Source organism: Nicotiana tabacum, chromosome 3 (assembly GCF_000715075.1).
Source record: "Nicotiana tabacum cultivar K326 chromosome 3, ASM71507v2, whole genome shotgun sequence".
NCBI classification, from domain to species: Eukaryota; Viridiplantae; Streptophyta; class Magnoliopsida; order Solanales; family Solanaceae; genus Nicotiana; species Nicotiana tabacum.
In genome coordinates, this window is record NC_134082.1 from 213,018,311 (window position 1) to 213,090,399 (window position 72,089).

The 72,089-nt window shown below is 37.5% G+C and overlaps 4 protein-coding genes across 7 annotated transcripts; 3 read left to right on the forward strand and 1 right to left on the reverse strand.

The window, feature by feature from the left end:
• Positions 1–7,276: 7,276 nt before the first annotated feature.
• On the forward strand, positions 7,277–12,940 carry LOC107790175 (lysine histidine transporter 1-like). Its single transcript, XM_016612076.2, has 8 exons — positions 7,277–7,545; positions 9,717–9,874; positions 10,546–10,950; positions 11,204–11,597; positions 11,678–11,783; positions 11,870–11,961; positions 12,396–12,464; positions 12,567–12,940. Exons 1-8 carry the CDS (start codon positions 7,501–7,503, stop codon positions 12,663–12,665), a joined length of 1,368 nt encoding a protein of 455 aa, XP_016467562.1. The 5' UTR covers positions 7,277–7,500; the 3' UTR covers positions 12,666–12,940.
• An 11,389-nt stretch (positions 12,941–24,329) lies between these two features.
• LOC107790174 (lysine histidine transporter 1-like) lies at positions 24,330–27,619 on the forward strand. The gene is made up of 8 exons (XM_016612075.2): positions 24,330–24,395; positions 24,561–24,718; positions 25,314–25,700; positions 25,787–26,180; positions 26,275–26,380; positions 26,462–26,553; positions 27,234–27,302; positions 27,399–27,619. Exons 1-8 carry the CDS (start codon positions 24,393–24,395, stop codon positions 27,495–27,497), a joined length of 1,308 nt encoding a protein of 435 aa, XP_016467561.1. The 5' UTR covers positions 24,330–24,392; the 3' UTR covers positions 27,498–27,619.
• Positions 27,620–30,088: 2,469 nt separating this feature from the next.
• Positions 30,089–34,302, forward strand: LOC107790173 (lysine histidine transporter 1-like). Of its 2 annotated transcripts, none has more exons than XR_001648975.2 (8): positions 30,089–30,261; positions 30,747–30,904; positions 31,013–31,399; positions 32,298–32,691; positions 33,000–33,105; positions 33,203–33,294; positions 33,614–33,705; positions 33,838–33,906. XR_001648975.2 is itself a non-coding variant. In XM_016612074.2 (8 exons), exons 1-8 carry the CDS (start codon positions 30,235–30,237, stop codon positions 34,100–34,102), a joined length of 1,332 nt encoding a protein of 443 aa, XP_016467560.1. In that variant the 5' UTR covers positions 30,092–30,234; the 3' UTR covers positions 34,103–34,302. The 2 variants fall into 2 exon arrangements, 1 of the variants encoding a protein (XP_016467560.1); XM_016612074.2 differs by lacking the exon at positions 33,614–33,705 and adding an exon at positions 34,004–34,302 and having other exon boundaries at positions 30,092–30,261.
• A 729-nt stretch (positions 34,303–35,031) lies between these two features.
• Positions 35,032–47,940, reverse strand: LOC107790172 (transcription factor GTE8). 3 transcript variants are annotated; one of them, XM_075250569.1, is made up of 11 exons: positions 47,752–47,940; positions 38,652–39,915; positions 38,498–38,546; positions 38,267–38,398; positions 37,079–37,146; positions 36,898–36,961; positions 36,202–36,282; positions 36,005–36,117; positions 35,847–35,913; positions 35,625–35,755; positions 35,032–35,534 (listed from the first exon to the last, which is right to left on the reverse strand). In XM_075250569.1, exons 2-11 carry the CDS (start codon positions 39,846–39,848, stop codon positions 35,259–35,261), a joined length of 2,178 nt encoding a protein of 725 aa, XP_075106670.1. In that variant the 5' UTR covers positions 39,849–39,915; positions 47,752–47,940; the 3' UTR covers positions 35,032–35,258. The 3 variants fall into 3 exon arrangements, with proteins under 3 accessions (XP_075106670.1, XP_075106671.1, XP_075106672.1); XM_075250570.1 differs by having other exon boundaries at positions 38,652–39,878; positions 47,752–47,938; XM_075250571.1 differs by lacking the exons at positions 36,898–36,961; positions 37,079–37,146.
• Between the last annotated feature and the right edge of the window lie 24,149 nt (positions 47,941–72,089).

The window sequence follows — 72,089 nt, forward strand, 5'->3', positions numbered from 1 at the left end:
TCCACTATTTTTGCAATTTTAGTGAATTTTTACATATAAATTTTTACACCGCATCGAAAATTATGGGTTCAGTTGAACCCGTCCATTGCTAACTACATCCGCCTCTGACTGAACTGTCAATGATATAATAGAGGAAGATGGGAATGACGAGAGCAAAGGTGAATATATACAAACAAATTGCTTTCTTTCGTATTATTCCTTGAAATTGCTATACAATGAGCAATCACTATACATAGATGTTATTAACCAAAGGTAGCAAATTAAAGTCAATACAGACGTATTTTTTGGGCAGGGTTGTTGTCCCTATCTTTTAAAATACAACAACTCTAGTCTAAAGTTAATTTTGCAATTAGCACGTTATCTTGACCCTGACTAATACTATAGTTTTTACTCAAAATTCATTTGTGTAGGTAGTGGATATTTTGACTTTTAAACCAAAAATATTAATATAACAAAACCAAAATGGAGCAAACAGCCTTTTCGGCAAAATGTTATGTCGGCTCCCTTTTTGTCTTAAACAATTTATTTATTTTACTTTCGATAAGTATGTTGAGTAGTATCAACTAACAATTATCACTTTTTTCCCCTTCAATTTTAACTGATTTATTTTGACCAGTATAAAAAGCATCAAGAATATTTTTAGATGGTTTTATTACTCCCAATTGGACCAACGAATTTGGGATAAAGAATTAGTAGTACATAAACTAAAAAGTAACTACTACTTCAAGATGATGACTGATGAACCTAATTCAAGATTTCCACACACTCAAACGTCACTACTTATACAACTTCTTGGAAAATTCTGCCTATGCTCTTTATGAAGTATGAACGCACGTAATTTTCCACATTTCTGTTTCATAAGTACTTCCTTTCTTCTTCTTTTTTTTATTTTTCTATTCGTTGTCGAGTATCCGTATTGAGCCTGATTGATTTAGCATCTCGCAGAAAAGTTTCATATTTGGGGTAAACCGCTCCCTAACAAAACTAACCTTACATCCAACGTTCGAATTCGGGACATCCGATCAAAAGATGGAGAAGTACTTATCGCTCCACTACAAACTTCTTCTTCACTTTCCACTTGAGAAGTTGAGTTGGAAAAATTTCTACCTAATTGTGAGGAAGCAAAATTGCAATAAAAAGAGCTATACACTGCAAGTAGGCAACGCAATATTTCGTGTGCGGCAGCCTTGAGATTATGCTCACACTATATTCAAGTTTTGGTTGGTCCTTAATTATAATTAGCAATATAAACAGACGTGATCAAACTAACTAAAGTGATGTTACGTTTTAAAATTGAAGCTTTGGAAAACAAATTCCAAGAAGACCATGTTAAGTTTCAAATGAATCTTGATTGAGCATGTATTCCATTTAACCTAATCTCATGCCAATATTATATAATATAACATCAATAAATGGAGAAAATAGAAATTTGTTTCCCTGCTTCAAGGGAATCTGGGTGGCCTAAGGGTAGATTCCGTCAATAAATGATTCAACAAAAATAAAAATAAAAATGAAGTCAACGAGAGCACAATTATCAGAAGGTGACAGCAAAAGAAAGCTAGATGCCAACTTTAATGGCGTCACGTGTGTACACTCGATATGGTTGTTTTTTAAATTTGGATGCCGTTTATTTTCATATTCATATGCTTTGAATTTAAATGTCATGACTACCACTAAAAAATCCTTAGTCAAACTCAACAAAAAGAGCGAAGCTGGTAGAGTATACTATTATATTGCAAGCATATATTATTAATTTAAACCTAACATTATTAACCGATATACAATATTGATACAAAGTTAGAGATACAATTTTTTTTAAAAAATAAAATAAAATTATACCGTCATGGAAGTTTTCTTATATTCATTATAAAGTTATTTCATAATTGAATTAATAAGGAGTATTTGACTAAATTATTATTTATCTCTTTTCTTTTTCAAAATGATTAATCAATAGCTACTGTATAATATTTGGGAGAAGTAAGCTTGGACCTTTTTTTTTTAATATCTTTCACAGGAAACGCTCTTCAATAATAAATAGGAAATTACGATGTAGAGAAAAGATGGCGTGAATACGATGAACAACTTAGTTAAGGTTGACTATCAGAAATAGATAATATTACTCCCTAAGCAATGCCAAAGGTATATCCAATAAGGCAACTCAGAGATATTTTCATTTGATCTCAAGTTAGATGACAAGAGAGGTTTGTGAGTTCGAGTCTCCCCAAGAGTAAGGTGGGAAGTTCTTGGAGGGAAGGATGCCAGAGGTCTATTTCAAAACAGTCTCTCTACCCTAGGGTAAGGGTAAGGTCTGCGTACACACTACCCTCTCTAGACCCCACTAAGTGGGATTATACTGGGTTGTTGTTGTTGTTGTTGTTGTTGTTAGATAACAAGAGAAAAGTCAAATTTCATACTTATGTTTGGGTAAAGATGGAGGGTAAAGTGCATACCAAGGGCGAAGCTATGTTGGCCCAAGGATAGTTAATTGAACACCCTTCGTCGAAAAATTATACTATGTATAAGGTAAAATATTACTTATTATTGATTAAAAAATAGATTTTGAACACCCTTATTGAATTTTCTAGCTTCACCATTGGTGCATGTTGTTGGGTTTTTAAGCTAAAATAAGCTTAAAAGATGGTGAATGGGAAATGAAATTTTTAAGTGAAATTTTAAGTTTCCCCCTTGACAATGGGACATTGTCCCATATTGGAAGAGGAAAAGGTTTTTATGGGTATATATACAATTGCTCTTCTTTTAGCTCTTAAAGAGTTAAGAAGAAGGCAAGCATCGCGCCGTCGTCGTCGCCTGGCTTCGGCTTCGACTTCGGATTAAATATATGAAATATTATTAAATATTCGTTTTTTGTAAACGGAAAATTAATATTAAATCTAGCGGAATATTAATCGTTATCCGTTTTCCGTTTTTGTAACGGAAACGTTAAGGTTCCTCTTCAATTCTCGGATTATTATTGCGTAAATGGCCATTTATTTTATGGTATTTATGTTATAGCCATTTTACATAAACAACTCTTCTGAAGAGTTGCACCTCCTCAGTTTGAGCTCAACATTAGCTATAAATACTAGTCCATTCTCTCAGATTTTTCATACGATTTTCTGAGTTCTCCTCCTTTCTTCTGCATTGTTTTAACTTCAAAGAAAGCAACAGTAAGTGTGATTTTCTACCGAACTTTATGTTCGCTGAAACATTGGAGTTTGAAGTACCACTACACCAGTGTGTAATTCGTTCTATCCTGGGAGGAAATAATCCACAACCTTGGGTACTAGGAGGGGGTTAACTTCCTTAAGGAAATACTGTAAATTCAGTGAGCTCGGATTAACTTCTGTTTCGTTTATATTAATGTTTATATGTTATTTTATTTTCTCTAAAATTGTTTTACAAATACAGTTTACCAACAAACTTAAGGAATTTAGTTTATTTTCTGTATTTGTGTTATATTCATTGTTCTGGAGACTAAAACCTTTGTGGTTTTCTACTCCGTTGGAGATTGAAATCTACATGATTTTAACATTTGTTGTGTCATTCTTTTACAGAAATGACGAATGACAACGGGAACTAGACTGTTCCTATGGTAACTGCTAATGCATCGACAAGCCGAACAACACCGGTATTGGCACCGGCAGAAAAATCCGAAAAATTTTTCGGGATTGATTTCAAGCTGTGGCAGCAGAAGATGTTCTTGTATTTGACTACATTAAGTCTATAGAAGTTCATTAAGGAAGATGTTCCTCTTCTGATTTTCTGTGCAAGAATTACATTCTTAGCGGACTGGAGGACGATCTGTATAACGTCTATAGTAATGTGGAGACGTCAAAAGAACTGTGGGTTGCGCTTGAAAGAAAATACAAAATTGAAGATGTCGGGTTGAAGAAATTCGTTGCCGCTAAATTTTTGGACTACAAAATGATGGATATCAAGTCTGTTATTATCCAAGTCCAGGAATTGCAAGTGATTATTCACGATCTCTTTGCTAAAGGTATAAGTCGAATTAATACTGATGTTGAAAGTATTAATTTTATTATTTTTACTAATAAAATTTTCATTGAAGGTCTTGTCAACAATGAAGCATTCCAAATTGCAGCGATGATTGAGAAGTTGTCTTTTTTGTGGAAGGACTTCAAAAACTACTTGAAACACAAATGCAAGGAGATGTCCCTTGAAGATTTCATTATTCGGTTGAGAATCGAAGATGACAACAAAGCTGCTGAAAAAAAAAGGTCGTGGAAATTCAACAAATAATTGGAGCAAATTTTGTTGATGATACTTCTCAAAATAAGAGAAAGAGGAAGTATGCCTCTGGACCGAAAAGCAACCCAAGCAAGAAGCGGTTCAACCGAAATTGCTATAATTGTAGAAAAGCTGGATACAAATCTACAAATTTTTGTGCTCCGAAGAAAGACAAGAAGAAGGTTAAATCCGTAAAATGAGAAAAAAATAAATGAGATAAACGCGTTAGAATACGACCACAAAGAATGAAAATCGTGTAGCCCAATTAGAAATAGCCGCTCCAAAAAGACTCAGAGCGCATTGCTTTAATTAAACAACAATATTCTTGTTTGGACCGTACGCAAATTGATTTCTGTCTCCACAAAATTACAACATATGTAAGTCATAGGCAAATTCAAAATTTGAAATTTTTGAGTTCTGAACTTAGTTATGTAACTCTTGCTCGTCGTAATTATTAAATTTAAAATTAATATACATATTTAATGAATTTTCTAAAAAAAACTATTGAATTGGAACGAACCCATAGCTACTTTAGCTCCGTCCTTGCATGCAACCAAATGCATAGGACTAGAAAAAACTTGAAAAGTAATACTCTCTTGTTCCGCAGTAGTACTTTGTGTAGAACAATATACTGGTGAACAACTGACAGAATGTTTCCTTGATTCATAAATACTTACATATATAACTAGAGCTTGAACCAAATTAAACTAACCAAAATAACAAAGTAAAATAATATTGATGCAACCGCAAATGTACGATTTCTACAGAAGTAAATGCCGTGGTCTTTTTTTTTTAAATGTGGTGTCCGGTGCCCGCATGCGGGCCCGACTATTCCACAGGGCCCTGGATGCGCGACCATTTTTCAATGCCTCCAGTGGCCCTGGGGAGGCTCGAACCTGGGACCTTGAGGACGTCTTGTTTTTCTACTTGTGAGGTGAGGGTCATTATTAAACTCTATACGTATATGGTGAGGATAGAGCTATAACACTATAACAATAATATTTGTGACAGAAAATTAGTTACAATTTCTCCACAAATTCGAGTGCCAGAAAATTGTGACGTAAGAATAAAATCGTTACAACTCCGTCTCAAATTGATGAATTTTGTCAACTAAGTTAAAATTGTCGCAAATCCATCACAAAATACTTTGTCATAAATTTATGATTTTCTTGTAGTTTATCACTCCACTGCAGCTCTATTTTGTCCTCATCGAATTAACTGGATTAAATTAGCAAAATAACTGTTAAGGAAATAGAAAAAAAAAGGGGGGAAATGAAAATTAACATTTAAGAGGCAAGTACGAAGAAACTTACGTTGATTAGAAATCATCAACTAAGGTTGACTAAGCGAGAAAATACAAGGAACACGAGATTTTGAATTGGGGTGTACGCCGGGGCGAAGCTACACCACCTTTGTCGAAAAATTAGATTGCGTATAAAGGTAAAATATCAAAATTTAGAGGTACATAACATAAATCGAACATCTTTTATCAGATTTTTTTTATTTAATTTAAATTTGAACTCCTTTAGAAAAATTCCTGACTTCGCCACGTGAGTACAATACATTACTATATTAAGTAGCACTGCAATTTCAGTCTCAAGCTTCGACATCTTCCTCATTTGAATAACTATCAATGAGAGGACCAATAGATAAGGTCACGAGTCTGCCTCAGTGACCAACAAATTACTACATTAATTGGAAAACATTCCAGTTTTCATTTTCTAATGAAGTCTTCATTACTGTAAAAGATTGAAAAGGAGAGGTACTATGAAAGTTTTGTAGAGAGAAAATACTTCAATACATTTTCAGAATGTGATATCTTTTATAGTAGATAATCGAAGGCAAAATATAAAAAGATCCAAAGGAGTTAATGCGCTTATATATTTCTTAATAACGTTCTATATATGTGCGCATTTTTCTTTTAATTAATTGATTATAACTATATAATATGTTGTTTTATAATTAAGAAATTGGAGACTTAGAAAAGTAGAAGTATTGGGGAGAGGTGATTAGACAAGGTATGTCGTTGCTCCAGCTCACTGAGGACACGACCATAGATAAGAATGTGTGGAGGTTGAGAATCAAGACAAAGGGTTAGGATAGGTCGCATAGCGTTGTCCTTCTCTGTAACAATGGCTTTAGTACATGAGTTAGTGTTATTTATATATTTTCATATTTCTTGACTTCTGTGTTTACTTGTCGTTGCTTTCGTTCCGGCCTTCTGATTACAATACTCAGTTTTAGTTTTGTATCTTTGTATTTTTGCTTTGGTTTTCTAATTGGTGTGCTTGTTGCTGCCCTTATTTTTAGTTTTCCTATGCCGAGGGTCTTCCGGAAACAGTCTCTCTGCCTTGTTGAAGGTAAGGGGTAATTAAGGTTTGCATACATACTACCTCTCCAGAACCCACTTGTGAGTTATACTGGGTCTATTGTTGTTGTTAGAGGTTTAGAAAATTACATATATATATTGTTTTTTAAAATATATTGTCTATTTTCTTTGCGTTTTGGTCTATTTTAAATGTTGATTTGACTTTAAAAATATCAAAACTGAATTTTTAGGCTTGTTTTGTATATCTCTGTTATTTATTAAATTGAGTATGAACGCAGGAATTTCTCCTTCATTATCACGGAATCACTTGTTTATTTAAAAGGCAATAATTAATTCAGTTAGTATGCCTATATTTTTTGTAACATAAAAACATTATATGATGCAACTTTGAACAAACTATTGCAGGCCGGAGAATAAAATGAGTAATGCAAAATTCGTGGAATTTTCCTAGAAGACTTATATACAGCTAATCAGAAAATAACTCTTGAGTCAAAATAATTATTAGTATGAGTATAAACAAATAGCAAAGAGACTGATGGCAACTTGTAATATATAGTAGTATCAAATTCATCGTCTTCGTTAACGACTATTAGTATTTTTTTTTTAAAATTCAAAGTCAAATAAAAACGTCACCTTCAATCTCTACTTGTTAATTTATATATAGTAGGTCCTCTCTGGGTTTTTTTTCCCATTTTAAATACTACGAAACCAGCTAACGACTGAGAATTCTAAATAATTTTCACAGCTAAGAGTATATGTAGTTTTGTTTATATAAGACACAAAGCTTCGATATTTTTCTTAGTGTTCCATTTTTCATTCTATATAGTCTTCAGTTTTCTATCTTCTTCGTCTCCTTGGCTTCTTCTCTTTTTAAATTATTGGGAAGTTTAATATCTATAAGCACAAGTCCATAACCTGTAGCCATGGGAACTCAAGCTCCTTCAGATCCCAACTACAACAATGACAAGGTAAGTCTCTCTCTTTGTCCTTTTCTTTTCTTGAGCCGAGGATCTTTCGGAAACAGTATCTCTATTCCTTTGGGGTAGGGTTAAGGTCTGCGTACACACTACCTTCTTCAGACCCCATTAGTGAGATTTTACTGGTTTGTTGTTGTTGTCTCTGCAAATATGTACGAATCTAACATATATACATTGATAGTACAGTCAAATTAACCTTTCTATAACAAGCTCGTTTGTTATATTTTTGGATATTATAACGAATTGCTGCTATAGAAAATATATATTATAACAGATCATGAAATGTGATTTCGAGAAAACTTAGTTTTTATAGTGAAAAAGTGTTATATAACGATATTATTATAAAGAGGTCTCAGTGTATAAGGAATTTTTACAATACCAAGTATATTTTGCCTGTTAGCTTTCCTTATTTTTGATTATTCTTCCTACATTTTGGACATGATCGAGTTACACGTAGTTATATACTATTATTTAGTCTATTTGATAGTGTAAAACATGTTACTCCCTCCGTTTCGATTTAGATAAGACATTTTGCTTATCGAGATTCAAACTGTATGAAGTTTGACTCATATTTTAAAATATATTTCGTTATCATATTAACATGAGAAAAGTTGCAACTTATAGCACTTTTCGTATAGTTTTGAATATCTAAATTTTAATTTTAAAATACTAAGTTGAATTAATTTAATTTAGCTTCAAAATTTAGTCAAATTAACTCTCGATAAGCGAAATGTGTCATCTGAAAACAGAGGAAGTATATAAAAACTTTATATGATGTGGATATCAAGAATTTACATAAATATTGTTTGAGATTTGCTAAATATATGAAAAGCTTGGTTGAATTTTTTAGATCTTGAAGTAAAACTGTCTCTCATTTCTGTGTTCATTTATTGTTTCCAGCTTTTTCTCTTTTCGGTTTACGAAACAATATTGAAGCTTTGGTTAATGAGAAAAATGTGAACTTTCCTACCTTTTTCTTGTTTGTTTTGTGGTCTAGAATCAATCTTGAACCAGTCAAACTTATATTATTTCTATTTTTCTTAAATATAGTGGTTTAATTTCCATCTTTAAATTAAGTTTAAGCTATGTGTTAAATGGTTGACGTTGCATGTGTGTACATCACGTTAGATGAGTAGGGTACTTCAAAAAAAAATATTAATGAATAACGACGTTAAATACACGGCAAATTGGGTAGAGACGTGCCATGAGCAAATCATTTCAACCTTTCAGTTGACTTTCTATACTATACAATCTGCTAATAAGAAGCAATATTAGTTTATTACTAGTGGGTCACATGGATTATGTATTTAAAATCGGAAAAATGATACTGTGTAGCCGCTGTAAAAATAATAGTCTAAAAAATTATATAAAATTTGTATATTTTTTTGTATATATATATATATATACACGCACATTCTGTATGCTATATATAAAAGTTATACAAATTTTATATACTTTTTCGACTGCCAGATATAAATAGTTTCTGGCGCGGGCCAAAAATGATAATACCCTTTAAAATCCTTTTGTCTTTTTCCAGTATTTTAAGCCAAATTTCACGTTACTTTGCATCTGAATCCATTTGCAACAATCAGAAGAAAATTTTAAATTTTTTTAATTAGCTGAAAAAAATGGTTATGAAAAATGAAATAGTAAAAACTGAAACAAAGTTATCTGTTACTTAGGTTTGAATATCACGAAAATATCCTTTGAGTGGCTCTGCAGACTACATACCTATGAAGTCTTGGGAAGTTTCTTTCTCATTACATTTTATTGTTTAAAGCAATTACTTTTCGGACTTAAATTATATACACCGACACTGTAAAAAAATTTGATACACAAGTGTAATTAACCGATTGTAGTAAATTACTTGCCATAATTTTTACTATATTTTTTGGTCTGCTACTGTACTGTGTTTACCGTCTTCAACTTTATATTCAAATCTTTGTAAAATTCAACCTAGAATTGGAACTACAATCAAACCTCTCTATAACAGTATCGTTTGTTCCAATATTTGTTGGCTGCTATAGTGAAATGTTGTTATAGAGAATATATATTATAACATAATGTAAAAATCGATTCCAAAAAAACTTTGCTTTTATAGTGAATAGCTATTATATAAAAATGCTGTTACAGTGAGGTCTGACTGTATAATCAAATGACAGGTTGATACAAGAACTGCAGAAGAGAAGGCAATCGATGCGTGGCTTCCCATTACTTCTTCTAGGAATGCAAAATGGTGGTATTCAGCATTTCACAATGTTACTGCTATGGTTGGTGCTGGTGTTCTCAGTCTTCCTTATGCCATGTCAGAGCTTGGATGGTACAATTCTCTCTTTTTGCCATTTTTATCATTTAAAGATCGGAAAAGGGTCAATTATACTCCTGTACTATTAGAAAAGATTTAAATGTACCATCTTGTTATACTTTGAGTTCATATACACTCCTTTCGTTATACTATTGGTTCAAATATACCCCTTTTCCTTAAATTTGTCCAAAGTGGACATCCAATGCTACGTGGCACTGATATTTGATGAGGTGGATGTCACATGGCTTGCCACCTCAACGCCCCTAACCCATTTTATTCCTCCCTTCTATCTTTTTCCGCCATTAAAATTTTCTTCCCCTTCGTCACTATTGCCACCATTACCGCTACCATGAAAATATTGTATTTCAAATTTTAGTCTTTTATATATGGATTAGGGACGTTGAGGTGGCATACCATGTGACATTTACCTTATCAAATATCAGTGCCATGTAGGATTAGATGTCCAGATTGGACAAACTTAACAAAAGAAGTGGTATATTTGAACCAATAGTATTACGACAGGGGTATATTTGGACTCAAAGTATAATAAAGGATATATTTAAACATTTTCTCATAGTATAGGAGTATATTTGGCACTTTGTCGTTTAAAGATTATCAAGACACTATTGTTGGACGATATCAGCAATGAATTTAAGTAATATACACTGACAATATTGTAATTTCAGGGGACCCGGTGTCACAGTGATGGTAGTATCTTGGATTGTTACTTTGTATACACTATGGCAAATGGTTGAAATGCATGAAATGGTTCCAGGGAAACGTTTCGATAGATATCATGAATTAGGGCAACATGCTTTTGGAGAAAAACTTGGCCTATGGATTGTTGTGCCACAGCAGTTAATTGTTGAAGTTGGTGTTGACATTGTTTATATGGTAACTGGAGGAAGATCACTAATGAAGGTCCACGAATTGGTTTGCAAAAAAAACGAAGACAATATCCATTGCACCAAAGATATTAAACTTTCCTACTTCATTATGATCTTTGCCTCTGTTCATTTTGTGCTTTCCCATCTTCCCAATTTCAATTCCATATCTGGTGTCTCTTTGGCTGCCGCAGTAATGTCCCTAAGGTATGCTTATTGTTTCCTTTTCCTCCCTCGATCATGTATAATATATGTATACTTTGCGTATATTCTATCTATACCAATTAGAAAGAGTAAACAGTGAACCCCTGACTTTCTCTAAGATGAGATGCGACTTAAACAATAGGCAAAATTCCCTTCATAAAAGCTACGAAAATAAGTTAGAAATTTGCTTATTTGTTCACTTCTTTAAATATCGATATTTTACTAACATGTTTTTTTTTAATGTCGGACAATGAAGTTATTCTACAATCGCTTGGGGGGCATCAGTAAAGAAGGGTGTACAATCGGATGTAGATTACGGGTACAAGGCTCACAGCACGTCAGGAACTGTTTTCAACTTTCTGAGTGGATTGGGAGAAGTGGCTTTTGCATATGCGGGTCATAACGTGGTTTTGGAGATTCAAGCAACAATCCCTTCAACACCTGAAAAACCTTCGAAAATACCTATGTGGAGAGGAGTTGTTGTTGCTTACATAGTTGTGGCTCTGTGTTACTTCCCTGTCGCATTTATTGGCTATTGGATGTTTGGGAATTCAGTATCAGACAATATTCTCGTGTCTTTGGAGAAACCTACTTGGCTCATTGTCATGGCTAACATGTTTGTCGTCGTCCATGTTATTGGGAGCTATCAGGTATACAATGTTCTGATCTAAATTGGAAAGTTTCAGTTATGTTTAAACAGCGCGTATAATTTTACCTTATGATTTTGTAGATCTACGCAATGCCAGTGTTTGACATGATCGAGACTGTGCTTGTTAAGAAACTTAGGTTCAGGCCTACTTGGTACTTGAGATTTGTTACCAGAAATATTTATGTTGGTATGTTACTTGCCTTCATTTACTATAAAAATTTGAAGTACTTAGAATTTAGAAACCTTATATTAGTGCCTTTGGACTTATTGCAGCTTTCACAATGTTTGTTGGAATCACCTTCCCTTTCTTTGGGGGACTTCTTGGATTCTTTGGAGGATTTGCTTTTGCTCCAACAACTTATTTTGTAAGTGATTTACAAAAGATCTTTTCCAATCTCCTTGTAGTGTTGAAAATAAATGTAAAGGGTTAGTATAGGTGAGCGTTGTCCTCTCTGTGTATTGTCGTATTCCTTGACTTCTGTTAGTACTTGTTGTTGTTGTCATCTCGGCTTTCTGATTATCGTATCTACTGTTAGTTTTGTATTTTTGCTCCGTTTCTTCAATTGATATGCTTGTCGTTGTCCTTCTTTTATCTTTTCTGATCCAAGAGTCTACCGAAAAAAGCCTCTCTGCCTTCTTGAAGATAGGGGTAAGATCTGCGTACAGTCTACCCTCCCCAGACCTCACTAGTGAGATTATACTGCGTTGTTGTTGTTATTGTTATTGTTGTTGTCGTCGTCTTCTTTGTAGTGTAGATTTCAGACGTCTTATTGGGAAACTTTGTTTTTTGTTTCTTCAGCTTCCTTGCATCATGTGGCTTGCAATCTACAAGCCAAGGAGATGGAGTCTCTCTTGGATTACTAATTGGGTAAAGTGCAACTTAGTTAATCTGCCGTTGGTAGTTTCAATTTTGTTTTTTTGCCTTTTTATACACTTGAAAATGACGATTAATATGTTCTTTTTATGACAGATTTGCATAATTTTTGGAGTTTTATTGATGGTTTTAGCACCAATTGGTGGTTTGAGATCTATCATAGTACAAGCCAAGACCTACAAATTTTACAATTAGAGATCTCTTTCTTGGTAAGGAGAAGTTTGTATCAATATTCAAGTCCAAAAAAATGGCGACGATTATGCCGAAAACGAGAGGAAACTGATTAAAATTCTTATATAGAAATGGAATATGTTTTATCGCACAGAAATTTCTGGCTAGATACTGCCTTGGTGTGTTTTGGCTTATAACTTTTTACAGTATAGGTTTTCTTCATGTGTAAAATTATGATTAATATCATATTGACATCGAAATCATTGTCAAAATGGCATCTTTGGATGTCTCAATTTCTCTCTTTGTTTCTGATAAACCATCTAAGATATCGTAGGCATTCTAGACTTTGGATTCAATCTTTAGTCTTTTAAGCCAAGATTTACCAATTTGGTTGTAAAGCATGGTAATTTTGTTGTGAGAGTTCATGTTACAAATTCACGTAAAAATAGCACGGGCTAGATAGTTTTCGGATTGGTCATTAAAAATAGTCAACATTTGCAAAGTCATTGAAAAATAGCCACTATTTTGCTGCAATACAAAAAGTTCCTGCATAATATACTGGAGATCGGTGCACCTGTGTATGAACTTCCAGCATATTATGCTGGAACTCCAACACACGAAAAGTTTCCAGCATAATACACTGGAGATTGGAGCACCTGTGTAAGAATTTCCAGCGTATTATGCTGGATCGGTATATTATACTAGAAGTCCAGTATATTATGCTGGAACTCCGGTATAATATACTGGAGTTCCAACAATAATATACTGGAGATCCGGTATACTTATGCTGGAACTCCAGTATATTATGTTGGAGTATTTTCCTAATTTTGAATAGTGTTTTCATTCAGATTTTTCTTTACATGAAAAGTGGCTAAATTTCGATTACTTTTGAAACTGTGACTATTTTTGAATGACCACTTGTAAATCTGACTATTTTTGAATTTCTCGCCAAAAACACTTGTTAACTTGCTCCGACATTAAACGGTTGCATATAGCGAATTATTGGCCCAAATAATACAATAATTATGTCTCAATCTCAAACTAGTTAGACTGAAAATATAAGGGTTCCCCTCCTCCCCATTTCTGCTATAAGCTACTCAACAAGTCAAAAAATTCAGGCTTGACTAATGGATGCTGCGTGTCTTTCTTGATTAATAAATGCCAAGAATAAAAGAACTTAGACTTCAAGCCCATTCCCCTACGTAAGAAACAGAAACCAGGGACGGTAGGGGACTCTTAGGATAGAACTTGTCAACGCCAAATCTATATCTAGTTAAAGATATCCAATTACATTGATTGAAGTGGTCAAAGGGAGGCAAAAACTTACACGCATCGGATGTTTATACCAATTTATGCTAATTTACTATAGTAAGTGCTAAATTAAAGTGAAAATGTATATGAATTAATCATGATTTATCAATGATTATGATTGTAAAAACATATATCATATATTTATTGGATTAATGTAAACACCAGGTATGAATAAGTTTTATGGTGCTTCAACCTTAGATCCTATGTCTAAGCAAGCACTATACATAAGCAAGCAGTCCAATTGTCCAAATGCAGAAAGAAATCAGGGGACAACAACATGCTCTGTATATTTTGTACATCAAGTTCCAAATGCCAATGCGATCCGTTTGGATGGATACATTTGGATTTTAAAGGGAATTCAAAATTTGAACGATTCAAATTATAGACACGGGTTTTAATGAGTCCATTACTCAAATGATCACTCAACTATCCTATAAAAGGAGAGGACAAAAGAAAAAAACTGCATTCACATAAGAGTTCATGCAGCAAAATATCTCAAATTTACTGTGGTTTAAAGCCTAAACTTTTACAACAATTCTGACCCCTACTTCCTTCTTCTTCTTCTTCTTCTTGTTTCACCCCATAATATGATGTCCTTCTGCGGAAGTCTATATAACCGGTGCTGAATGACTTGAAGAGTGAAGGAAGAGACGAAGAGTTATTGAAAAGATAGTAATAGTGTTGTCTAAATTCTCAAACAGATGGACCAGAATTTTATCTCATATGCATAGTCTGCAATTATTATTCATAACTAACCTTCCTATAATCAAAGTAAAATTGATGCCTTAACTCGAAAATGTCCCAACATGTATGCTTTTAATATTAAAATCCTTTATATCAGGATATTTTCCCCCCTCTCTTTCTGCCCCTTCTTAAACCTAGCAGGGACTAGGCCAGTGAGCAACGCTACATCGGCGCCGCTCCTTTTTCCGGCTTCAACCCCAACCCCCTTCTCTGTGCTTCCCATTCTCCTTTATACTTTATTTTCGTTGCCCTTCTCCTTTTCTCGGCGTCGCTTCACTGTTACAGGGTTCGTCATTGTTTTTCGGTGAGTCGGGCCAGCAGCAGATCTGTGTGTCACTGGTGGTGATGGTGACAGTCCAGCATTTGTCTCTTTTTCTCGGTTCCGTTGTGTGTTTGTGTGTTTTCCAGGTTGCACTTTGTTGGACGTCGGGGTTCGTGTGTTTTACAGGGTCCGTCATTGTTTTCCGGCGAGTCGTTCCAGCAGCAGATCTGGTGTACGAGTAAACCAGTAGATCGGTTCTGTTGGGAGGTGTACGAGCAAACACAACAGAGCAGGCAGGTTGGTTGGTAGTCCCAAGGGCTGGACGTCGGGTCCCACAGCATCGGGAGTATAGCAAGTTGAAAGTTCAGGTTCTATCCGCGGGAATTGGTACCTCCCGTCACCTATTTGCTTAAGTTGATCTGTTGCTGTAGTAGTTTAGGATATTTGTCACCTTCTAGTTTATACCTATGCTTGTTTGTAGTTGTATTTTTGTCTAGACCACCGTAGGAATAGCGGTTGTAGTTTATAATGGCAGAGTAGGGTCATGTCCTCGGGGTGGCCGGGATGGGCAGGTGGTAGGGCGGGGGGTAGGGCACGAGTCATGGGGTAGGACGGGGCCCATAGGGGGTAAAGGCAACAAGGGAGCCTGTAGGTTAATGATTGGATCGTGGAATATAGGGACGTTAACAGATAAGTCTATAGAGCTAGCGAAGCTTCTCTAGAAGAGGAAGGTCAATATAGCTTATGTTCAGGAGACCAGGTGGGTAGGATCAAAGGCGAGGAATATAGACGGGTTTAAATTGTGGTACTCCGGACGCGTGAAGGGCAAGAATGGAGTGGGTATTTTGGTGGACAGAGAGCTCAGGGAGTCAGTGGTTGAGGTTAGGCGGGTGAATGACAGATTGATGGCGATTAAGTTAGTAGTTAGAGGGAGCACTCTGAATGCCGTTAGCGCGTACACGCCGCAAGCGGGCTTGGGCGAGGAGGTTAAGAGGCGCTTCTGGGAGGGGTTAGATGAGGTGGTGCGGGGTATTCCATCAACGGAGAAGTTATTTATATGAGGGGATTTCAATGGTCATATTGGGTTGTCGGCTGGGGGTTATGGCGAGGTGCACGGTGGCTTCGGCTTTGGGGATAGGAACGTAGGTGGTACTTCTCTATTGGATTTCGCTAGGGCTTTTGAGTTGGTGATTGCGAACTCTAGTTTCCCGAAGAGGGAGGAGCATTTGGTTACCTTCCGGAGTATGGTGGCAAAGACCCATATTGATTATATCCTCCTCAGGAGGTGTGATAGTGGGGTATGCGAGGATTGTAAGGTGATCCCGAGTAAGACCCTCGCGACTCAACATAGGCTCCTGGTGATGGATGTTGGTATCATGATAAAGAAGAAAAAGAGGTTTGTACGGGGTCAACCGAGGATCAGGTGGGGTGCTTTGGCTAAGGATAATGCGCATGAGTTGGAGGGGCGGTTGTTGGCTATGGGTAACTGAAAGAGTAGTAGGGATGCTAGCGCTATGTGGACGGCGACGGCGAACTGTATTAGGGAGGCGGCAAGAGAGGTGTTAGGGGTATCGAAGGGCTACTATGGCGGGCATCGAGGCGACTGGTGGTGGAATGATGTGGTCCAACATAAAGTGGAAGCAAAAAAACTGGCGTACCTTGCGTTAGTGGAGAGTACCGATGAGGAGCGGAGGAGAACAAACAGAGTGAGGTATAAGGAAGCTAGGAAAGAGGCAAAATTAGCGGTCACAGATGCTAAGACTGTTGCATTTGATCGTTTGTATGAGGAACTGAGGGGCAAAGGTGGGGACAAGAAGCTATTTTCGCTGGCTAAAGCGAGAGAGAGGAAGGCTCGTGACCTGGATCAAGTGAGGTGCATCAAAGACGAGGAAGGCAGAGTATTGACGGAAGACTCCCAGATTAAGCATAGATGGCAGACGTACATTCATAAACTTTTGAATGAAGAGGGGAGCAGTAGCATCGTGCTAGGGGAGTTGGGACACTCCGAGAGTCACCATGACTTTGGATACTGTAGGCATATCAAGGTTGAGAAGGTAGTGAAAGCTATGGGTAAGATGAGTCGGGGCAAAGCAACAGGACCAGACGAGATTCCAGTAGAATTTTGGAGGTATGTGGGTAGAGCGGGCTTAGAATGGCTGACTGGGTTGTTTAATGTTATTTTTAAGACGAAAAGGATGCCAGATGAGTGGAGATGTAGTTTGATGATTCCGTTGTTTAAGAACAAAGGTGATATCCAGAATTGTAACAATCATAGGGGCATCAAGTTGTTAAGTCATACCATCAAAGTTTGGGAGAGGGTGGTGGAAGAGAGGGTGAGGAGGGCGGTATCTATTTCTGAAAATCAGTTCGGATTCATGCCGGGACGTTCTACTACTGAAGCTATCCACCTGATAAGGAGGTTGGTGGAACAATATAGGAAGAGGAAAAGGGATTTGCACATGGTGTTTATTGACCTAGAAAAGGCGTATGACAGGATCCCTGGGGACGTACTTTAGCGATGCCTGGAAGTGAAAGGGGTGTCGGTAGCATACATTGAATCGATAAAGGATATGTATGATAGAGCTAAGACTTAGGTCAAGACTGCGGGAGGTGACACCGAGCTTTTTCCGGTAATTATGGGGTTGCACCAAGGATCTGCGCTTAGCCCTTTCTTATTTGCTCTAACGATGGATGCCTTGACACACCATATTCAAGGGGAGGTGCCATGGTGTATGTTGTTCGCTGATGATACAGTTTTGATCGATGAGTCGCATAGCGGTGTTAGTGAGAGATTGAAGGTGTGGATGCAGGCTCTGGAGTCCAAAGGTTTCAAGTTGAGTAGGACCAAGACGGAATATCTGGAGTGTAAGTTTAGTGGTGTGTCGGGGGAAGCGGACGGGGTGGTGAGGCTCGACTCACAAGTCATCCCCAAGAGAGAAAGTTTCAAGTACCTAGGGTCTATTATCTAGAGAGATGGGGAGATCGACGGGGATGTCACGCACCGCATTAGGGTGGGGTGGATGAAATGGCGGTTAGCATCTGGAGTCCTGTGTGACAAGAGGGTACCATTAAAACTCAAAGGTAAGTTCTACAGAGCAGTGGTTAGGCTGGTTATGTTATATGGGGCTGAGTGTTGGCCAGTTAAGAATTCACATATCCAGAAGATGAAAGTAGCCGAGATGAGGATGTTGAGATGGTTGTGCGGGCATACTAAACTGGATAAGATAAGGAATGAAGTTATAAGGAAGAAGCTGGGCGTTGCTCCCATGGACGGCAAGATGCGGGAAGTGAGGCTTAGGTGGTTTGGACACGTGCAGAGGAGAACCATAGATTCCCCGGTTAGGATGTGCGAGTGGTTAGTTTTGGCAGGTACGAGAAGAGGTAGAGGGCGGCCTAAGAAGAATTGGGGCGAGGTGATCAGGCAAGACATGGCGCGACTCGAGATTTCCGAGGACATGGCTCTTGATAAGAAAGCGTGGAGGTCGAGCATTAGGGTTGTAGGCTAGGGGGTAGTTCATAGTTTTTCCCTCTTTGTACCGGGTAGTCTGATAGAGTTTTGCCTATGTCTGGTAGCAGTATATGTTATGTTCACACCATTTTGTTATTTTGCATATGATTATATTATTGCACTCTCTTTCACTTATTTGGTCTATTTTAAGATATTATTATCACTTCTCTTGCTTCTTTTGTTGTTACCTATCTCTTCTTTCGTTTCTTTTCTAAAATTATTATCTCTTATGTTGAGCCGAGGATCTCTCGGAAACAGCCTCTCTACCCTTCCGGGGTAGGGGTAAGGTCTGCGTACATCCTACCCTCCCCAGACCCTACTAGTGGGATTTTACAGGGTATGTTGTTGTTGTTGTTGTTGTTGTTGTTGTTGTAGTAATAGTAATAATGTTGTCTCTTGCCTTCATTCATCTTTCCATCTGGGATTTATGCTAATCCACATCGGGCAAGGTTTGTATTTGGATATGAAAAAGTGAGATTGTGAATGCATTAGTGGTGTTCTGTTTATATAGTAGTATTCTGTTCATATAGTGGTATTAAATGTAAGGGTGAAGACACCTTTCAAATTCTGGAATGAAGTGACGATTGAAGTTGTAACTGAAAGAATTTGGAGAAATTGTATTTGCGTAATTGTGTAACTGATAGAATTTAGGGGAAAAGATTTTACTCTAAAAGGTGTGAATGTAAATTAAATTCTGTAACTTAAACTTTCTGCCTAGCCTTTAAATACTTACAGGTAATTAAATAGAAAAAGGGAAAAAAAGGAAAAATATTGTGAAAATCTGAGAAAATAGATAAATAAGAATGTTGGCTTAGGAGAGGTGTCACCTCACTTTTTGTATTCCAACTTATATATATATATATATATATATATATATATATATATATATATATATATATATATATATATATATATATATATATATATGGATTATCTCCTAAAGTCACTTTTCTTTCGTTTGTCACAACAAAGTCACTGAACTATGCCTATTGCACTCAGAAGGTCACTCAACTAGATTTTTCAAATTTTGGATTATCAAATACCTATTTTACCCTCTAAATTATAGACATTTATCTTCTTTTTATTTTTTTAAACTTTTTAATATTACGACTTTCCCTTTTAAATTTACATTATGGACTTACCTATACAATAAATAAATATTATTTATAAATTAAAAAAAGTATTTAAGCATATATAATGCTGGATTAAAAAAATAATGAGCATAGTAAAAAAAATAATTAGAATAATTTGTTAGTAATAATAATTTTAGTATTAACAACAAAAATTTAAAAATTTATTTAGACAATTTAGAATGAAATAAAATAAAGGTTGTAAAATATATATTCCATGCACGTAATATAAAAATAATTATTTAAATAAAGGTATTTTTATAATATACATTATATATTTTGAAAATTATTCTCAATTATATTATATATATTCCATGCACGACTTAACATAGCATATCTTACCTATACAGATAGTTTCTCTATTTTTCGGTGACATAACTTTGTGTCGTTGGAAAGTTAGAAGAAACATAATAATATATTTGAACATAATTTTCAAGAATATATAATTTATACTATAAAAATATCTTTATTTAAATAATTATTTTTATATTACGTGTATGAAATATATATTTTACAATCTTTATTTTCTTTCATTTTGAATTGTGTAAATAAATTTTTGAATTTTTATCGTTAATATTAAAAAGTTTTAAAAAAATAAAAAAGAAGGTAAATGTTTATAATTTAGAGGGTAAAAATAAGTATTTGGCAATTGAAAATTTGCAAAATCTAGTTGAGTGACCTTCTGAATGCAATAGACATAGTTCAGTGACTATGTTGTTACAAACGAAAGAAAAGTGACTTTAGGAGATAATTTGAGATAGTTGAGTGACCATTTAAGTAGTTGACTCGGGTTTCAACTTATTTAGGGTCATTTGAAATGAATCCAACATAATAAGATATGAATACTATTAGGTGTTTGCCTTAATTTTCTTACCATAGTTGGTTTTCCTGTTTGTTGAAGGAAATGGCAACATGTTTACCTTAATTGGGTTTTCCTTCTTGTAGAAGGAAATTATAAATCTTCCATGTTTGGCTAGTCCTTTTTCTTGTAAGAAAAGGTTTGGAATTCTATAAATTGAAGATCCGTCTTTTTCATTCAGTAGCATCCACAATGTAGCCATATGGAGTTTGAGAGTCGTATTTAGGGGGAGAACTTTACGGGACAAGTGTTAGTATGTCACTTGTGTTTGCCTCTTCGTGAGGTTGTTTTCTCGATATTTTGTATTCTCTTTTTATATAGTGGATTGCTCATCTCCACCGTGGACGTAGGTCAGTTGACCGAAGCACGTTAAATGTTTGTGTCTCTCTTGGCAGATTTCTCTTTTGTTATAGGACTTATCGTCGTTCAAGGTTTGTTTTGCTATCTTTCGCATGACACCTGATTTTTTCGGTCCTAACAAGTGGTATCAGGGTGAGGTTCAAGACAAGTTCATCTTGGCGGGTTCAGTTCTAGCCGCATCATATTTGACGATAATCGTGATATTTGTCTGAGAAATTTGACCGGTGTGCTACGCACGCTCAGACAAACATCATGGTGGAGATTTAGAGATGCGACATGTTGAAGGCTATGTGAAGAAGGTGGATCAAGTTTATTTTGTTAGAAAATTCAGGCCAAGGGGGAGAATTGTTAGGTGTTTGCCATAATTTTTTTACCATAGTTGGTTTTCCTGTTTGTTGAAGGAAAGAGCAACATGTTTACCTTAATTAGATTTTCCTTCTTGTAGAAAGAAATTACAAATCTCCCATATTTGGCTAGTCCTTTTTCCTGTAGGAAAAGGTTTGGAGTTCAATAAATTGAAGATCCATCCTTCTCATTCAGTAGCATCCACAATGTAGCCATATGGGGTTTGAGAGTCGTATTTAGGGGAGAACTTTACGGGACAAGTGTTAGTGTGTCACTTGTGTTTGCCTCTTCGTGAGGTTGTTCTCTCGATATTTTGTATTCTCTTTTTATATAGTGGATTGCTCATCTCCACTGTGGACGTAGGTCAGTTGACCGAACCACGTTAAATATTTGTGTCTCTTTTGGTAGATTTCTCTTTTGTTATCAGACTTATCGTCGTTCAAGGTTTGCTTTGCTATCTTTCTCATGACACCTGATTTTTTCGGTCCTAACAAATACATGCCGGTGCAATGCAGAAATTCCTTGACCACATGTTCAAGATATTATATATATATATATATATATATATATATATATATATATATATATTGTGTGTGTGTGTGTGTGTGTAGAAAAATGCCGTTATATTTATATACGCATTATAAATTTTTATAAATAAGTTCAACTGACCACCCGTGACTACGCCACTGAATACAACATACATTCTCCATTTGCGTAAGTGCGTGGGTTTTCATTTATTTACTTGTCCGCCGTTAACGTGCATTTTTATGACTTGTTGATTCTTAAGTTCAATTATGTAATTATAGGTGTAAACACACGTACAGATAAAAATATCTGTTATGTCCATCAAATAACATATTTTTTGAGATTTTACACGAATAGTCATTTGAATTCACTATTTACTTTTCTTAGTTAGTATATATAAATTATACATTGAGTATACACAGTTACACATATTATATATACATTATACATATACTTCATTTTATTAGTTTAAGTGGTCGGTAGGTGGTTATTTGTCATCTTTATACAAGTAGTCGGCTGAATTTACTGTTTACTTTCATAGCCGATATTCATAGATTATACACTGGTTATACACAATTATACGCATATATAAGTAAGTGAAAAGAAGTGGGGAAAAAAAGCACAATTTAGGGGTGAGCATTCGGCTGTTCAGATTAAATATGAAAATTTCGGTTTGGATTTTCGGTTTTCGGATTGAAGAAATGATAATCCAAATCCAATCCAATTAAGCTCGGATTGGATCGGATTTTATAAGTTCGATTTTGGATTAATCGGTTTGTATATTTTGGATTTTTGATTTTGAGCTTATAAGTTAAGATGTTTCTTCTTTTTACAAAAAGGAATATCCAAATGAACTACTCATGTTAAATTGCCTCAAAAGTTCCCCATTCTTATCTCAATCATTCAAATAAAATATTCAAGTAATGAAATTATTATCAAGGATATGCAACATAGTCGTTACACATTGTGTCTTTATTTTTTTCTCTTTTGTTATTGTTATTATTGGTTGCTCCCTGTTTAGCCTTCCTTAAGCCGATGGTCTATCGGAAACAACCTCTCTACCTTCACAAGGTAGGGGTAAGGTCTGTATACACACTATCCTCCCCAGACCTCACTTACGGGATTACACTGGGTTTGTTGTTGTTGTTGTTGCAATAGAGACATTAATACAACTGATAAGAAGTAGCTATAATAAAACCATATCCAAATAGAAAGTATTATAACAGTAACTTAGTAATTAATATTGAATATATGAGATAATATCTAATGGGTAGGGCGTTGAACTTATTACTACTGGCATATGAATAATGAACTAAATATAAAGTATAAAAATTAAATTTTCGGATATCTAAAATTTCGAAGAATAAAATCCATTATCCAATTTGAAATCCAAAAATTTTAAAAATCAGATAAAAAGTCCACTCCGTAATTCGAAAATCCAAACTAAAAATCCAAAAAAATTAGATTTGGATTTGGATTTCAGCCCAAACTATGCCCACCCCCAGCACAATTGAACCTAATGAGTACACAACAAGTCAACAATAAAAAAGTATAACAAAACTTTTGTGTCAATTAGCACCCCCCCCCCCCATTTAGTCATTTCATTACAAACGACTAATACAATTGGAAAATTTTAACATATAAAAAAATTCTCTCTCTCGTGCTACATAATTCAGCCACCTGCTTCATTTTCCTTTTTTACCACTTTTTATTTTTAATTGACCCTAAACATATATGTAGATATGAATACTGAACATGCATTTAGTTTAATTTCTTTGTTGCAAGAATTTCTCCAAATACATAGAAGAAAATTCAAACGGTGTGAAATGCTTAAACTAACTTTCTTTATAGAGCCACAGATTAATTGATACTTTTCCTAATCTATATTAATGATCAATAAACAAAAATATAGCATTTGTACATCAAAAAATCTATTCATTTTTCTTTTCTTTCTTAGTGATCATATCTTATCAATCACTTATAATAACTGATTAAATAATTGCTTTTCATTACGTCTCTGAAAATGAAGCGAGAATGTATACTATTAACCATGATCAAGTCATTAAAGTCAATATACATAATACATATCATGCATCTATTGATTTAGTGTAAACGATAAGTTTTTATCTTTCATGTCGACCGATGTGGGTCTCTTTCGTTGAAATCGATGGAACACGCATTAATTATTAAAGTTAAAAAAAAAAAGGAACATTTTTTATGCAATTGCAAAGTCTAACTTACGTTGATAAGTTGAAAGAAGCCTAAGCAAGACAATTTTTAAATTTAAAAAACAAAACAAAAAAGGAGATTCCAATTTGGATAAAATAGAATGACATATTAAGTAACACTGCAATTTCAACGAAGATTCTAATATGTATTTATACTAAATAAAATAACATATTAAGTAGCTTTGCGTTCATATTCTTTCTAATTTGGAAAACAATTACTAATGAAATGATCAATAAACAGTTGGAAATGAGTGTGTCAGGCATTGAATGATATCTATATTTGTCTGTATTGGTAATAAATTTTTCATTGCTGTAAAAGATTACAAAGGCAATCAACAGAGAAACATATAAGGAAAAACTTTAAAGAAAATATTTTCTTAAATGCATTTTCTACAACAGTAAACCGAAGGCAATATAAAAAAGATAAGCATAATTAGAGAACTGAAGAATCACCTTTCAAGTTCTCATCACACAGCAATATGGTACTCCATTTTTACTTACTTTTTAGATGATTTTATATCACAGTTTAATTCCTTCATAATATGCAAAATAACTTATACTAGTAGTATCTGTTAGTATAAATATATTTTTTGTACTGTATAATTCAATTATGAAAAGAATTAAAGGGGCTAAAATTTAAATGACAGGCTGATGAAAGATCTGCAGAACAGAAGAAAATAGACGAATGGCTTCCCATTACTTCGTCTAGGAATGCAAAATGGTGGTACTCAACATTTCACAATGTTACCGCTATGGTTGGAGCTGGTGTTCTCAGTCTCCCTTATGCTATGTCGGAACTCGGGTGGTACGTACCTTTTTTTTTAATTATATTTTTTAAAACAGTCAGAGGCAGATTCAAGATTTAAAATTTTCGAAATTTCATATTTTTTGAAATTTTAGTGATTATTATACCTATACCGTCACAGTCTTGGCTTCAAATGAACCCATTGTTAACATGTTAGTATGCTACATTCGCCCCCGTTAACAGCCTTGATGTATTCAATTTTCACATTTTTTTAGGTTTTAATGATTATTATACCTATATCGTGACAGTCTTGGGTTCAATTGAACTCATTATTAACATTCCAGTACGCTACATTCGCCCCGTTTAACGACTTGATCATAATGTTATTACTGGATGAGATTAGCCATAGAAGCAACCACCAGATGGGGTAAATTAAATTGTTCGAACGTAGTAATAATTTTCATTTCTGTGTTAGTGATAGTGTGTCAATGTAACATAACCGATAATTGCAGGTTATTGCTCTATTTTTAGATGGCCTAAACGTTCTTTACACTGTCAGTGCACAGAACAGAACGTAAACTCAATTATATAGCTCGCTAGTCCGTGCGAGTTTTTTTCCACTAGTATTACTTAATGAGTTTGGGTGCAATTTCAGGGGACCTGGTGTAACAGTACTGGTGTTATCTTGGATTATCACTTTATACACACTATGGCAAATGGTTGAAATGCACGAAATGGTTCCAGGGAAACGTTTCGATAGATATCATGAATTGGGGCAGCATGCTTTTGGAGAAAAGCTCGGGTTATGGATCGTAGTTCCTCAGCAAGTAGTCGTTGAAGTTGGCGTCGACATTGTTTATATGGTGACTGGAGGAAAATCTCTCAAGAAAATCCATGATTTATTGTGCAAAGAAAATTGCACAAATTTGAAACTTAGTCACTTTATCATGATCTTTGCCTCTGTCCATTTTTGTCTCGTCCATCTTCCAAACTTCAACTCAATATCTAGCATTTCTTTGGCAGCAGCTGTTATGTCCTTAAGGTATATATACACAAAACTATTATCTGTCGCTTACTGTTTATTTCAAGGTTGTTGTCCTAACTTTTATTGTATACGTGACGATGAAGTTACTCCACTATTGGTTGGGTGGCTTCAATCAAGAAAGGCGTGCAACCGGATGTGGACTATGGCTACAATGCTAAAACCAATAAGGGAGCTGTTTTCAACTTTTTCAGCGCGTTGGGTGATGTGGCTTTTGCTTACGCCGGTCACAATGTGGTGTTAGAAATTCAAGCTACAATCCCTTCAACGCCGGAGAAGCCGTCCAAAGGACCTATGTGGCGGGGCGTTGTTGTTGCTTACATTGTAGTTGCTGTGTGTTATTTTCCTGTTGCACTTATTGGATATTGGGTGTTTGGGAATTCTGTAGAAGACAACATTCTCATCTCTTTGGAAAAACCTACTTGGCTCATTGTTACTGCTAACTTTTTCGTCGTTGTCCATGTTATTGGGAGTTATCAGGTACTGAAAAATAACCGATCTTATTAACTTTATTACTATAATTTAGATCCTAACAATGTACTAACGAAACGTTGTTGATGTTGTGATGTTGTAGATCTATGCTATGCCAGTGTTTGACATGATTGAGACTGTGCTTGTTAAGAAACTTAAGTTCAAGCCAACTTGGTACTTGAGATTTATTACCAGAAACCTTTACGTTGGTAAGAAATTCAAGCTTGTTTTCATCTTTAGTGTTGCTTTTTAGTTCAAGAATTGTGTGATTTTCTTCAGTTCAATTGCAGCTTTCACAATGTTCGTTGGAATCGCGATCCCTTTCTTTGGTGGGCTTCTTGGATTCTTTGGAGGATTTGCATTTGCCCCAACAACATACTTTGTAAGAGATTTTCCTGTCCTTATTTTTCGGTCGAAATTCAAAAATAGCCAGATTTATAAGTGGTAATTGAAAAATAGTCATAATTTCAAAAGTAATCGAATTTTAGACACTCTTCATGTAAAGATAAATTTGAACGAAAACACTGTTCAAAATCCGAAAAATATTCCAGCATAATATACTGGAGTTCGAATTTTTTACATGTGGACGTCCAACATAATATACCGGAGTTCCAGCATAATATACTGGAGTTCGAATTTTTTACATGTGGACGTCCAACATAATATACCGGAGTTCCAGCATAATATGCTGGAAGCTCATATACAGGTGCTCCAATCTCCAGTATATTATGCTAGAACTTTCCGTGTGCTGAAGTTCCAGCATAATATGTTGGAAGTTCATACATATGTGCACCAATTTCCTGTATATTATGCTGGAACTTTTCGTGTGCTAAAGTTCCAGCATAATATGTTGAAAGTTCATACATATGTGCACCAATTTCCAGTATATTATGCTGGAACTTTCCGTGTTGCAGCAAAATAGTGGCTATTTTTCAATGACATTACAAACGCTGACTATTTTTCAATTACCTGTCCGAACACTGGCTAGCCCGTGCTATTTTCACTTAATTTTATGGCTTTAAACTTTGTAGTGCAGATTTTTGACTCTGTTTCCTTGTTCAGCTTCCCTGCATAATGTGGCTTGCAATATATAAACCAAAGAGATTCAGTTTATCTTGGATTATTAACTGGGTATGTTACAAATTAATCTATTATTCACATTTTAAAGTTTTCTGATTCTGCCTTTTATATATACAATGACAACTAAAATGATCCTATTAATGACAGATTTGCATAATACTGGGAGTTCTGTTGATGGTTATAGCACCAATCGGCGCCTTAAGATCCATCATCTTATCAGCCAAGAACCTCAAATTTTTCTCTTAGACGATTAATTAAGGAAAAATCTTTGATTAAGTTTCTTAAACTGCTGGAGTGTGTTTTATTATAAAGGACTTCCTAGCAAGGTTGTTTTGGTTCAGAACTTTTTACAATATAAGACTTCTGCAGATTTTTATATGTTATATTATGATTTATGAGCAACATTGGCTCGCAGTTGAAAATCCTTTTTATTTTGTGAATTTTGCACTTGAAACGTACCAATTGTTTCCTGTTCAATAATAATACAAAAGCAATATAAAAAATTCTTTCATCTGCCATGTTTAACACCTCTTCTGGCAAGACAAAATAAAGTTGTTCAGCCTGCAGCCTCCCTATAACAGCTTTGTTTGTTACGAATATTTTTAGATGTTGTAGCGAAGTGTTATTATAGAGAACATATATTATAACATAACATAAAAATTGGTTCCGGAAAGCTTGATTTTTATAGCAAGGTATTGTTATATAGGGGTCTGACTGTATTTAACATTATACTAACAACCTAAAATCTCTTGTACAATATCCTTAGCTAGTTTTGGACATAGATTTGAGTGAAACTTGAAGAAAAAAAAAGAGTTTTTGAAGTTGTGTTGAAAAATAATTTTTGAAAGTTGAAGTTGTGTTTGGATATACATTTTATTTGAAGAAAAGTTGAAGTTTTGTAAGTGGAAGAAAAAATTTCAGCCAAAAACCTTTCCTCCAACCCCAAATATGATAATATTTCACAAACAAAAAACTTCCTGAAAAGATAAAGCCAAAATCTATGGTCAAACGGGAGCTTAGAAATTCTTATTATCTAGAGGCAAATGTAGCCTTGTCGTATCAGGTTTATCTGACCTAGTACTTTCTAAATGGAACATAAACTTATATGTAAAAATCTACTAAATTTGCAACAAATAAAAAATATAAATTCATAATTTTAAATATATGAGTTCAATATTAAAAACCTTAAAAATTAAAATCATCAAATTTCACGAGATTTAAATATGATACAACATATAGAATCAGATATAAGTAGCACTGCAATTTCAATTTTTCCTCATTTGGAATCTATCAATTTTAATATAACTTAATGAGACAGTGTGTCTCTGTGATTAATCCATTGCTATAAAAGACTACAAAAATTATTAAAAATGGAAAATGTCAAAGTTGTATCTAACTCCTCTCTATTTACATTCTTTTTGGATGTGACATGCTTCTATTTATTCATTTAAATTTAAAAGGTTCAGGATAAGTTAACCTAACAAACATTCTAATAATGGGGAATTAGTATCTCATTTCCTCAAAAGGTTGCCAGACATTAGCACCTACCTTCTTTTCATCATTTATTTTACTTTTGGACGGTAAGCAACCTCCACTTCCAACCGAGAGGTTGTGAGTTCGAGTCTCCCCAAGAGCAAGGTGGGAAGTTCTTGGAGGGAAGGATGCCGGGGGTCTATTTGGAAACAGTCTCTCTACCCTAGGGTAGGAGTAAGGTCTGCGTACACACTACCCTCCCCAGACCCCACTAAGTGGGATTATACTGAGTTGTTGTTGGACTTATCCAATGTAATTGAATTTCTGTTGCTCTTTTTTTAGTTATGTTTTTTTATCATAACTACGTGGACCAAAACTTGTTAATAGACAATATATTGAATATAGACTTTCTTTCTTTCCTTTTTAATACTAATATTTTGCTTATAACAGCGTAGTAAAGTCCACCGACCAATTTGCATTAATTTACCTATATGTTCAATATTCGAACTCCGTTGCTCTTAAATCTAATATGAGCATATGCAATTCTCTACGTGTCTATATATTTATAGTATTCTTAATTTCTTATTTGCCAGATTCAATGTTTCATTCATTAATAATAAATTCTTCTCAAACTTGTTTTATCAAATTGAATTTGTTACGGATCAAACCAGTGGTGGAGCCACCTTTATCCAAACCCTCAGTAATTCGCCGAAAAATTATACTATATAGTTAAATAAAAAAATTATGTATAGGTATATACTATATGTTAAATTCTTTAAGTTTTTTCATGTGTTTACTTCTTTATAATTTAACTCTCAATAATTGTAGCTCCGCCACGGGCCAAACTAACCCTTTAACATCATTTATTCATTTAGATGATAGTTAATTTGCTACTCTTAGTTCTTAAGAATCTTAAAAGCAATATAGGCTCTCTTTCGTATTTTATTTATTGCAATCTTTACACAAATAGTCGATCATATTTACTATTTATTTTTTCTAACTATATACATAGATTATACACTAATTATACATAATTATACACATGTAATACATAAGTTATGCTATAAAGTTCAATAGCATTAGAACGTAGGATAAGAGAAGAAAAAAAAAACAGGTATATTATCTCCGAGAAATGAGCTCTAATATTGTTTCTTTTTGGGGAATTTCGAGTATTGGAATAACTGTGTATGTAAAATATACATTCCTTATCTTTAGTTAATCTTAATCTAAACCTATGGAATTTAAATAGGGCACGTGTGGCATAGAGGAAATGAAGAGTATGTTTAACGGAGGGGAGTCACATTCGGACTTTTTCAAAAGAAATTTTTTTTTTTTCAATAAAATTTCTATAACTGTACGTAGACATTATTTGTTGAGAGATTAACCTGTGTTATGGTTACAATTTGGGAATTCATAATCACAACTGGTTCAAATCTGGCTTCATTCTTCATACCTTCCATCAAATAACTGTAAATCTTATTCATTTTTCAAGCCCTTTTAACACAACAATATGGTAGCCTCTCCAGACAACAATGCGGTATATATTCTTCACTTAATTTCAGATAATTTTTTATATTTCAAACGTTTTAGCTTTCAAACTTATGCATGTCTCTGTAATTTTTAGGGAAATAGTGATTTAAAACAATTATCACTATGCCCGTCCAGGGCAGGTGTAAGGATGCGTACACCTCACCCTTCCCAGACCCCACTCTATGTTGTTGTTGTTGTTGTTGTAATACATGTATATCTTGTAATTTACATGAAAAAATGAATGAGATATATGATTCGTGGCATTTTCTTTGGAGATTACAGCTAATCAAAGAAACAATTTTTAGAAAATAATTATTATGATTATTGTTTATGCAAATAGCAGTTGTAAGGGATGGCAACTATTAATGCCAATTGATCTTATGATACATTTTTGTGCATGGATTGAGAGTTTGGATAGATACTGTATTGTGTGAATCGTTATCAACATAATGTTTCAATTCCTTATTTAATGGGACTATAATCAAATGAAAGGCTGATGGAAGAACTGAAGAACAAAAGGCGATAGACGAATGGCTTCCCATTACTTCTTCTAGGAATGCAAAATGGTGGTATTCTGCATTCCATAATGTTACTGCTATGGTTGGAGCTGGTGTCCTCGGTCTTCCTTATGCCATGTCTGAGCTTGGATGGTACGTATATTTATCTATATCTTAGAGTATTCAACAATACTAACTTTTCATATACTTTAATTTCTATCTTATAATACGTTATTGAAATGAGTTTGGACGTAATCTCAGGGGACCTGGTGTAACAGTGATGGTGGTATCATGGGTTATAACATTATACACACTATGGCAAATGGTTGAGATGCACGAAATGGTTCCAGGGAAACGTTTCGATAGATATCATGAATTGGGGCAGCATGTTTTTGGTAACAAGCTCGGCTTATGGATCGTGGTGCCTCAGCAATTGGTTGTTGAAGTTGGCCTTGACATTGTTTATATGGTGACTGGAGGAAAATCATTCCAGAAAATCCATGATTTAGTCTGTAAAGACAATTGCAAAGATATCAAACTGACTTACTATATCATGATATTTGCTTCTGTCCATTTTGTGCTTTCTCATCTTCCTAACTTCAATGCCATATCTGGTGTGTCTTTGGTAGCAGCTATCATGTCCTTAAGGTATAAAAATTACTTCCTTTAGCTTATTGTTCTTGATCCATTAATATTTAGGACATCGCGTTCCAAACTTTCTGACTTATGTATATTCGATTAGAAAGGTCACATTTTTATTTACTTATGTATGTCTTCAATGCGCCCCGCACATTCTTTTTCATATGTCAAACACCTGGAAATTCTTTTATAATGGGGCGATGGCAGGGGCGACTCAGTATAGGGTTGAACTGAACCTAGTATTTTTAGTGCGAAGTATAAATTTATGTGTAAAAATATATTAAATTTATAAAAAATAGTAAGTATGAACCTATAACTTTAAATATATAATTGAGTTTATATCAAGAACCTTAAAGATTGAACCAATAGAATTTATATCTTGGATCCGCCTCTGGGCGATGGTGAGACTCGAACTGACGATCTCTTCCTACTCTTGTAGTACCATATTGGAGTATGTGACTATCTCATCCTAGTGTTGTCAAAGGCGCGCTTAAGCCCTGAAGCGAGGCTCCAAACACGTTGAGCGCTTCGCCTCGCTTTGTGGGCGCTTCACTGTCGCATCAAAGCTCAAAGGCATACTTTTCCTTGCCAATGAGTGTAATCTTGAAAAGGCGACCTTAAACAATTGATATTTCATTTTATCGTAATTTTTTTTTCAATTTCTTTGTCTATATATTTGTTATTCATGCTTATAATGATTTGTCTTGGACTACATGCATATTTTTAAGTTTTCTCCCGCTGTGCCTTTTTTCATTAAAGCACATACTTTATTTGCACATTGCGCTTAAAGCCCCAACGGACCTTAGAGCTTTTTTGCGCTTTTCGCCTTTGATAACACTCATCTTATCTAATAGTTTAAGCTGTTAGAAAGAGAACAATTTTATTTACTTAATGATGTGTTCAACAGTTACTGTACAATTGCTTGGGGGGCTTCAATTGATAAGGGAGTGCAACCAGATGTGGAATATGAATACAGGGCTGAAAACACAGGGGAAGGTATTTTCAACTTTTTCAGTGGATTGGGAGAAGTGGCATTTGCATATGCAGGTCATAATGTTGTGTTAGAAATTCAAGCTACAATCCCTTCAACACCTGAGAAACCTTCTAAAGGACCAATGTGGAAAGGAGTTCTTGTTGCTTACATTATTGTGGCTCTTTGTTACTTCCCTGTTGCTATTATTGGCTATTGGATCTTTGGGAATTCAGTATCAGACAACATTCTTATCTCTTTGGAGAAACCTACTTGGCTCATTGTCTTGGCTAATGCCTTTGTTGTTATCCACATTATTGGGAGCTATCAGGTATGACTCGAAATCTATGTTGCTCAGGCTCTCCAAAAATGATGTCACACCCGTGTCGGCAGTGGCGGAGCCAGGATTTCCGACGAAGGGATGTCGGTTGACACCCTTTGGGTGCATGTGACTCCGCAACTGCGTGTTACATCCTCCAAAAATGTTCTACTTTTGAAGGATCCAGCACGTATCTAGCGACATTTGTGATGAGTCTGAGCAACATAGCATGAAACATTCTTGTTGATTGGAGCAGTTTAGTTTTATGGTAGTGTAACATTTTTATCTAATGAAATGTGCTTGATTTTGTGCTATTGTAGTTGTATGCAATTCCGGTGTTTGACATGCTTGAGACTTACCTTGTAAAGAAACTTAAGTTCAAGCCAACTTGGTACTTGAGATTCATGACCAGAAACCTTTATGTGGGTAAGTAACTTGCCTTTATTTGAAGCAGAAACTTTTGTTGGTATAGTGGTGTTGCTTTCTGTTCGAGTAAATTGTAATGCCTTTGCTTTTATTGCAGCTTTCACAATGTTTGTTGGAATCATCTTCCCTTTCTTTGGGGGACTTCTTGGTTTCTTTGGAGGATTTGCTTTTGCCCCAACAACCTATTTTGTAAGTTCCCTTGTCTATTCTTGGTTTGTAGACGTTGTAGTGCCGATAGAGGCAGAGCTAGGTAGACGTAAGGGGTTCCTTTTCGATAACTATATTGCGCAAATAGGAGGAAATGAACCTTCTACTTATATATCTACTGTTAGATCTCCTTGACATAAAAGGGAAGCGCGGTGCACTAAGTTCCCGCTATGCGCGTGGTCCGGAGAAGGACCGGACCACAAGGTTCTATTGTACGCAAACTTATTATGCATTTCTGCAAGAGGCTGTTTCCACAGTTTTAACCCGTCACTTACTGATCACATGGTAGCAATTTTACCAGTTACGACAAGGCTCCTCTTCTTAAATCTCCTTGACATGAGAGAAGATTCTAGTATAGTGGTAAAGGAGGTTCAAAAATAAGTTCAGGGTCAGGTATAAATTCTAGATGCGACATTCTTGTATTTATTGAATTCCCTTGATTGAATTTCTGGCTCCGTCACTAAGCGTCGACATGAGAAAATGACAGCCAGCACTAACACAATGTACTTTTTACTCTTCTTTCAGCTCCCTTGCATCATGTGGCTTTCAATCTACAAACCAAAGAGATGGGGTCTCTCTTGGACTAGTAACTGGGTATGGTTCAACTTCTTATGCTTTTTTGATATTGTCATTTTATCTGATTCTGTTTTTATAAGCTATAAACCAAAACTAATTGGACAAATTATTACAGATTTGCATAATAGTGGGAGTAATGTTGACTGTTTTAGCACCAATTGGTGGCTTAAGAACCATCATTATACAAGCCAAGGATTACAATTTTTTCTCTTAGGCATCTCTCGTCTGGCACACAGCTTCGGAGAAAAGGGTGATTTCAAATTGGAGGTCTCATTTATGTTTCTAATTAAATAGATGTGTGTTAAATCACAAAGATACTTGGTCTGTGTTTTGGGCTTGTAATACATTTTCGTATTGCTTCTTGTGTAATGTAACTATAATTAATGCTATATTACTGTCAGGAGTTTTGTCAAAGTGGCATTTAGCACTTTGTTTTCTCTCTCTAATCAAAGATGCAAACGCATTCAACACTTTGTGATTTAATTCTATCTTTCTAATCAAACATGAAATAGATGCATAAGCGTTCAATGGTTCAAGACTTCGGAATATTCATTGCTTATAGTAATGTTTATTCCAAGTCTTTTAAGCCTAAGAATTGGTACTTATTAGGCTGTTATAGCCTCGTTCAAAGAACAGACTGAACAGGGATTTTCGCTAAGAAGAGTCAAAATATAAAAAAGTAAATATATATACAATTGATTTTCCTTCAACATATTGTATCCTCCTCGTAAAGTTCTCCTTCATGAGATCTGGACATGATTTGGTTGAAATTTGGAAAAAACGTATTTGAAGTTAGAATTTGGAAAAGAGTCCTATCTAGGCCGTGGCCAAACTGAAATTTTCTCATATCAAAAGATGAACAAGATCTTGACCTTAAAATGGTTTACAGCCTATAATCACCCATAAAAAAACATGAAGAAAACATCCCTTGCCCTTTTCTCCAACCACTCCAGCGATAATTCCAACGACAAAACTGTATTAACCTTTTGGCGACTTTATTCAGTTCTAATTTTTACATAATCTATTTTGGGTCCTCTCCTGTCAAATTTTGCAGTCTCCTCGAAAATTGAATCATCATAACTAAAATCATGGATAAAAAGATTTAAAATATAAATATAAATGCGAAGCTGAAAGATCAGAAAAGGCAACTGCAGAACACTTCCACACAATTCTTTTCCACATCCAATAACAAACTGAATGTTAAGTCAATGTTTTCCATTTTTTTCTTATATGTTATTTTTTTTCTTTTTTCTTTTTTTCTTTTCTGTTTTCTTCTCTTTTTCGGCTTTCAATATGGAATAGGATTTATGTCATTAACCTATTAGTGATCTCTAAAACACTATGATACAGCTACAGCGACAGAGGGCAGCTTAATCAATTTCACCTTCCTCAGGCTCAACATCCTTAGGATCACTTGGGAGAGTAGCGGGCTCACATTCTTCCTCATCATCATCCATCTTCATGTACAACCCAAGTTGCTCCAGAGCATTACTGCCTCCAAATTTGAAGCCGCCTAGCCCATCCTGGGAATGATCTGGACTGGTCTCATCTACCGAGCTAGGTAATTGCTCGGGTGGGACAGCAGTCAGCATCTCCAAATCCTCAAGAAACTTTGAATTCTCATTAATCTCTACAGTCTTTTCCATCTGCACGAAGCAATGGAAGTTTCATGTGATTCATTAGCTGAAGTGCGTCCAACGTTAAGCACGAGACCTTCTACAACATGTTCTACTCACCTGGAGTAATGCCTGTCTTGCTGCTTCTCTATCGAGCTCTCTCCTCCTCTTAGCCTCAGCTGCAGCTTCTGCTTCTGCACGTCTTTGAGCTTCTTCAGCAGCTTTGGCTTCTGCTTGCAACTTAGCTTTCTCTGATCATGGAAATTAACTTTATAAGGCTACCAATTCACATGCAAAGAATTTCCTCCATCTTTTTAGATATCGGGATTGTGAGAGGGCTACCTTTCCTCCTCCGCATCTCAAGTTCCTCCCTTTCACGACGAAGTTTCTCTGGATCGCCCTTCTCGACCTTTATAGCAAATTACAGGATGGAATGACAAGCTGGTCAAAATATTAAGGCAAAAGCAGTAGCAAGTCCTATAACAAGCAGATATACTCACCTCAACAAGTGTCTTCTCTCGAGCTTTTAAAATTGTATCTGCAAATCTGTTCTTCAGGAGAGCAGCTCTATAGAGCTTTTCAGGGGAGACCCTCCTGTCTGGCACACTCTCCCCTAAAATGTTAATAGCACAATGGATGAACCCACAAAACAAAAAAGGCAAAGGAATTAGACCAACTTTTGACTTCTCAAACTCACCGTCTTGATATGCTTCTGACTCAACAGATATTGGCATTTGCTGAGAACTTTGTTCCAGCTGGTCCATGCCACTGATAGACTCTGGAGATTAAAACACGGATTGAAATAGCAACATCTACCAAGTCAAGGGATAGAAAAACATAAGACAATAACCTGACTACAGGAACTATGACCACATGACAGAGCTGAAATAATTCAACAACATAACCTCAATACACCCTCTTGCACCAGTGAAAATCAAAACCTACAGAGCTCTCCCCCTCGCCCCCCCCCCCCACCCCACCCCTAAAAAAAACCTTCCTCCTTATCCCTGAGGTTTGATCTCTTAGCACACTCCCTTTCAATTCTATACATGCTCTATTCAGGACACTCCTAACAACAACGAAGCACAAAGCTTTAGGAGACAATAAGATCCCTTAAACCCATTCCACAAAACTACTAGTCGCCGCCCTTCATAAACCTTGTAGGTATTCTGCAGATATATCCACTTCCTAAATATCAGATAAGTGCTCAGTTTCAAATACAGGATTAACCAACAAAAACTATTAGCCGCCAGCACCTTGTAGGTATTCTGCAGATGTATCCACTTACTAGATTTCAGTTTCAACTACTGGATAACCATCAACAAGATCCTCTGCTATATAAAACAGAAAAGAACTACTTATCCAAAAAATAAAAAATCAGAAAGAAGCTCACGATCTCCATCAGCTAAACTACTGCCAGCTTCCTTCCCATCTACCTTTGCTGGCGAACTGTGATTCTGTGGCCAAACACCAGAGCAAAAAGTCGTATTAGGTTTCCAATTACTCTAAAAGCAGGTCCGATGACAATAATCATCATGAGGGTTCAAGTAGAAACTACAATGAGCTCTCTTCACCTGCTCAGCATGATCAGATGTTCTTTGAGCTTCAGACTCATCATCAGAAGAGCTACTAGAATCTGAATCTGGATGGAAGGAAGATGCAGGAACTAGAGTTAAGAAAGCATTGGGAATTCTTACAACGAAAGCTTTTCCTACTAAATCAGCAGATACAAGTTGCTTTTATATGGAGAAATAACGCTAAAGTACACTTCTATGGATGAACATGAATTTGTAACACCAATTAAGTATTTAAGTTTCTTTTCCAGCAAATATGGAGGTCTGCAGAAGCCGAACATGCGCGCAAATGATGCTGGAATGAATTTTCATTTTTTCCAAAAAAGTTGCATTGTCAAAGAAGCTTGAATATGAATGAAATAAAAGAAGAATAAACTCTATTCAAGCGACACAAGCAAACAATGATCAAGTCTTGATAAAAAAGAACCATTGGGCAAGAGAAGTACAAAACAAAATAGTAGCATAGCACAAACTTCAAAAAAGAAATAACTAAAGCTTACAACATAGAGGAACATAAAATTAAGGTAACTTCAAACTCAAACGTAAAGAAAATTCTATGAGTTTCTTGAATGAAGTAAATGTGGGGCCACAAGCACCCCATTTTTTTAGCAATTATGCAACATTACCAGCCAGGATCATCACTTATATGGCAAAACACTTGACTGGAAATTGATGAGTATCCAAAAGAGGGATAAAACAGCAAGTAATCAGTGTTTTGATTGACTATCATGGAGAGGAGTACTTGAGAAGGTTATGATATGACTATGACAAGCTTGACTTAAAAGATTTCTCCAAAAGTATTAACAATACAGCAACTTATGAGAATCCTCACTATGTAGTGCAGTGAAGAACCTGTAAAGAGGATATAAGATCAAACAATAGAAAATCTAATACTCCTATAAAACATTTTAAGTTATTAAAAATAACATTCGGAATATAAAGTATTCATCAAGCAAAAACAATTCAGAGTGTTAAAGATTTCCAGGTAATAAAAATTTAAGGAAAAAAGAAAAAGCACATCCCACAAGATGGTAAAACTAGTCTTATGACTAAAAGGCTTTTAATTTCATCTTGCTGGCCCTAGAAGATAAGACGGGGAAGATTTGAGATGATTGAACATGTAGGATGCACTATAAGAACGAACCAGCACAAATAAGATGAAGAGTATAGATGACTAATCAGAATTACCATTGGGACCCCCTGTATTTATACATTCATCTCTTTTCAGATCTGTATCTTTTTCAATGTCAACTGAAGGATAACTAGAGACAGGAGGCTCATTTCCACCAATATCAACCTCCTCATCAACATGGTCATTACCTGTACATTTCCAGTACTTAGAAGGAAAATCTTTGAAGTTTGAAATCTAACACCAAACCATATACAGCGTGGATGAAATCAAACAGAAAGAGTAAGAACCTCCGTCTACGTGCATGGATGAATTACTAAGCCCCAATTCATTTGGCAGCTGAAAAAACAAATAAGAGGGCACAATAATTCATTAACATCAACCACCCGGGGACAGCCTAATTCTACTTTGTATTTGAAGATGTATTCTTTGATTCTAAACTACCTCTATCTCACAAGGTTCAGCTTTTGCATTGCCTTTTTGTTTCTCTTGCAAAAACTTATCTAGAAGCTCCCGTAACGTGAACAAAGTATCATGGGGAAGAACATCAATGTCAATCTCAATCTCATCATCTCCAGCTGCTGTTCCATTTGAACTTTGTTCCTTCAAAAACTCAATGATGTTGTCTGGTAGATCACCAAGTGAAGCTTCTAGTTCACTGCTTAGTTTATGTTTCTCTTCATCAGTCATCTTGCATTTAGGAGGTTCTGGCATAATTACATGCTGCATTGGAGAAAGTCTCCTCTTCTTTGAAGCAGTTTCATTTTCTTCATGTAAACCGGATTTTTCTTCCACTGATCCAGCATGGTTAACAGGTAGCTTTTTCTCAATTGTTTTCCATCTTAGTTCAAAAAACTTGCTCATTGTATCAGCCATGATATGGACAATATTACCAGGGGGGTTATAGATCATTGCATTGGAGAATGTCAGTCTCACATCAGCAAGAAATTCCAGTGGACTCAAGTACGCACCTGAAGTAAGCCTCTTCTTTATTGTCCCCAAATCCATTGGATGTTTAATCACAGTGAAATAGTCGGGTATTTTTAACTTAACTATGTCAACAGGTTCATTAAACACGGGACCATGCTGATGCGACATTAACTTTTTCAACAAGTTCTCACACTGTTTCATCAATGTTGCTTTTGAAGTGGCTGGTGCTGAAGCAGATTTAAACCTGCCAGATGTCTCCCTGTTCAGGGCCGACGCCTTCTGACCAAGAAGGTTTGACTTTTTCGCGGGCCCAGTTCCTGCAGATTTCTTCTTGCTTGCTAAAGGAGGCCCTTTGTGTGCATTGCTACAGCTAACAATATCACTAGAAGATGAAACTGCAACTGCACTTGTCCTATAAAACTCAACTTTCTTCTGCAGAATTCTTATTTGGTCAAGATCAGATCTCAACTGCAGAACCAAGTTTTTCCTCTCAGATGCTGACAGCTTGGATAACGGGATAACTTGGATTGGCACAGCAAAACCATCATGTGAAGAAGAATTTGTATTTATCCATCTCTGCTGAGGAGCAAAAGAATGTCCTGAAACAGCAATTCCAGCATCGAATCTACATGAACTGCCAGAGCCTTCTGATTCGTAATTAGTGGCAAATGCAACAGAACCACCTCCACGCAACTTATCTTTCTTTGCCATTCAGACTGTAGAAAGAAGATTTTCCCCAACCTATCACAAAGGAAGAGATGTTCTCAGAAGGTCAATCCTGAAACCATCCATAAAAACCAAAGGAGTTACATTGGCAGAAAGTCCTAGATTATATTACAGAAGCATGATACAAAGAGCTCTAAGTGTAGAATATAGCTGTTACAACAGTTCAGAATAAAGTTTAATCAGACGTTTTCAACTTTACATTTAACTATTTAAGTCAGTTAATAAGTTTCCTCTTTTCTCTTATAACCTCATAGCTAGCTGTCCCATCTGAAATCAGTATGCTGCGAGGTAGTTACAAGCTCCATCACCTTTAATCCTTTTTTTTTTGCAATGTGTTACATGAATGAATGAATTGAGCACATTTTCGTATTATTTTCTCCCCTCTCTCCTCAGTTTCTTCAATTCTGTTTTCAATTTCATTTTTTCTCTTGTATTTTATTTGATCTTTCAGCTCGCACCAGCATCCTTCTGGAGCTTCTGAATATCAACCAGGGCGGACAACTAGGAATTCAAAGGAATTGATGGAATGACAAGGCTTAAATCAGAATTTCAAGCTTTTGTGAACGAGAGCGACAAAAGGTTCAAGCTGCTGTGAACTGCTCACTCTCATTTTGTTGCCAGTCCTCTCTTTCTACTGTGCTGGTTAAGGACAATTTGGAATCAATCGGAAGAAAGAAGAGAGTTATTGCAGGACGGAGACTATGCTTATTTGGATAGACGCTAATGGGCTTGCTGAAAACTCTCATCCTGCTCTGATAATAGTTATTCAAGGAACTCTGATGACATATAAGCAACAATCCTTGTGGGTGGAAATACAAGGCCGATTCTCTACGACCAACTCCAAAGATCACACCTAGATATAGAAGATGGTCTTCCCACTGCTTCAAAATGTGCAAAAGGGCGAGAGAACAAGGAAATATAACCTACTTACCACTTTCAGCTTTTTCCTTACGAAGGAGCTCTTGTGGATCAAGGTACGACTTATTCAAGGTTAAGAAGTAATCTCCTTTATAGACAGTCTCTCATTTGCTCTTTGCGGATGACACCCTGGTTTTCTGTGATGCCGATATGGATCAGTTGACCTACATGAAGCAGGTCTTGCAGTGGTTTAAGATAGTATCACGACTCAAAATCAACCTCGGCAAGTGAGAGATTTTCCCGATGGGTGAGGTTGCTAACATTGATGCTTTATCTTATGTTCTCAGATGTAAGGTGGGTTCCCTTCCCATTACTTACCTGGGTCTCTCATTGGGCGCTTCGCATAAGGATACTACGATTTGGAATCCAGTGCTTGAAAGGGTTGAAAAAAGATTAGCAGGCTGGCAGAAACGGTACTTGTCAAAAGGCGGTAAGGAAATGCTTATTAAAAGCACTTTATCGAGTATGCCCACCTATTACTTGTCCCTGTTGCAAGCTCATGTGAGCATCACAGAAAAACTGGAGCGGCTTCAAAGGAATTTTCTTTCGAATGCGGCGGATGGAACTAGAAAGTTTCATCTAGTGAATTGGCAGACAGTCACTTCCCCAAAGAAGTGGGGTAGACTTGGAGTAAAAGATCTTAGGGTATTCAACAAAACTTTGTTGGGGAAGTGGTGGTGGAGATTCGGGGTAGAAGAGCATGCTCTATGGAGGGAGGTCATAGTAGAAAAGTACGATTCCACTGGAGGGGGTTGGAGGACCAAGGCAATCACAGCACCTTTCGGGTGTCGCATGTGGAGGAACATCATGAAGAATTGGAAAGCCTTCAGGGGCAACATCACTTACAGGGTGGGAGATGGAAGGAGAATCAGCTTTTGGAATCATAGGTGGTGTGGAGAGGATACTCTGAATGTCTCCTTCCCCACGTCTTCAGAGTTCCAAACCAGAAGGAATTGATGGTCCAACAGATTCGTAAGGAGCATGAAGGGGGGTTAGTATGAGACCTCTCATTTAGAAGGAACATGCAAGATTGGGAGATTGCGGAGCTCCAAGATTTGTTGACACTGCTATATAGGCAAGACAGGCCCCAGCCATCTTGTGATTCTTGGAGAAGGGGTTTGCGTGGCGATGGTTTGTTCACCGTAAAGTCCTTTTACCAGAGTATGTTGGTGAGAAAGGAGGCCACTTTTCTATACTGCTCAATCTGGATTCCTAAGGCGCCCACGAAGGTGTGCTTTTTTGCATGGCTAGCGGCGAGGAAAGTGATTTTGACTGCTGAAAATCTGCGAAAGAGAGGAATTACACTTGTTAGTTGGTGCTAGGGGACCTGGAAACAGCCTTCCTACCCTTCGGGGTAGGGGTAAGGTCTGCGTACATATTACCCTCCCCAGACCCCACTTGTGGGATTATACTGGGTCGTTGTTGTTGTTGTTGTTGTAGTTGGTGCTAGGGGAAGAAGTTGATCATCTTTTGTTGCATTGTCCTGTGTCCTCGTCTTTGTAGAGGGTAATCCTGAATCTTTTTGGTGTTCAATGGGTGATGTCAAGCACTGTAAAGGAAATGTTATACAGCTGGGCCGGTTTACGTAGAAGAAGAAAGCAAAAAGCGTGGAAGTTCACCCTGTTAGCTCTCATGTGGATAGTTTTGGGGGAGAGAAATAGGAGAGCTTTTGAGGGGGATTGAGTCTCCTTTTTCACATCTTAAGAATAGTCTTTCATCTTTGATCGCTTTTCGGTGCACTCATATAGCCCCTACTTGTATAGAAGATTGGGCGTCTTTTGTAGAGAATCATGTTCTGATGTAAATTCTCTACTTTTTGGTATACTTCCTGTATACGGGAGTTCTCTCCCTTTTGATTAATATAATTTACCTTATCAAAAAAAAAGACAGTAAATACTTAATGGATAAGTATGATGCTCATTAGGAATATGATATCACTTGTTTCTCAAATGATGATGTTTAGGAATAAAAATTAGAAATTTAGTATAAGAAGATCGGTCCCATGCTGAATTAGAAATTTGCAGCAAATATATGCAATCCTCGCTAAAAGTCGTGCCTTAATTGTGCCTTTGCAATAAAACCCCAACAAACACTTGTTGCTTTTCTAAGTTGATTCACTTTTGATAACACTAGCTATAAAGGGGATGAAAGTCTCAAGAATCTGATTAAAGCATCACGTGAGGGAGCTATACCTGAGACCTCCTTCCAGAATAGGTTAGTTTGGTACGACAGTAAGTTATTCAACACATGATTCATTAGAAGGGATCCATGTCTCCTAGCCATTCATAAGAGACAGAGCAGCATTTATTGGCCTTCATTATTCGAGGACGGCAGAAAGCAGGTTATAAGTGTGTGATACTTGCCAAAAGTGTAAAGTAGAGAATGTAGCATATCTATGTTACTACAAAACCCTGCCTATTCTTGAGAGGGCACTTGAATATGCAGTTATGAATTTTATAATGGGGCGGCCAAGTAAGAGGGTAAGATCATCTCTGTGATTGTAGATTGTTATAGCAATATATGTTCATATTTTCTCATTGACATACTCTTCTCCGTTGTCCAAGTGGCTAGAATATTCTCAGATAATAAACAGCATGGACTACTTACAAGCAGATTCTCTACCAACGAGATCTTCTAAAACCTTTTTTCAGATGGAACTTTTTTCAGGAATACAGGTCAGATTACAACTTAGCTTAGTCAACCCTCCACAAATAGATGGAAAGCCCAAGCAACTCAACGGCTTCCTAAAGACCTACTGAGATGTGTGAATAGACACAAATCCAGTTGGATCATGGATGTCCTACACATAATATTTGTAGAATAAGAAATAACCCCTCAGCTCCGGGGATGACACCATTACAGACAATTACAAGCTTTACAGATATAGTAGGCAATTGACTGCCAAGTCCTACCGACCGACCTCACTAAAACCCAAAATGGAATGAAACTTCAAGCTGACCAAAGGAGTTCCTAAGGAAGAAGCTGAAGTGGGTGATTGACAACCATGGCTATTAGAAGGACCCTTAAGCTATACCAAAGTACTACTGGCGAAAAACGAGGGACATATGGTCTTTCACGCGTCAAAAATTAAAAAAGAGATTGAAGATCACATTGTTGCTTCAGTCGAGCTACTAGTGAGCACTTCCTTTTTAATAAGGGAGCTAACACTGTGCACTCGTAATGGACAACCATAAGTGAAACCCATAGACGTACTCAATCGAGATTGGTCACCAAGGAATATGCTGCAACAATGAAGTTTTGGTTACAAGAGATAGCTAAATTGGAGGATTTCAACTTTTTATTCCCCCATTCCCGGATTTCAAACCTTTCGGACAAGGTATAACCGAAGGAGGAGGGAAAGCAAAATGAAGGATCCAACGAAGAGCTTGAAGGATAGTACGTACCCATTGTGGCAGTTAAATGAAGCTTAATTTCCGAACTTCCAAATTTTGTCGTTTAGTCCCATTTAAAATTTTCCTTTTATTTTATTACCTCATTGCAAGTTGTCCCATGGAATCAGTGCGGCCCAAAGTTTAGGGCTTTGGTTTAACAGCACCTGGGAGTTTGGTTTAATAATACTGCAAAATATATGATAGGCGCATGTCGCGAGTTCGGATCTTGTTTAGTGAACCAAGACTAGTTTTTATGTGGAGAGGCGTAGAAGGGCAAGCCTATTTTTCACCAACTTTCAAGAAAGAAACTCCATAAAAAGAAGGCACTGGTTCTAAGAAGAATAGCGAGACTAATTGGTCCAGCAGTCTCATACATTCATCAAAGTCCTCCTAAGAATTTAACGGCGATGGCCTATTATCATTGTTTCCTGGTGACCTACGTTGACTATGGTGCGGTATCCGATACAGATGCAGATCTAAAAGTGGAATTCTCCATCACATAAATTTTAGGATTCGGGGATATAATTAGAGTGCGGATATGGGTGTTGTGATACAACCAATAAATGTATATTACAACATATAAAGTATATATTTCGACTAATTAAGGTTATAGAATTAAAACTAACAAAATGTAATTCTTTATACATACTTAGGGGTCATTTGGTTCAAGGGATTAGGTAGGTTATTTCGATATAAATTTTGAGATTAAATTTATCCCAAGCTTAGTAGGAGGTATAGTTAAAATAAGTATTTTTTTTATACCAAAATCTCGATATAACTTATCCCATATAGAGGTGATAAATTACCTAGGTTTAAATCCTGGTTATAATCTAGATATCTGGTTTTGGAGGACCAAGGCAATCACAACACCTTTCGGATGTGGCATGTGGAGCAGCATCAGGAAGAATTGGGAATCCTTCAGTGGCAACATCTCTTACAGGGTGGGAGGGGGGAGGAGAATCAGCTTTTGGAATCATAGGTGGTGTGGAAAGGATACTCCGAGGGTCTCGTTCCCCCACGTCTTCAGAGTTTCAAACCAGAAGGAATTGATGGTCCAACAGATTCGTAAGGAGCATGAAGGGGGTAGTATGGGACCTCTCATTTAGAAGGAACATGCAAAATTAGGAGATTGCAGAGCTCCAAGATTTATTGACACTGCTATATGGGCAAGACAGGCCTCAGCTATCTTGTGATTCTTGGAGATGGGATTTGTGCGGCGATGGTCTGGTCACCGTAAAGTCCTTTTACCATAGTATGTTGGTGAGAGAGGATGCCTCTTTTCCATACTCCTCAATCTAGATTCCTAAGGCGCCCACGAAGGTGTGCTTTTTTGCATGGCTAAGCGGCGAGGGGAGTGATTTTGACTGCTGAGAATCTGCGAAAGAGGGAAATTACACTTGTTAGTTGGTGCTATATGTGTAAAAGCTCAGGGGAAGAAGTTGATCATCTTTTGTTGCATTGCCCTGTATCCTCGGCTTTGTGGAGGGCGATCCTAAACCTTTTTGGTGTTCAATGGGTGATGCCAAGTAGTGTAAAGGAAATGCTATATAGCTGGGCCGGTTTCCGTAGAAGAAGAAAGCAAAAGGCGTGGAAGTTCGCCCCGTTAGCTCTCATGTGGATAGTTTGGGGGAGAGAAATAGGAGAGTTTTTGAGGGGATTGAGTCTCTTTTTTCACATCTTAAGAATAGTCTTTGTATCTTTGATCGCTTTTTGATGTACTCATATAGCCCCTATTTGTATAGAAGATTGGGCGTCTTTTGTAGAGAATCATGTTCTGATGTACATTCTCTACTTTTTGGTATACTTCTTGTATACGGGAGTTCTCTCTTTGATTAATACAATTTACCTTATCAAAAAAAAAAATATCCTGGTTTTGAACTAGACGATCCGCTAATATTTTATTCATAAGATATCTCAAGTAATAGGAAAGCATTCTCAAACTTTATAACTACATACACATATGTGTGTGTGTGTCTGTATAGGGTCTTGCTAACATACCACATGAAGGTAGTATGTTAGCTTTGTACCCATTTTTTAAATCCCCAAAATACTCACGCCAGCACATTAAAAACAACATAATGAGATGTGTTACATTCCCCAAATCAGGCGACTAGCCAAGTACGCATTTGTAATCTCTGGACGGCGAATCAATTTTCTTTATTCTACCATTTCTACTCAGGGGAGCGCCTAGTGTCCACCGCCACTCTCTATTTTTCACAACCACCTTTCTCCTTCCCGCCATAACAAAGAGTGGAGAGTGGATGTTTACGGGGAGAAAAAGAGAGAGTTGGTATGAAATTTCCTCACCATAGAACCAACAGAAATTGGATGTCATCTATTTCTAAATTGTCGGCTAGAATCTCATGCTAAAATGATCTAAACTGATCATTATCTCCAAAAATCCCGTGCTACATTGTCGGCTAGAATGTTGTTTAAAAAATTTATTGTGTTTGATTCAAGCTTTATCAGTTTTCTCTTTATTCCTTTGGTTCGCCATGGATGATGGGAAGGGAGAGAAGAATAAAAAGGTGGGTTTAACTTTTGGTGAAAAGATAAAATAGTCCACCCATCTAATTTCCTTAAATGCCCTCAAATACGATATGGGCACACCCATGTCGTGTCGACACCGGTGCGGCAGTAAATTTGAAGAGTTCGAGCAACATAGCTGGCAACCCCCCATTCAAGGTCAAGGTTGTTATTTACAGGGTCATGCCTAGCCTTGATCTAGAAGGAGATAGGATGGAGAGAAGAGCTCGGGTCCTCGAGATCTCACATACCGCACATTCGTTGGAGAAACTTCATGTCCTTCTCTCGAGATCCTATCTACATAGGAATCTTATTCTCATGTCCTTCTCTCGAGATCCTATCTACATAGAAATCTTACTCTCATGTCCTTCTCTCGAGATCCTGTCTACATTGAAATCTTACTCTCTTCCACACATTACCGATGGATGTTGCCACAGCCACTATCACTTTGGGTGTGATTTGAGCATATGTCTTTTTACTTTTTCTAAATCTTTCTTTATTCTCTTGGTTACTTCTGCTATGTTTTCAAATATCACTCTATCTTTTATATTATGATTGATCTTTCAGCTGTAGTTACAAAGTTTTACATATATGGTAAACACCGCAGAAAACTCAGAGAGGCAAGCTTTTCCCATTAATTTCATGGTAAATGAAACCTAACTCGTTCATGGGAGGAACTTTATCATGTAAAATTAACATAATAGATATTCCAAAAATTGAGTAGATACCTAATCGATCTACAGAACAAGCTAATTACAGAGTGCTCACTAATTTTACAGCTTCAATTTGAACGAACTTGTTATTCCACGAAAAAGGAATCCAACAGGACAATTAGGAGTAGTTATCAAGACTCACTCGCTAATATCAATTACCTTTTGCTTAATCACCAGTTGATCCCCAGAGGCAAAGCCCAATTCCACCAAGATTATATGATTCGATGAAATAAACCAAAATCAAACAGGAAACCCTAGAATTGTTAACCTAAGCCCTAATTTGATCTCTAGCACATGCAAGAAGAATGAAATTACGCGAGGAGTTGAATTTTTACGAACCTTAGAATGAAAATTGAGCAAATTATAGGGCAAGCCGCTGCGGATCACAAGCGAAGCTGAAAGCACGAAGCACCAGCTCTTCTTCAATACTAGAAAGCAGATAACTTTTTTTTTTTCTTTTCCTTTTTTCTTTTTCTCTCGCTCTTTTTTTTCTGTTAAGAGTGAGAAACGTGGGCAAAGTACACAAGCGGGTTTGTCGTACCGTTAACGCCTTTAAATAGACGAGAATTGTTGACTTTCCTACCGACTTAAGTCAAATCTCAACCGTTGAATCTTGCGTGCGGCTAATCCAACGGATGATATCATCTATAGGGCTTCTGTTCATATCTTGATCTGACGGGTGAAAACCACCTCAGCTTAGGGTGTGTTTGGTACGGAAAAAAATATTTTTCAATTTTATACTCCAGTCTCCAGTAGAGCTTTCCTTCGAAAGACGCAGAAACTCAACATATGTGGGTTCAATTAAACATATGTGGGTTCAATTAACTTGAGTGCATAAGCATAGCAATAGTAGTTACGTTATACCTTACACGTAGGGGTGGGCGTTCGGTATTTCGGTATTCGATATTCGATTTATTAATTGTATATACCAAATACCGTACTATAATATTTCGGTACGGTTCGATATTTCTTATTTTGGTTCGGTACAATTTCGATTTAAACTAAATCTTCACTGTCTCCCCCTCCATTAATTAGCAAAATCTGGCGCCAACATTATTTTACCTTCAATTACTCTAATAGTAAAGATAGAAACTCTAAACTAATCAAAGATTAGATGATATGATTTATAGTTGTCTGTCTTCCAATGACTAGTTCATTTTGTACTAAGCCCATCAAATGACAATGTTACAGCAGATGAACATAAATTTTCAAATGTACTTGAGGCTGATAAATACTCATAAACAAGAAAAGAATGATGACATTTTCTTAACATTATTTCAACAGATAGATGGTCCTTCCCTATTTCTTTTTCCTTTCCGAATGGGCCTTGTTCCTGTTTCTGGCCCATCACAGTTTGCAGTTTAGCACAATTATCTTCTGCTTCATAGTCCATTGCTCACTGAGATGCTGTAGCAGAGTTGAGTAGAGTAACCAATTAGAACTAATAATGACAGGGACACCGAAATATTGATCTCACCTCATTAATCTATTTCGGTATTTCGGTATACCGAAATATCAATAATCCAATATCGTATACTGTACCGAATTACCGAAATACCGAAATTTCTGTACCGAAATAAACCGAAGTACCGAAATACCAAATTAATTCGGTTCGGTTCGGAATTCGGTTTTTCGGATTTTATGTCCACCCCTACTTAACTTGTATGCATATAATTTACTAAGTAAAACTTATTTGTTTTTATTTTCAATTAAACGCACGAATTGTATTAAAAAGGACACTACAATTTACCGTGTTTACTAATTTTATTTATTATTATGGATGGTTATGTGTAGTTATTTAGCTTATCTTAACTAGCAAGCGTATAAATTAAGGTAAAAATATTCATATGTTAGAATAGAATTATACTTAGAGTGAATGTCTGTCTTTTAGAGAATTTGTTTGTCACGATCCAAATCTACCATGTCATGATGGCACCTATCGTGGAACTAGGCAAGCCGACTCTTTTACCAAAACAACCCGATATTTCAATTCAAAGATTACCTCAAGCTATATAATTAATAAAACTTCATAAGAAATCTGAATAACAAAGTGCGGAAAGAAAAGTCTGACATCGGGGTGTCACTAGTCATGAGCATCTACTAAAAACTGTCCGATAATACTAAGACTAATACAGTCTGGAAAACAACTAAAAACATCTATAGGGAGATAGGAGGGAGAAGAGCAGGACTGCGATCACCATGCAGCTACCTTGCTAACTCCAACAGATCCGCGACGGATGAAATCAAAACTCGCTAGCACGTCCAGCTATCCTGGATCTGCATACAAGGTGCAGGGAGTAAGGTGAGTACGCCAACTTAGTAAGTAATAAAAGTAAATAAAGACTGAGCAGTAGTGATGACCAGCAAAACACATAAAGTCCACATCATGTAACCTCATTAAATACAACATGCTTTCAATTCAGCGTGTGAGTCAAATTATCTCATTAAAAATCCAATTTTCATTAAAAATTATTTGAAGATATTTTTCAACGGTTTCAACAGAGACCCAATGCAAAAGAAAGTGAAAGTGATGAAAATCATAAATAGTCTCTTGGGAAAAACATCACTCATAGCAGCCCCTCGGGCAGCCTCACAGTCACTCGTATATAGCCCCTCGGGCATATCTCATATCACTCATTTAAGGTACTTGCGCTCACTATGGGTGTGCAGACTCCGGATGGGCTCCTACAGCCCAAGCGCTATATCAAGCCACCTCGTGGCATAAATCAATCAAACCCTCGACCTCACATAATCATGAATTAGTAACAACATACTGCGGCGCGTAACCCGATCACATAATATCCTTATAAAATAGGCCCTCGGCCTCACTCAGTCATAGACCTCTCAAGACACTCAGGCTATCAGTAAGAACATGGTGCTCAGCCCAAAATAACGTTTTATATGCATCAAAAGGGGTAATAAAGACTGAGTTATGAAATTAGTAAACATAGCATGAGTGAGTATGTATTTTCAATCAAAACAGTGAGAGGATAATAAGAAAAAGGCTCTCAATGGTCCAAATAGCTCCGGCACAAGGCCCAATTATGACATTCAGCCCAATTTATAGAAATTCTTTCCAAAACACATAAGTATCATATAGTTTCAGTCAAATACGCAACTTTATAGTTGTTGCGGGATAGACCAAGTCACAATCTCCAACGGTGCACGCCCACACGCCTGTCACCTAGCATGTGTGTCATCTCAAAGTAGTAAAACGAAGTAAAATTCGGGGTTTCATACCCTCAGGACTAGATTTACAATCATTACTTACCTCAAACCGGTTAAATTCATAATCCGCGATGCTCTTGCCTCTCGAACCGGCCTCCAAATGCCTTGAATCTAGCCACAAACAATTCGATACAATCAACACGAGCTAAAGGAATCAATCACATAAGAAAATGCTAAGCTTTATGTCAAAAGTCAAAAAGTCAATTCAAAGTTGGGCCCCAGGCCCATGTTTCGAAATCCGACCAAAGTCACAAAATCCGATAACCCATTCGATTATGAGACTAACCATACTAGTTTCACCCAATTCCGACTTCGAATCAACTTTCAAATCCCAAAAGTTCATTTTATGAAACTCCACAATTTTTTCCCAAATTTCATCCCAAATTACTAATCAAATGACGAAATCAATGGTATATTCATGATTATTAGCCAAAACCGAGTTAGAATTACTTACCCCACTGATTTCCTTGAAACACTCCCAAAAATTCGCCTCAAACAGAGCTCTCAAAGTCCAAGATGTGAAATAAAACCCTAAACCTCGCTTATATAGTGCCCTCTAAACTTCCATTCCGTGGTCCACGTATTTCTCACCGCGGCTGCATACACCTCACCGCGGTCCACGTTAAATCCACCGCGACCGCATACCTGACGCCTTTCCTTTTCGGGGTCCGCGAACTTCCCACCGCGGCCGCATTTCTTCTACCACAGTCTATGAAATCCACTCCGCGGCCGCACCTCCAAGATCCGAGACCTGCAACTTTCCAACACCAAATATTAGATATTTCCAACTTCTAGAGCCAAATAGTGATCTGATAACCACCCGAAACTCGCCCAAGGCCCTCGGGACCTTGACCAAGCATACCAAAACATCCCATAACATCAATCGAACTTAGTCGAACCTTCGAAACCCTCAAAAAACATCAAAACACCATACTACACTTGGATTCAAGCCTAAGAACTTCTACATTTTCAAATTCCACAAACGATGCTGGAACCTACCCAATTACCTCTGAATGAACTGAAATTTTGCACACAAGACATAAATGATACTACAAACCTACTCCAACTTCCGGAATTCCATTCCGGCCCCGATATCAAATTCTTCCACTATCCACTGCCGGCCAAAATTCCAACTTTTGCCAATTCAAGCCTAATTCTACCACGGACCTCCAAATCACATTCTGGATGTGCTCCGAAGTCCAAAATCACCTAACGGAGCTAACAGAACCATGAAAATTCATATCCGAGGTCATTTACACATAAGTCAATATCCGATCAACTTTCCCAACTTAAGCCTTCATAAAGAGGAGGCTAAGTGCCTCATTCCACTCCAAAGTCACTCCAGACCCGAATCAACCAACACGATATAATAAAACACAACTGAAGAACACAAAAGAAAGTAGGAATGAGGGAAATATGGCTATAACTCATGAAACGACCGATTGGGTCGTTACATTGTTACTTTGTGGCTAAGTCATTATTCCCCCTATAAATAGAGAGGTTTTATCCCATTGTAAATCATCTAAAATTCATTAAGAATTACCTCTATCGTTTCCTTGCAATATTCAATAAGAATTACCTCTCGTATCAAAGTTCTATTGTAAAGCTATTTCTCTCATTTAAGATGTGTAAGGCAGATGTTACTATAATTTCTGGTAGTAGTAATCTAATTGAAGGCTCTGGAAGAGCTACTATAATTTTGTCTAAGGGAACAATACTTATCATATATAATGCAATGTTCACCTCTAAGTCCAAGAGGAACTTGTTGAGTTTTAAAAATATCCGCCGAAATGGATATCATATTGAGACAATAGCCGGGAATAATCTTGAATATCTGATCATTACTAAAAATGTCTCTGGCCAGAGGAGGGTTATTGAGAAGTTCTCATCCTTATCTTATGGCATGTATTGGACAAAAATTAGTGCAATTGAGGTGCATTCTATCGTAAAGCAAAAGGTTACTGATTCCAATACTTTTGTACTTTGGCGTGATCGATTGAGACATCCTGGATCAATTATGATGAGATGGATTATAGAAAACTCAAATGGGCATACGTTAAAGAATTTAAAGATTCTTTTAAATAATGAATTCTCTTGCACTTCTTGTTATCAAGGCAATTTATTATTAGACCATCACCAACAAAGGTTGAGTTTGAGTCCTCTGCGTTTCTGAAACGTATACAAGGGGACATTTGTGGACCTATTCACCCATCTAGTGGGTCGTTTAGATATTTTATGATCTTAATAGATGCATTTTCTACAAAGTCTCATGTGTGCCTATTGTCATCTCGCAACCTGGCGTATGCAAAATTAATGGCACAAATAATTCGATTACAGGCACAGTTTCCCAATAATCCAATTAAATTTATTAGACTTGATAATGTTGCTAAACTTTCATCCTAGACATTTAATGATTATTGCTTATTAGTTGGTATAAAAGTGGAACATTCTGCAGCTCATGTTCACACTCAAAATGGCCTTGCAGAGTCTTTGATTAAATGTCTGCAATTGATAGTAAGATTGTTACTCATGAAAACGAGATTACCCACTTCAGTTTGGGGTCACGTCATTTTGTATGCATCAATTCTAGTTTGTCTCAGACCGGCAAATTATCATCAATATTCTTAGTTACAATTAGTTTTGGGTCATGAACCTAATATATCCTATTTAAAAAAATTTGGATGTGCAGTATATATGCCTGTAGCACCGCCATATCGCACCAAAATGGGTTCCCAACGAAGGTTAGGAATTTTTGTTGGGTTTGAATCATCCTCCATTATTCGCCACCTCCAAACATTAACGGAGGATTTGTACACTACACGATTTGCAGACTGCCGATTCGATGAGACACTTTTTCCAAAATTAGGGGGGAGAAAATGGTGAAACCAAACCAAAAATTTTGTGAAAAAATCCATCATTGTCTTATCTTGATCCACGTGCCTCTATTTGTGAAAACAAAAAGGTACAAAAGATTATTCATTTGCAAAAAAAATAGCAAATCAAATGCCATACTCATTTACGGATCTGAAAAGGATAACAAAATCACATATCCCTGTAGAGAATGTTCCAATCCGTATTGATGTACCTGTTTGACAATATTCTAGTGTCATAGCTAATGAATCAAAAGCACGCCTAAAGCGTGGCAGACCATTGAATTTTAAGGATTGAAATCCTACAAAAACAAAAACAAATGCTCAAGATGACCCTACGAAAAAGCCTCATAAAGAAATCCACGATTTAACCAATCCTGAGATTCATGAGGAAATCAATGAGCCTGAGACTCAAGAAAATAAGGAACTATCAATAAACCCAATCGTTATTGAATCAAATTGGAATCGAGTGGATATAGTGGTGGATTATGTATTTGCATATAATGTTGACTCTAGCATTATGCAAGATAATTACGATCTTGAACCTCAATCTGTTGGAGAATATCGACAAAGACGTAATTGACCAAAATGGCAAGAAGCAATCCACTCCGAGTTGGATTCACTTGCGAAACGTGAAGTTTTTGGGCCTGTAGTCCAAACACCTAATAGGATTAAGCATGTTGGTTATAAATGGGTCTTTATACATAAAAGCAATGAGAAAAATAAGGTACAAAGATATAAGGCACGCCTTATTGCATAAGGATTTTCATGGGATGATCTCGCTAGAGATTTTGTAAAACAATTCCCTATTATGGATGCAATAACATTTCGTTATCTCATTAGTTTTTCTGTACATGAAAAGCTTGACATGCATTTAATGGATGTGGTTACAGCCTACTTTTACGACTCACTTGATAATGAGATATACATGAAAATTCTTGAGGGATTTTGATCATGCCCTACTATACCTTATAAAAAGGACTAAGCGGTTGTTGCAAATATAATCCGGTTTACAAATCCGGAGTCAAATCCTACAGAGAACTAAGGCATAACACAATTGTTCAATATCACTAAGAAACACAAGTCCAAATAATTTTCTAATCATAAAGATTATAATATTTATTTTTATCTAATTAACTAGCAAATACTAGAAAGCACTAAAACTATCAATTAACAAGGATAAGGATTGGAGACAAGATTAAGGAGGTCTAGAGTTATAATTTCTCCTATTGTCGGAATCCTTCCTGCTATATTTTCTATAAATTTGCCTAAGTATTCTCTACCGATCATGAGCACTCTGACTGTCGTAACTCTCTTCCGACTAATTACCACAATTTACTAGATATATTCTCCTGAATTACGCTAGTTGCCATTAAGTACAGCTCACTCGGATCGCACCCAAGGTTTCGTTATCCCTAATCCCACATTTAAACCCTTCGTATTAATCCCTCATATACGTTAGGAGTTATGTTTTTCAACAATTACCTAAATATGCACTCTCTCCCGAGTAATACACACTAAATAGGCACAATCGATTGAGATCTCTTCAACCAACCACAATAATAACGTAGTTGGACAAATAGAGAAAATACTACGACAAATATATATTAACGTAACAGGAAAATCATCCTCCAATAGGTTCCATCAAAACCCTAGATAACAAATTAGTTATTCATAATAGTATACATAACTACAATACTAGAATTCATAACCAATAATGGAAATAGGAAAAAAGAAGTGAAAAACTCGTAGAAGAATTCTCCGCCTTGCTCCTAATGTGTTCTTGCCTCCTTAGGACGAATCCCCTCTCAAATCTGTCCGATCTCAATCTCTCCCTTGATTATCTCCCTTTAAAGTGGCATTTTTAGGTCTATTAATATGTGTAGAAAAAGACCTAAACGTGTAGGCCAAGTCCTAGTCAAACCAGGAGACGAAATAAGTCTTCAAAATTCGGACTGGACCTGGCCCCAGGCCTGGCGTCGCCAGCCTCAGCCTGGCCTTTGGCTGGCCTCGCTAGGCTAAAGCCTGGTTGTCACGACCCTAAACCCGAACCCGATTGTGATGGCGCCTCTCGTGAAGACAAGGCCAACCGACACATTCCCAATTCACTTTAAGCAGTTAAGAGAACACAATCAAGTCTCAAACATAATAAATATCCCAAAAAGATAAGGTGAAACAGTACAACTGCGGAAAATGAGTCTAACACAGCCCGACATTAGGGTGTCGCCAGTCATGAGCATCTATAATACTACTACAAATCTGATAGAGTCTACTAATTTGTTTCATAACTAATACAGAAGGAAATAAGATAGAGGGAGAAGCACTGGGCTGCGAATCGCCGGGCAGCTACCTAGTGAATCTCCGGAATCTACTGGACAGCTCTCAACCCTCGCAAGCAGAATCTGATGCGCCTGAATCTGCACATGGGTTGCAGGGAGTAAAGTGAGTACTCCAACTCAGTGAATAATAATAATAAATGCAGACTGAGTAATAAGAAACCACGTAAAGGCATAGCAACAGATTATAAGGAAGCAGTAAAAGCCAGTAAAAACAGTGAAACAGTGAAAATATGTAAAGTCATTTTAATTCAGTTTAAACTTCTTTGGAATGCCTTTTTAATAGTTAAGCAAGTAAATGATAGGAAATTGGGAAAGATAAACACATAAAGAATTGCCCATCGGGCACAATATCAATAGAATCAATCCCTCGGGCAACACATGGAACAATACCAGCCCCTTGGGCTATATCTCACATCACAATGGGTACCCGCACTCACTGGGGATGTGTAGACTCCTAAAGGGTCCCCTTACATCCCAACCACAATATCAAGTCATCTCCTGGCATTATGACTAGGCTCTCGGCCTCATATCAACAAGTCACCTCTTGGCGTACCAATCTCAGGCCCTCGGCCTCATAATCATAATCAGTGTTTCCTCACAACATAGGCCCTCGACCTTACTCAATCAGAATCTCACAAGCCACTCGGGCAATAGTAAAACATGATGTCCAGCCCAAAATATCATTTAAAATATCTTTTTAAGTGTTAACGCAGAATAAGCATAGTTGAGTTATGAAAATAGTAGAATATAGCATGACTGAGTACAAGTATAAAGTCAAAACAGTGAGAAACTATCAGTAAAAATCCCCTAAGGGTTCAAATAGTTGGCACGAGGCCCAAATATGGCATTCAGCCCAAAACATGATGATAGCAAACAGTTTTCAGTCAAATACGTGGTAAAACAATCATTCGGGATGCACTAAGTCACAATCCCTAACAGTGCACGACCCCGCGCTCGTTATCTTGCATGTGTGTCACCTCAATATAGCATAACGATGTGCAATCTGGGGTTTCATACCCTCAGGACAACATTTACAATCATTACTCACCTCTACCCGGTCCAAATCTCTAGCTCGCGATGTCTTTGCCCCTCGAATCGGCCTCTGGATGCTCCAAATCTAACCAAAATCTGTGGAAAACCATCAAAATATTCTAAGGGAACAAAGCACACTCGAAAGAAATCAAATTACAACACAAATCCCGATATTGGCCAAACCCGACCCCCGGGTTCACGACTTGGATTTCGATAAAAATTACATCAATGGACTCCTTATCACTCCCCTAATTCATTCATACCAAAAACATCAAAAACCAACCACAAACGACCCCTCAAATCCCAAGTTCTAGGTCTCCAATTACAAGCCCTAGTTCTTCAATATTAGGCTTACTTTCCATGATTAATTAGGTGGAATTCACCTTAGAATCAAGTATTAAGTCCATGAATCTTACCTCCAAGTGTTTCCCCTTGAATCCCCCTTCAATCCTCTTCAAAAAGCTCCAAAATCGCTTAAAATGGTGGAAGTTAACCCCAAAAGCGTAGACAAGATGACTATTTAAACATTCTGCCCAGGCCTCAATTCCTTCTTCGCGAACGTGGTCAACGTCTCGCGTTCGCAAATGTAGACATGTGATTTTTGACCCTCCCTAAGATTTTTCATATTTTAGCACGTAAATATTTAATTTAGGCATAGTATAGCTATTTCAACTAATTTTTACTCTTTTACTTCATTACAAGAAAAATAAAAATTACAAAAATTATTCTATTAATATTTTGTAGTCATTTTTAATCTTGAAAAATACCAAAAATAGTTTTGTTTAACGGCCAGTTATATTTTAATAGTTATTTTACTTAAGTAGGATTAATTAATAAATGAAATCGTATTTTTAGTCTCGTTCGCGGGGAAAGAATAAAATTTGGGTTCGAGCAACCCATTTTTAAGCACCCATTTTTAAGCCTAATTTTGGACCTAGCCCATAATTCCCAAGCCCATAATTCCTAGTCACATACCCCTAACATAATCTCTACCCCTATATAATAGTACCTAATGCCTAAATAGAGGAGGAGACACTAAAAAAACCATCCGCCATTTTAGAAGGACCCCTTCCCCCATCAGATTGTTCGTCTCTTTCTCCAAAAAGATACAAAAAACAGAGTGAAGATCCCCACACCAAGCTTCAGCCGTAATTTTTCATAATTTTGGACTATACAACTCTTTAGCACAAAAACAAAGGAGGAGACCATCTTCTTCTTCACAAGAAAAAACTCCATTGAAGCTCCCAGCCGCACCCCTCACATGGACACACCTTAAGTACAAAAAAGATAGCTAAGAGAGCAGCCTCTCCATCGCTCTTCTTCTCCAACCCATCCTATCTCCTTCTCCTCCACACACCAACTGTAAAACACCACAAAGACCACCTGAAACTCTCACAAAAACAGCTGCAAATACTATTAAAAATAGCCCCAAATCCTAGTGTTAACCACACCTCCAAATACCGAAAATATAGCACAAGAACGTAGATCATCAATGAGTTTGATTTGAGTCCGTTCGAGTCGTCGATTTCGGTTTGAAGTTCCTTTAGCAGCAAAGTTCTTAATTGAGCTCGTTGAGGTTCACAGCGAGGTCTCCAGTTCGGGTTTCGTTGATGAGATTTACTGTTTAGCTAGTTGTACCAAGCTCTATTTGTCGAGCGTTTTAGCTGTGGTCTTTGCATTTGTTTGGCCCGTATAGATGTAAGTTTTTTTTCAACTTCAACTTCATTTAATACAAGGTTTTTCTTTCCCTCTTTCAATATTTTTGTTGTTTGTTTCCATGATGTTTACCGAGATTGTTCGCGTGAGTTTAATTTAGATGATACTCTTGTTATTATGTGGGGTTAAATGTGTTAAAGTTGTAAATCTGTTTGAAAATTCTTTTTTCCCTCTTTAGTGCATGCTAATTAGTTCTATAAATCTGATGTTATGTGTAGAATTAAACAGAATATTATCTTTTGGCGTAATTACTTTGCCTTAGGTTATTGCGTCTTTTTGTTTCCTTTTTCAGAACTTTGCAGTTAACTTCTCTAGTGCTTTTGTGCTAATGTCACCTAATATACGTACTGCTTTTGAGGAATGAATTGAAACATGTTAAAGCAAAATGTGTTGGCCAGCGAAGTTGTATGTCTGGGTCATGAGGGCTAATTAGATTTAAAGGGAATTGCATGTGTTTAAATGAAGCATGTCCTGCTGCAAATGTGCTAGTCTCTTTTGATGTTAGCCTGCAAAAATCTATATTGGAATTTTTAATTGTCTTATATTCTGTTCTGCCATTTCTTGGTAATTCGATGACGTGGGTGGCAAATGAATTTCCCATACGCCAACGAATTAAAATCGTCTCAAAGCTTTGGGGTTTAAATTACATATATCAAAGATTTAGTCCATATGAAAATAACTGAAATCTCAACTCCAACAGTTCCTTTGCTATACTACGTAACGTTACAACAAATCTCAAAACTAGTTTAGGAAATAATTACAAAGTGTGTAGCTGCTTTAGGCGCATTATTTTAAAAAATTTACTTTCCTAAACTCGGGTGTGCATTTATGTGAACCAAATCCAAATTCCAACAACGTTAAATAAAATGTGTCGTGGACCGCGGGTGCATTTATGTGACGTGGTTCAAGATGTATTTTAGATGACGCTGAATCTTTTCTAAAAATAATAAATAAAAGCGGTTTTAAATTTAAAAATGCATAATAGTTTTAAAACGTGTAGTAAATCAGATAATAGGCCAATTAATAACAGTTGAGCGACCGTGCTAGAACCACGGAACTCGGGAATGCCTAACACCTTCTCCCGGGTTAACAAAATTCCTTACCCAGATTTCTATGTTCGCGGACTGTAATATAGAGTCAATTTTTTCCTCGATTCGGGATTTGAACCGGTGACTTGGGACACCATAAAATTATCCCAAGTGGCGACTCTGAATTTAATAAATAAATAATCTCGTTTCGATTGTCACTTTAATTGGAACAAACTCCTTTATATCCTCCCTTCCGGGGGTGCAGGAAAAAGAAGGTGTGACAGCGAAGCACACTCTAACTTTGACAAAATTTCCTCTTATGCGAACGCGTCCAGTCCCTCGCGAACGCGATGGTTCCTCAGCCCGACCTTCGCGAACGTGCTCCCCTTCTCGCGAACGTGATGAACAAAACAACCTTAAACCCAGCTGCCCAACTTCCTCTACACGAACGCGAAGCCTAACTCGCGAACGCGATTCATGACGGCCTCAGCCCTTCGCGAACGCGGAGCCTTCCTCGTGAACGCGAAGGCTAAAATCTCAGTCTCACCAGCTAACCCCTTCGTGAACGCGAGGGCCTACTCGCGAACGCGAAGGTCATTTCTCTGCAACACTGAAGAGCAGTTTTTTGCACTTTTCCAAACACATAAAATGGTCCGATTGACCACCCGAAACTCACCCGAGGCCCCCGGGACCTCAACCAAACATGTCAACATATCCCATAACATCATTTAAACTTTTTCCAACCTTCGGAACGCTCAAAACAACATCAAAACACCAAATTCCCATCGGATTCAAGCCTAAGAATTCAAAAATCTTCTAAATTACGCTTTTGATAAAAACCCTAATCAAATCATGTCTGAATGACCTGAAATTTTGCTCACACATCCCAAATGACACAACGGAACTACTTCAACTCCCAGAATTCTATTCCGACCCCTATATCAAAATCTCGCCTATCAATCGAAAAATGCCAGAAATCCAATTTCGCCAATTCAAGCCTAAATCTACTCCGGACCTCCAAAAGTCATTCTAATCACGCTCATTAGTCCAAAATCACCTCCTGAAGCTATCCGAACCATCAGAACTCACATACGATCCCTCTAACACATAAGTCAATATTTGGTTGACTTTTTCCAACTTAAGCTTGCTCAAAAGAGACTAAGTGTCTCAAACACCAAATCCTTTCTGAACCCGAGCCAATCAACCCGATCACTCATAGAACTGATAAACAAAGCAATAAGAAGTAGAAATGGGGGAAACAGAGCGGTAAATCATGAGACGACTAGCCGGGTCGTCATATCCTCCCCCTTTTAAACAAACGTTCGTCCTCGAACGAGTCAAGAAACATACCTGAAGCCTCAAATAGGTGAGGATATCTGCTCCGCATCTCCTGCTTGGTCTCCCAGGTAGCCTCCTCCATGGGCCGACCTCTCCACTGCACTTTCACTGAAGCTATGTCCTTTGATCTCAACTTTCAAACTTGATGCTCCAAAAAAGCTGCTGGCTCCATATCATAAGTCAAATCACCATCCAACTGAACCGTGCTGAAATCCAGAACATGAGACGGATTCCCAATATACTTCCGAAGCATAGAAACATGAAATACCGGATGCACACTCAACAAGCTGGGTGGTAAAGCAAGCTCATAAGCCACCTCCCCAATCCCCCGAAGCACCTCAAAAGGCCCAATGAAACGAGAACTCAATTTACCCTTCTTCCCAAACCTCATAACACCCTTCATGGGTGAAACCTTCAACAGAATTTTCTCACCAACCATGTAGGACACATCCCAAACATTCCTATCAGCATAACTCTTTTGCCTCGACTGTGTTGTACGAAGCCTCTCACGAATTACCTTCACCTTTTCTAAAGCATCCTGAACCAACTCTGTCCCCAATAGCCTAGCCTCACCTGGCTCGAACCAACCAACTGGAGATCTACACCACCTCCCATACAAGGCCTCATATGGAGCCATCTGAATACTCGACTGGTAGTTGTTGTCATAAGCAAACTCTGAAAGCAGTAGAAACTGATCCCATGACACTCCAAAATCAATGACACAAGCACGCAACATGTCCTCCAATATCTGAATAGTGCACTTGGACTGCACGCCCGTCTGAGGGTGAAAGGTTATGCTCAACTAAACCTGAGTACCCAACTCTCGCGGCACCGACTTCCAAAACTATGAAGTAAACTGAGTGCCCCTTATCTAAAATTATGGAAACTAGGACACCATGCAAATGAACAATCTCCCAGATATAGATCTCTGCCAACCGCTCTGAAGAATAGGTAGTACATACAGGAATGAAGTGCGCGGACTTGGTCAGCCGATCCACAATCACCCAAATGGCATCCGACTTTTTCAAAGTGCGTGAGAGCCCAACTACAAAGTTCATGGTGATCCGCTCTCACTTCCACTCCGGAATATCCATTTGCTGAAGCAAGCCACCCGGTCTCTGATGCTCATATTTCACTTGCTGACAATTGATACACCGAGCCACAAATCCCACAATGTCTTTCTTCATTATCCTCCACCAATAATGATGCCCTGATACATCTTTGTGGCACCCGAATGAATGGAATACCGCGAGCTATGGGCCTCCTCCAGAATCAACTCCCGAAACCCATCTACATTGAGCACACATATCCGTCCCTGCATCCTCAACACCCCATCATCACCAACGGTCACATTTCTGGCATTATCATGCTGAACTCTGTCCTTAAGGACAAGCAAATGTGGATCATCATACTGGCGCTCTCTGATGCGATCATATAAGGAAGACCGAGAAACCACACAAGCCAATACCTGACTGGGCTCCGAAATATCTAACCTCATGAACCAATTGGCCAAGTCCTGAACATCAACTACAAGAGGTCTCTCCCCAACTGGGATATATGCCAAACTCCCCACACTTACTGTCTTTCGGCTCAAAGCATCAGCCACCATATTGGCCTTCCCAGAAGTGTACAATATAGTGATATCATAATCCTTTAGCAACTCTAACCATCTCCGATGCCTCAAATTGAGATCCTTCTGCTTGAACAAGTGTTGGAGGCTACGATGATCAGTAAACACCTCACAAGACACACCATACAGATAATGCCTCCAAATCTTCAACGCGTGAACTATGGTAGCCAACTCCAAATCATGAATAGGGAAGTTCTTCTCATGGGGCTTTAACTAACGAGAAGCATAAGCAATAACTCTACCCTCCTGCATCAATACACACCCAATACTAACTCTCGAAGCATCACAATACACGGTATATGAACCTAAAGCTGATGGTAAAACTAACACTGGAGCTGTGGTCAAGGCTGTCTTGAGCTTTTGAAAGCTCTCCTCACACTCATCCGACCATACAAATAAAGCACCCTTCTGAGTCAACTTGGTCAAGGGCCATGCGATAAATGAAAATCCCTAAACAAACCGGCGATAATAACCCGCCAAACCAAAAAAGTTGCGAATCTCTGTGGCTGAGGACGGTCTGGGCCAACTCTGAATCGCCTCTATCTTCTTCGGATCAACCTGAATACCCTCGTTGGATACCACATGCCTCAAGAAAGCCTAAACTAAGGCAAAACTCACACTTGGAGAATTTGCATAAAACTTCTCCTCCCTCAATCTCTGCAACACAACTCTCAAATGTTCAGCGTGCTCCTCCTAACTACGCGAATACACCAGAATATCATCAATGAAGACTATGACAAACAAGTCGAGATAAGGTCGGAGCACGATGTTCATTAAATGCATGAACGTTGTTGGGGCATTGGTCAGCCCAAAAGACATCACCAAGAACTCATAATGACCATATCGGGTCCTGAAAGCTGTCTTAAGAATATCTGAGTCCTTGATCTTCAACTGGTGATAACCTGAACGGAGATCAATCGTGTAGAACACTCTCGCTCCCTGAAGCTAGTCGAATAAACCATCAATACGAGGCAAGGGATACTTGTTCTTAATTGTTACTTTGTTCAATTGCCTATAATCAATGCACATCATCATAGTGCTATCCTTCTTCTTCACAAATAGAACCGGTGCACCCCAAGGCGACACACTGGGCCAAATGAACCCCTTATCAAGAAGTTCCTAAAATTGCTCCTTTAACTCCTTCAAACTTCGCTGATGCCATACGATACGGCGGAATAGAAATGGGCTGAGTTTCCAGCACCAGGTCAATACCAAAATCAATATCCATGTCCGGTGGCATGACCGACAGTTCTGTAGGAAACACATCGGGAAACTCCCTTACAATTGGGACAAAATCAATATTGGGAGTCTCTGCACTGACATCCCTCATAAAGGCTAGATACGAAAGACAACCCTTTCCAACCATAAGTTGGGCCTTCAAAAATGAGAATACCCTACTAGAAACATAATCAATCACACCTCGCCACTCAATCCGTGGCACGCCCGGTATAGCCAATGTGACTGTCTTGGCATAAAAGTCCAGAATAGTACGACACGGAAATAGCCTATCCATTCCCAAAATGACATCGAAATCCACCATACACAATAATAAAAGATCCACTCGAGTCTCCAAACCCCCAATAGTCAGCACATAAGACCGGTACATATGATCTACAATAACAGTATCGCCCACAGGAATAGATACATGAACAGGTGAAACAAGAGACTCACAGGGCGTATCCAAATAACGAGCAAAGTATGATGACACATAAGAAAAGGTGAAACCGAGATAAAATAATACAGAGGCATCTCTGTGGCAGACTGAAATAATACATATAATAACCACATCGGAAGCAATAACATTGGGTCTAGCTGAAAGTGCATAGAAACGGACCTGACCGTCACCTGATCGAGCTCCCCCTCTAGGGAGAACCCTAGCTGACTGACACACACCTCTAGTTGGCTAGGCGGTTGGTGGTGAAGTAACTAGTGCTGAAGCTGATGGCTGACTCCTTTGTTGAGATAAACCCGCAAGATGACGAGGACACTACCTCCATATATAACTGATCTCTCCATACTTATAGCAACTCCCAAGTGCCGGAGACGGGGACTGAAGGGAACCCCTAGCACTGGAATGACTAGCAGATGCACCTGACATAGAAGAGCCCTGAACTGATGGAGCACGGGACGAACTCTGAGCTGGAAGGGTATTAAGTGATGACTGGCCCTAATGAGAACTATGAGAACCATAATCCGATGATACCCCACGATAACTTAGGCGAGCTGGCTGAGCATGCCTGAATGGACGACCTCTGTCGTGCTGAAACTGACCTCTCGAAGGAGCACCACTATAACTACCAGATCCTCGAGGCCTCTTGGCCTCCCTCTCCTCTCGCTCCTGGCGACGAACTGACTCAATCTCACGAGCAATATCTACCACCTCCTCAAAAGTAGCACCAGTCACCCTCTCCCTGGTCATGAGAATACGAAGCTGATAAGTGAGGCCATCTACAAACCTCCTAACCCTCTCTCTATATGTCAGACCCAACCAAATCGCAAGGCAAGCTAACTCAGAGAATGTCATCTCATACTGTGTCACAATCATCTCTCCCTGACGCAACCACTCAAACTGCTGTGCAGCTCTTCTCTGCGAGACTGCGGCACATACTTCTCCAAGGCATCTCCAGAAAACTGATAAGTAGTGAAAGTGATCCCGCTGGTCTCCAGAATACTCGCTGTATGAAGCACCCTCTGACACTCATCCAAGAAACCCTAGGCATCCTCGCCCTCTGCACCACTGCAAGTCGGAGGCTGAAGTCTATCAAACGTCTCCAACCTACGCTGCTCGTCCTCTGACATGGAATAAACTACATAGTCCTGAGCAACTGCAACCGGCTAGGCTAGATGTGTCCCCGGTGTCTAAAGTACCTGCACGACCTGCTCAGGTGTGCGAGCGGCAGGAGTCTGAGTGCCTCCCCCAGCCTGAGAAGTAGCTACAGCTTTAGTAACTGAGACCGTCTGAGCTAGGCCAGTGCAAACTGATAGAATCTGAGCCAAGGCCTCTTGAAGACCCGAAATCAAAATAGGCACAGCTGGTGCCTGAGCTGGTGTTGTTGGATCGTCCATAATTGGGACCTAATACTGAACTGGGGTGGCTGGTGAATCTGTAGGTGTTGCCCCAGCTGCTGTGCGGGTTACACCCATACCCCTACCGCGACCACGACCGCGTCCTCGACCTCTAGTGGCTACGACTGGTGGTATTGATGGTCGTCCATCCTGATCGGAAGCGCGTGTCCTCCCCATCTGTGAGAGAATAGAATAATAGAAGTTTAGTACTCAGATCAACAAATTAGCACGACAAGACTTTTAAGAATATGAAGTTTTTCCTAAAGGTTCTGCAGCCTCTCGAGGATAAATACAGACGTCTCCGTACCGATCCGCGAGACTCTACTAAACCTGCTCATGACTCGTGAGACCTATGTAACCTATGCTCTAATACCAACCTGTCACGACCCTAAACCCGGATTCGGTCGTGATGGCGCCTCTCGTGAAGACAAGGCCAGTGGGCACATTTCCAATTCACTTTTAAGTATTTAAGAAAACACAATCAAGTCTCAAACATAATAAATATCCCAAAAAGATAATGTGAAACAATACAATTGCGGAAAATAAGTCCAACACAGCCTGACATCGGGGTGTCACCAGTCATGAGCATCTATAATACTACTACAAGTGTGACAGAGTCTACTAAACTATTTCATAACTAATACATAAGGAAATAAGATAGAGGGAGAAGCACTGGGCTGCGAATCGCCGGGCAGCTACCTAGTGAATCTTCGGAATCTGCTGGACAGCTCTCAACCCTAGCAAGCAGGACCTGATGTGCCTAAATCTGCACACGAGGTGCAAGGAGTAAAGTGAATACTCCAACTCATTGAGTAATAATAATAAATGCATATTGAGTAATAAGAAACCACGTAAAGGCACAACAACACACTATAAAGAAGCAGTAAAAGTTAGTAAAAATAGTGAAACGGTGAAAATATGTAAAGTCATTTTAGTTCAATTTAAACTTCTTTAGAATGCCTTTTTAACAGTTAAGCAAGTAAATGACAAACAATTAGGAAAGATAAACACATAAAGAACCGTCCATCGGGCACAATATCAACAGAATCAGCCCCTCGGGCAACACATGGAACAATACCAGCCCCTTGGGCTATATCTTGCATCACAATAGGTACTCACGCTCACTGGGGGTGTGCAGACTCCAGGAGGTCCCCTTACGGCCCAAGTGCAATTTCAAGTCATCTCGTGGCATCATCACTAGGCTCTTGGCCTCATATCAACAAGCCACGTCGTGGCGTACCAATCTCAGGCCCTCGGCCTCATAATCATAATCAGTGTTTCCTCACAACATAAGCCTCGACCTTACTCAGTCAGAATCTCACAAGCCACCCGGGCAACAGTAAAACATGATGCTCAGCCCAAAATATCATTTAAAATATCTTTTTAAGTGTTAAAGCAGAATAAGCATAGCTGAGTTATGAAAATAGTAGAATATAGCATGACTAAGTATAAGTATAAAGTCAAAACAGTGAGGAAATATCAGTAAAAATCCCCTAAGGGTTCAAATAGTTGGCACGAGGCCCAAATATGGCATTCAGCCCAAAACATGATGATAGAAAACAGTTTTCAGTCAAATACGCGGTAAAACAATCATTCGGGATAGACTAAGTCACAATCCCCAACAGTGCACGACCCTACGCTCGTCATCTAGCGTGTGTGTTACCTCAATATAGCATACGATGTGCAATCCGGGGTTTCATACCCTCAGAACAACATTTACAATCATTACTCACCTCTACCCGGTCCAAATCTCTAGCTCGTGATGCCTTTGCCCCTCGAATCGGCCTCCGGATGCTCCAAATCTCAACAAAATCAGTGCAAAACCATCAAAATATGCTAAGGGAACAAAGCCTACTCGAAAGAAATCAAATTACAACACAAATTCCAAAATTGGCCAAACTCGACCCCGGGTCCACGTCTCGGATTCCGATAAAAATTACATCAATGGACTCCTTATCACTCCCCTAGTTCATTCATATCAAAAACATCAAAATCTAACCACAAATGGCCCTCTCAAATCCCAAATTTTAGGTCTCCAATTACAAGCCCTAGTTCTTCAATATTAGGCTTAATTTCCATAATTAATTAGGTAGAATTCACATTAGAATCGAGAATTAAGTCCATGAATCTTACCTCCAAGTATTTCCCCTTGAATCCCCCTTCAATCCTCTTCAAAAAGCTCAAAAATCGCTCAAAAATGGTGGAAGTTAACCCCAAAATCGCGGACAAGATGACTTTTTAAACATTCTGCACATGCCTCAATTCCTTCTTTGCGAACGCGGTCAACGCCTCACGTTCGCGAAGCACAATCTAACTTTGACCAAATTTTCTCTTACTCGAACACGACTAGTCCCTCGCAAACGCTATGGTTCCTCAGCTCGACCTTCGCGAACGCGCTCCCTTTCTCACGAGCGTGATGAACAAAACAACTTTAAACCCAGCTGCCCAACTTCCTCTACGCGAACGCGGAGCCTCCCGCACGAACGCGATGCATGACGGCCTTAGTCCTTCGCGATTGTGGAGACTTCCTTGCGAATGTGAAGGATAAAATCTCAGCCTCACCAGCTAGCCCCTTTGCGAACACGAGGGCCTACTCACGAACGCGAAGGTCATTTCTCTGCAACACTAGACAATAGTTTTTTGCACTTTTCCAAAACATGAAATGGTCCGATTGACCACCCGAAACTCATTCGAGGCCCGCGGACCTCAACCAAACATTCCAACATATCCCATAACATCATTCAAACTTGTTCCAACCTTCGAAACGCTCAAAACAATATCAAAACACCAAATTCGCATTGGATTCAAGTCTAAGAATTCCAAAATCTTCTAAATTACGCTTTTGATAAAAAATCCAACCAAACCACGTCCGAATGACCTAAAATTTTGCACACACATCCCAAATGACACAACTGAACTACTGCAACTCCCGAAATTCTGTTCTGACCCCTATATCAAAATCTCGCCTATCAACCGGAAAACGCTAGAAATCCAATTTCGCCAATTCAAGCCTAAATCTACTCCGAACCTCCAAAACTCATTCTGATCATGCTCATATGTCCCAAATCACCTCTTGAAGCTATCCGAACCATCGGAACTCACATCTGAGCCCTCTAACATATAAGTCAATATCCTGTGGACTTTTTCCAACTTAAGCTTCCTCAAAAGAGACTAAGTGTCTCAAACCTTACCAAATCCTTTCCGAACCCGAGCCAACCAACCCGATCACTCATAGAACCGATAAATAAAGCAATAAGAAGCAGAAATGGGGGAAATAGAGCGGTAACTCATGAGACGACTGGCTGGATCGTCACACTGGTTCAGCCTGGCTTTTGGCTGGCCTCGCCAGGCTAAACCTTGTTGAGCTGGCCTTTGCCTGGCCTCTCCTTTTCATTGTTCTCGAGTACACTTTCAACGTTTAAGTATCCTTTTTGCTCTACTTTCATCTTCAATTTACCTACGCACAAAATAGGCTCCATTATGGAGCAAATAAAGTGTAATTTATCATTAAAGCATATAAAATGCAAGGCAAATAATGCACTCAACTATGGAATTATAGCCAAACATCAGATTTAAAATGCTTGACGTACATAATTCAAAGTCCCGAGAAATATTTTCAATCAAATTGTAAAGATCTTTGTATGGTCTAAAATAATGAGGACGAATGTGATATAACCGCCTTAGTGAGTTTTTGTTGAAGGAATGTCATATAAATGATGGCATTTACCCATGTGTCTTTATAAAGAAACACAACATCAAAATTTGTTGTGCTTACCGTATATGTTGATGACATAAACCTTATCGGAACTCCTATAGAACTCCAAAAGGCAATTGATTATTTAAAGAAGGAATTCGAGATGAAAGATCTCGGGAAGACAAAATTATGTCTCGATTTGCAAATTGAACATTTGGCGAACGGAATTTTAATTCATCAATCTTCGTACACAAAAAGTATTGAAACGGTTGTACATGGATGAAGCATATCCATTAAGTACTCCGATAGTGGTTCGATCACTTGATGTGAATAAAGATCTGTTCCGACCTCAAAAAAAGAATGAAGAGCTACTTGGTCTTGAAATGCCATATATCTTAGTGCAATTGGTGCACTAATGTATCTTGCAAATACTACAAGACCTAACATAACTTTTCAGTTAATATTTTAGCAAGATATAGCTCTGTCCTACAAGCTGACATTGGAATGGAATCAAACACATTGTATTTAAAAGGGACTATCGATATGGGCTTATTTTATGGCAACTAATGCAATCCCGATCTTGTTGGTTATGCCGATGCTGGGTATTTATTCGACTCATACAAGGCTCGATCTCAAACAAGCTATGTGTTTACCTGTGGAGGCACTAACATATCTTGGCGATCGACTAAGCAATCAATTGTGGCTACTTCATCTAACCATGCTAAGATAATTGCTATTCATAAAGCAAGTCGAGAATGTGTATAGTTGAGGTCTATCATACATCTTATTCGAGACAAATGTGATTTGAAATGTGAGAAACTACCCACGATTTTGTATGAAGATAATGCAGCATACATAACCCAATTTAAGGGAGGATTCATAAGAGGACATAGGACAAAGGACATTTCACCGAAGTTATTTTCGCACACGAGCTTCAAAAGAATGGTGATATCAATGTGCAATATATTAGTTAAAGTGATAATATGGCTGATTTGTTCACCAAATTTCTACCGACATCAACCTTCAAGAAGCTGGTTTACAAGATTGGGATGCAAAAGCTCAAGGATGTGAATTGATGCTCTCGTCAGGGGGAGTTAATATGCATTGCACTCTTTTTTCCTTACAAGGTTTTGTCTCACTAAGTTTTCCTTGCAAGGTTTTTGACGTAACCAAAAGGCATATAATTAAATATGTGTACTTTTTTTTCTTTACTAGAATTTTTTCCCACTTGGTTTTATATTAGTTAAGATTTTAACGAGACACATTATCTACTGAGTAGAAATTAAAGGGAGGGGGGTGTTATGAATAGAATTGTATTTGGAGTGAATGTCTATCTTTTAAAAAGTTTGTTACTTTGTGGCTAAGTCATTATTCCCCTATAAATATAGGGGATTTACTCCATCGTAAATCATCAGATTCAATAAGGATTACCTTTTTCTTTCCTTGCAATATTCTCATTTTCTTTATTATTATATTTCATCTTATAAATATACCTCTTCAATCTCGAAATTGTTACGTTTTACAAGTGCTAATGTATTCATAATGCATAAAAATTCTTAAGGTAAAAAAAACATTAATTATAGACAATAAAAGAAGAAGAAGAGTATTGCAGAGAAAAGTAGGGAGAGAGAATTCTTATTGAATTTTGGGATGAATTACAATAGAATAGAACCCTCTATTTATAGGGAGAGGTTAACTTAGCCACCAAGTAATAAACCCTAGAATCTCTCTAAATAAGGACATTCATCATAAATAAAATTCTATTTATTACACATTAATTATTGTTATAATTTTGTCCAATATATAATTTTTTTAATGGATAAAGATGATCTCAATATTACACTTTGGAATTTGCTCTTTTAGCATTAATAGAACTATAAATAAGTGTAGTATAGTGGAATACTTTTTCTCCAAAAAGAGAAGATCAAATAGTTATATTACGTCGCCATATTACACAATCACATGTACAAAAAAAACAAAAACTAATTAAGCAAAAATTGTTTCAAATTTCAACCATCAAATCCACACGCACTATCTGAGCAACATAAAAAATAAATGCTACTGCCAATTCAAGAAAATATTTAAAAATTCAAGGCCTTCTTTTTGCTGCACAACGTCAGGCAGTGATAAGACTAGGTTCTTGCGCGAGAATGCTGACGAGTACAAAGGCCTTGGTGATGCTAATTGATTCTATTGTTGAAGGATTAATAAAGAGAGTTGCTGAGATTATGTAAACAAAAATGGATTTTTTTAAAGAGAAATGAAGATAAAAAAGAAAACAAAAATAGGCGCTCTGGTGATTTGCACGAATAAGCTATATTCGTGTCGGTATTTGAAAATTACCCACAGATTTGACACCGTTCAAAAATAGTCTTTTTATGTCCAATAAAAATATTCAGACCAAAATACCCTTAAGTTGAGCAGCAGAGATTATAAAAAGATGTAGCTACTGTGGCATGAAAATCATGATAAATCGGTAGGATTTCATGCTATATTCAATCTACCAGATTATTATGAATTATCACTTATTTATTTAACTTTTCGCAAAATTACGATAGCACGGTAGAATTTAAAGTGTATCGATTTTAAAAATATATTATATTTTAAATGATTATGAATTCTACCGCATTGGTATAACTTAGCTCAGAGTCTATCAATCCTTGTATATTTTTTTCACCTACAACTATGATAAAAAAAAGTAGAACTTTTAACCATATTGATCATATTACTGTAGTT

Bases quoted from the DNA above. Each gene is read 5' to 3' on its own strand.
- LOC107790174 (XM_016612075.2), top strand. The intron at 24,719-25,313 runs GTACGTACCTTT...GTGCAATTTCAG, and splicing joins GCTATGTCGGAACTCGGGTG to GGGACCTGGTGTAACAGTAC. The intron at 25,701-25,786 runs GTATATATACAC...GTGACGATGAAG, and splicing joins GCAGCTGTTATGTCCTTAAG to TTACTCCACTATTGGTTGGG.
- LOC107790172 (XM_075250569.1), bottom strand. From the start codon at position 39,848: ATGGCAAAGAAAGATAAGTTGCGTGGAGGTGGTTCTGTTGCATTTGCC. The intron at 38,547-38,651 runs GTAGTTTAGAAT...TTGTTTTTTCAG, and splicing joins CTGAACCTTGTGAGATAGAG to CTGCCAAATGAATTGGGGCT. The intron at 35,535-35,624 runs GTGAGTAGAACA...TGCTTCGTGCAG, and splicing joins CAAGACAGGCATTACTCCAG to ATGGAAAAGACTGTAGAGAT.
- LOC107790175 (XM_016612076.2), top strand. From the start codon at position 7,501: ATGGGAACTCAAGCTCCTTCAGATCCCAACTACAACAATGACAAG. The intron at 9,875-10,545 runs GTACAATTCTCT...TTGTAATTTCAG, and splicing joins GCCATGTCAGAGCTTGGATG to GGGACCCGGTGTCACAGTGA. The intron at 12,465-12,566 runs GTAAAGTGCAAC...TTTTTATGACAG, and splicing joins TCTCTTGGATTACTAATTGG to ATTTGCATAATTTTTGGAGT.
- LOC107790173 (XM_016612074.2), top strand. From the start codon at position 30,235: ATGGTAGCCTCTCCAGACAACAATGCG. The intron at 31,400-32,297 runs GTATAAAAATTA...TGTGTTCAACAG, and splicing joins GCAGCTATCATGTCCTTAAG to TTACTGTACAATTGCTTGGG. The intron at 33,295-33,837 runs GTAAGTTCCCTT...CTCTTCTTTCAG, and splicing joins TTGCCCCAACAACCTATTTT to CTCCCTTGCATCATGTGGCT.